A 72,089-nucleotide genomic window follows, 5' to 3' on the forward strand; every position below is an offset into this window, starting at 1 on the left:
GGTAGAAATGCTTAAGGTAGTCGTTTGTTAATCGATATACTTTTAAATTCTTTAGAAATATTTTTTACTTCTACAATTGTTATAAATAAATATTTTTGTTTGTGAATAAAAACATTTTTATACTTAAAAAGTAATATTTGTCAATAAAGTTTAACATATTACACCTTATTGATAATTGACTTTACTGCGTTTAAGATAGATTTGGAAGTAGTATTTTTTTAAATTTTTTAACAATATCTTAATATTTACTTACTTACTTTTAAAAAAATAAGACAACAGTTTTTATAATACTTATCCTGTACATCTATAAAGTACTAAAATTTATTTTAATGCATTAACTTATAAATATTATAACTTTTCTATGCTTTTATTGTTGAAGAAAAAAATAAACTGAGCTTTTTTTTATATAAACTATTTCTTTAAGAAAAAAGTACTAAGAAAATAAAATTTAAACTTTGTTGAAATAAAACACAAACACTACTTTAAACATTGATTAAAATGCTTAAAAAATGTTTTTGATATTCAGATTATTAAATATACGTAAACTAAGTCGATGTCAAATAACTCTAAACTCGCTGAATTAAACGCTGGAGCGTTATTTACTAAAAACCGGTCAAAGTTTCAAGTTGGCAAAAACGAAATGCAAAACAATTTTGTACCACAGAAAATTTCGAGCATAGAAGAATACTTACGTATGAATATTTATCATAAAAGACTACTTCTAAACTTTCAAACATACTGTCACAAACTGAAGTCAAACAACTTTTACAACAGTCTTCAAAATCAATCACAAATAGCATCTTGGAACAACTTGCAGCGTTACTACTCGTTAGCCAGTGCCGTCAACTCATTTTTGCTTCACCCTCCTGCACCGAGAACGAACATCTCACAAATTCAATACATCAAGCAACTGATTTCCTCAGGCCACTTTGAAAACTTTCGAGAGACGATCGACTGGGTCAAGAACAACCAACAGGAGGCGAAAGTTCAAAGCCGGCACAACTCGGCATGCAACTCCTCACCGATCACAGGCGACGACGAAACGGTTTCGGAAAACGACTCTGAAAAAAGCAGTGAAAGGAATTCGTGTTCCAGCGTGAATTTGTTAGGTAGCAAGAGTGCGGTCAGCGAGCGATCTGAACCGTCAACCTCTTCACTAAGCACCGATTCTCCGCTGCACGAGTTGGAGCGGCTGACTTGTTTTACATTCGAAGGAATGGAAAAAAGTTAGTCGTTGATATTAAGTAGTCAAAATAAACTAATAAAAAACTAGACAGCTTATTTTCGGATAAGAAAAAGTTAAATTAATTTTAACCGAAAAGAAAAGGGAACAGCCTTTTATAGAATAATTTTACAAAATTAAGAAACGATGTGAAATTTTTTATTATATATCGATTCAACTAAATATCCTTAAACAAAAAAAAAGTGCTTTTTTTATTGCTAACGCTTAGTAAGTATTACGAAATAATTGTTTAAGTTCAAACTTACTCAAGATTACTTGAAAAATAACTAAATTTCAGGAAATATTTTAAAGTTTTGTACAAAATATTCTAATGTAAGGCTTAACACTTACTTTTTTATTAAAATTTATTTTTTGTAAGTAAAAATTATTAATTATAACCTCATATAGTTGAAATGATAAATGCCAAACTATTTTTTAAACATAATCGTTGAAAATTAACCCATTTTATCGTTTTATTGTCTAATTTGATGTGAAATTTTCAGGCAAATTTTTACCTTACATAACCTAAGTTATTTCCACATATTGTTAAAATTTTGAAGCTATAACAAACAACAAAATATTATCAATATCCGTCGTTATGTAATCTTAGCTTAAATTCACATGAATAATAACATGAATTCGTAATAATAATAAAAACGTAGCCACAAAAAACTCGTTTAAATTGTTCTTCTTCTAAGCTAACAACTACCGTAATTTGAATTTGCGTCTAAATAAGCTTAAATTGGTGCTATAAATCACCAAAGGCAAATTTTCACATTAATAATGCAGTTAGTTTAGAGTTATGTAACTACATTTTAGAATCGTCGCTTTGTAAAAAGTAAAATAATAAATTTATGTTTTTATAGTAATTAAAAATAAAAAAACATATTTCTACATAAATTTTTTACATCTAAGAAAGCAAAAAAATATAAAAATGTTTTGAAATAGAATTTTAAAGCTGATTAAGAAACTTAAACATGTTACCAAGACTAAAGTTTTAGAAGTAAATAAAAACTTGCATACTTTAGGTTTAAATCACATCTACTTAAAAATAATCTTTAAATGGCTGTAAAAGTTTTAAGTTTTTTAGACATAGATTAGTTTCATTTTATTTATTTTGTTTAATAAAATGCTGTAAATAATAGCTTTAGATACAAAGTTATAGCTTATCAAATTTTTAAAATTTTTTAAGATTTGTTTTAGTTTAATTATAAAACCTTATTATTAAGTTTATACAATAGTTTTTGTATCAAAAAAATAAAACAAAAAGTAAAAGATTTTTTTTTGCAAATTTTTATTTTAATTTCTGTTTTTTTATTAAAAATTTTGAACTTTCAATAAACGCTTATTTTAACTTCAACCTGCTTTCACCTTCACAGAGTCGTTGAATTTTCACACAATAGCAAGCGGCAAGGTTAGGAGGTTGAAGCGCAGAAAGAGTCGAACCACATTCACCTCCTATCAACTTTCAGTGCTCGAAAAACGCTTCAAATGCCATCATTATTTGACTCCATCTGACCGTGACTCGCTTGCGAAAACCCTCGGCCTCACCTCGCTGCAGGTTACAAAGTTAAATGCTTGTTCGTTTGTTAGATTTAAACTTTTTGATTTTTTATACTTAAACTATTGATGTTAAAAAAGTCTGATTTGTAAGTATATTTAGGCGTTAAAGCGTTTTAAAAAACGATACGTGTTACTAATAAACCTCCTAAAACTATTTTATTGATAAGTTTTATAACCTGTTTTGATACTAAACATCTAAAATAACAACTTGAGATAAGATTTAAAGTTTGTTTATAATTGTAAGATATAAAAGTCATTCTAAAAATACGTAAATTTACAAACTCTTGCAAATGGTTAAATTTTTACTTAGTTGCATTCTTTTTATTTTTGTTTAATTTAATTTTCATTTTGATAGTTTATTGATAAAAACTAAAGTACAAAATACAAAAAGAAACAGGTTTTATATATTAAGTTAACTTTTTAATAAAAATATTTAAATAAAATGGTATTCAGCGATATATAATTTTTTATCTTATTTTAGCGATGAGTGTTAAGAACAATAAAATATACTTTAAGTTACTAAAGCTTGGCTCGACAAAAAATACAAAATAAAGAAAAAATAGTAAGTAATTTTAAAATAAAAGTTTACTCACGTTGAAAATAAAAATACATTTAACGGCGTTTAGTTAGCTTTCAAACGATTAGGATCATACGTGTACTTTATGTAAAAAATCAAAACTAATCAATTAAAATAAAAATGAGATATTCTTTAAAAAGCTAAATAGTGACTAAGGCGTCTAAGTAAGTGAGATCAAAAAAAAAAAAAACAACATAGTAATTGACTATGCGTTGCTTTAACTGAAAGCATACTGATAAAAAAGGCTCGTTGAGATGATTTATTTAGTTTAGGGCTGAATTGTTGCATTGACAGATTTCTGTATAGTTAGTTTCACAAAGTAGGTGGTCCTAATAAATCACTTTGTTAAGTTTAGATAAAATTATACTATTAGAAGACAAAGTTATGTTTTACTCGCGTCTTCAATAAATTTACCAAAACATGTTTGTAGGTTATTACCTGGTTTCAAAACCGTCGTGCCAAACAAAAACGAGATGTTCAAGAACTTAAAGACGACCTGAAAACAGTTAGTTAAAAATATGTTTTATATAGTTCAAAAAGTTTATTAACTAATTCTTTATATCAATAAAGATAGAAGGATGGCCTGAATTGATAAAATCAGTTGATGACAAAGTAGCTACTTAGTTTTCAAGATGTGATTGTAAAGAATCGAAAAAAGTGTGAAAGTTTGACTTTTTTAAAGCTAATGTTTTTTTTTTTTTTTTATTGCCAGACATTCGTTATTTCGTACCCAATAAATTACTTACTTTTATAATATGTTTGGTCTAATTGTATTTTTTAGATAGCTTCTATAATTGTTTAACTTTAGAATAGTTCTATAAGCTAATGGATATGTTTTAAATTGATTTTATTAAACCTTTATAGACAATGATAATAAATTTAAACTGTACTATAAAATTAAAATTAATATGTTTTCAAATTTTTGAAACTTATTTGAAACGTACTAAAACAAATTTTATAAAAGAAAATAACTAATTTACAGAGTAGAAACAGAGTAATATGTTATTGTTATAAAGACTTAGTTTTTTAAACGTTTAAAAGATATATTATATCAATTTTATAAAATTATAAAAATAGTAACTATTTTTAATTTATGAAATTGAAAAAAAAATCTAACTCTTTTACTTTGATATTATTAACTTTTAAATTTAAAGTCAAAAATGTCTGTATAATCAATGTTAAAAGAACAGTTAAATTTTTTTACACCTTTTGTTGATTAAAAAAAATGTTTTTCAGTATTTCTATAGTTATAATTGATTTATTTAAAACACTGTAAATACTAAAAAAATATTATTTTAAAACTTAAGTGAGAATAAAAAGGTAAAGTTCTACAATCATATTTAGTTTATAAATAATTTGATAAACTAAATTTAAAATTATTTAAGATACTTTTTATTTCTAAATTAAATACAATTTTAATTACTAACTAATGATTAAAAAAAAAACTTAGTACTTATTTTGTAACAACAAATTACTAAACTGGAAAGGCTTTTAATAATCAATTTAACAAGCTAGATAAAAACAATTTTTAAATAAATAATTTAGAACAAAATTTTGTAAAACTTGTTAGTGCAAAAAAATGTTTTTTTTGCAAAAAACTTACCAAACTACAATGAAATTATAAAGAATAGTTGATTAAAGTTAAGATTATAACACTAATATAACATTTTTATATAGTGTCAAATAAAATTTAAGTTTTCTTTAAAGTAATTTTTATAAGTAACAAGTTTTTAGATGTGTGAGTAAAAATTTTCTAGTAATTTAAATTAAACTCAGACAAACTATAATGTATAAAGGTCTTTTCTACAACCGTTTTTAAACAAGTTTATTCATATATTGATTTTGCTAATTTATAATTAAATAGTTAATAACTTAGGTTGACAAAATATATGACAACTTAAGTTTTACATGTTGTAATTAAAACTTTGAAATAAGTTTCTGACATTACTACCTTAATAAACTAATACTAAAGTATGTTCAAAATAGTTACGAAAAATTCGTAAAGATAGCGTTGCCTAAAACTAGTTCAAAAAAAATAAATTACTGTAGGTTTAAATTTGAAGATTTTAACAGTTTTAAAATCTAAACACAAATAAAATTGAAACTTAAACTTAACATATTTTAAATATCTATAATGAAACTAAAAAACTGTTAGATAAAGTTAAGTTTACGCATAACTTAGATAAAGAATTAAAAAAAACCAGCACAATAAATCAAATACGTCTTTATTTTCTAGGTTTAACACTATACCTATTTGACTGAAACTTGTTATTTACTATTGTTACTGCATAACCGTTCAAATACTAGTTAAAGAAAACTAAAGCAATTAGAGTCATGGACTTTGGTTTTTTTCAATACATTATAAAAACCTTTGTAAAAGATATTGCGTGATGCGAATTATAAGTTATGTAATAATTATTTTTCAAACTAAAACATAGGTAATATCATTAAAAAATAGAAAGTTTATTAGTTTTTATGTTATATAAGTGACATTGTATTTTTTATATATTTTTTGTAAATGTTAAAGGCTTCTACTTTATATATTTTCCGTATATTTTTACTTTACAAAAAAAGTAATAAAATTTGAACTGTTTAAAAACTTAAACACTATAAATATCGTTCTATTCTAACTTCAGATTAAAATAATATTAAAAACTGTTAATGATATGTTTAAATTTAGACTACAAAACATTATTTTTGTTTTAATAAAAACTACTAAATTTGAAATGTTCTAAAATTGAAAAAGAATTAGGTGTTAAGTAAAAAACCAAAAAAGATACTTCTAAAATTTATGCTAAGCAAATTTATTAGCGCAATTAATTTTTGTTCTCAGCATAAAATAAATTGTAATAATACTAACTTATGTTATTTTAGTTTGTTTTTAAAAAAGAATTTAGCGGAGTTGATTGAAAAATGTGTTACAATATTGATTTGAGAACTTTGCGAAAATGATTAGTCGATATGTGAGGTGTGATCAAAATAAATTTCTTGATAGTTTGCATTAGGATAAAACTTAATGCATTTCTGTACTTATAATTTTTAACAACTAACATATAACAAGTTAAATTTTTTAAATAATGTGTAAAAAGTTTAAGCTATTACATCTCTCTTAAACCAAAAATACTCAATTATCAAAACGCGTTTATAAGAATTTATTTTATAAATTTTTCAGTTTTTCTTTTAAATTTATCCTATTAAAATATCATCTATATATAACTGTATACAAGATATGAGTTATTAATATTAGAATAAAATTAAAATTGTTATAAAGTACAACATAAAATAACTGATTTTAATTTTCTAACTAAGATATATGTAACGATATCTCTACAGTTTAAAAAAAAAGTTTATTTTTATAAAAACTGTTACCAAAAATATTAATTTATTTAATAAGCTTTATATATAAGAGGCGTAATGATCGTTTAAAATTTCCGGAGTTTGTAATATTGTAATTTATATGAACTTAAACATAATGAAGCTACTTAATTAACGTTAAGTTTTATTTACTTAAAAAGCTAAAAGTTTTTACTTATGTTTAAACTACCCAAAAAGAAAAAAAAAGTAAGCTACATTATGTTTAAAAATATTTAGTGTTTGAAAAACTAGTACTGATTGTATTTAAATGTTGTTGTTTTAAATTTTTAAGTTATTTTCTGAAATACTTTTTAACAAAAAAAGACTTGTAAAGGGTGTAAAATTTAAATAATAGTTTTATTTTGAATAATTACTGTACCGTAAACAATAACTAATAAATACAGTTTTTATTAAAACTGTAAATATAAAAAAATAACCTAGTTTTAGTTCTTTTACATTATAATAAATATTTTCTGCATATAAAATAAATATGTCAAGTTTGAACTAAGACTGCGAATTCGTTAAGTTTTATAGTTAATAAAAAACTTCTTCTTATGCCATTTAAGTTATATAACTTCTAAAATGCAAAAAATAATATATTTATGAGATTTAAAACTTTACTAATATTCATAAAACCTATTTGAAATATAATTTTTGTTTTTGTTCATGGTTTATTTTCTAATTTGTTAATTTTTGTTTATCAAAGCATTTTTAACAATAATTATGTATCGTTAAGAGTTACTTATCAGTCAAAAATAATTTTAACTTTTCTATGAAAATGTTGTAAAATAATTAAATACATAACAGTAATATGTAACAGTATATTAGAAATAACCGGAATGCTAAGTAGTTTTTTTTTTAATGCACATACATAAAAAGAAATATTAGATACTTAATTAGTAGTTCTACTGTGAAAAACTTACTCAAATCTTTAATTTACCATTCCGTCGGAAACAATGAAAACGTCATGATTTGAGATTAAAGTAGACGTGACTGCAAAAAAGTTTTTTATATTGTTTTTTTCGTTATTTTGTAGTATTTAGATATCTGTAATAGATTTAGTGACCACCCACAGGCATTATCCTTTTTTGTAATGCAGAATATAAAATGAACGAATACTATTACATATTTTGGGTTTCGAAAACTATCTAGTTTAAAGATTTTAACGACCACCCAGCAAAAAAGCTTAAGGAATTACACTTTACTTAATAGATTTTAGAAATAAATATTTAAAGAGGAAAAAATTAGTAAGCAATTTACAATAAAAACTTATTTCATTATAGGTGTATCAATTTCTTTAAATTGTAGTCTAAAGTTTGATTAATTTTATTTTCATTCATAGTGTATACGCAAATAGAAAATTCACGAGTACTTTGTAAAACATGTACTGTACTGTATTATAAGCATATTTATAAAGAAATTAAGTCGTTTAAATTTAAATAATTAAGGACTTACCAAATTAGTTTACACTCAATAAAAAAGTAACTTTAGATTATATTTGAAACTGTGACAAAATTTATTAGAATTTAGTAAGTGTAGTGTGTTATGTACTTAATTTTTTAAAATAAAAAACAAATACATCGCTATTTCTTGATAAATACTGTAAATTTAAAAATAATTAAAAGGTTTAAAAGGGGCTCAAGTTTTAAGCTTCCGGTTACTTAAGTTTCGAAAAAAAACTTAATTAAGAGTTATCTATACTAATGTAAAAGTTCTTAAACTATCTCTTGCAGCTTGTAAGTCTACGTATCAGATGTATAGCGAAAACAAGTGAGATATCCTCAACGCTTCGTCTCGCGCGTTTAAATCATCCCCGCCTCATCCTATTCATCTGTCATTAAATAAACACATAGCAATCACTTAGTCTTTTCAGGACTCTAAATCGACAAGCGAAATCGCCGATCGAGTTTCACTGCCTTCAAACGGATCATTTGAATTTCACTGAAGCTTAACGCAATGTAGGGTCCGCTCTACTTAACAAAATCAACTAAATACGAAAAAGAAATTGAGAGCGCGTTCGAACCCGGATAATTTGTTTAGTTTTAAATGTCCAGTTATCATGCACTTTCGAACCATCCTTGTTAATCATCATAAAACGCATTAAACTGTTTCACATTCAACTCAGAAGTGCCACCCGCATAGCAATTTCCCATAACAAAATCACGTAAGCAAATAAAAATGGTGCGCAGAAAATCCATGGTTTGATGGATATTCTTAATACAGCGCTTTTAAGTTTTTGCCGTTAAAAAAAAAAACTTTCGATGTTTAGTACTTAGTATTTACTTACTACTTTGTTAGCATTTAAATATCAAATTATCAGCTACAGTATTTGTTTTATTAATTTGTAAAGCAATTGAAAAAAATTTATCAACTACAAAAATTTTATAATTGCTGTTGTATTTCGTAAAACCCATACAAGTATCAGTTAATGTTAATATCTTGAGAGAATATTTTTAAATGTGTTGTTTTAAATTGCTTAAAAGTCTACAAAGCAATGGTTTGATATCACAAAAAAAAACGTGTAAATAATAAAGAACTAGTAACAAATAAACCAAAAAACCTCGCGCGAGTATTCGTTTTGTGTATTCGTTTTTTACACTTAACTTTAATGCAGGACAGATAATATATTTCGACATTTAAGTTAACATAATTTTTTGTTCTCTTAAATAGTTTTTGTATATTAAAACTAAAAGCTTTAGCTTTTACTTTTTAAACATTATATTTTGTAACTAGTAACTTATTTTTTAATAATGTATCTACATTATTTTATGTTGAGCAGCAAGTAAAAAGAAAAAGCTTATATGGTATTTTAATACAGCTTATTATATTTTATGAAATTTGTAAATAAAGTCTTTAAATTTTTATTAAAAAATTGTTTTTTTAACCTTCGAAGTATATTTAAGCTAAAAGCTGATATATTTAAAAACTGTAAATAAAAATATATAATGAGGTACATTGAATAGTATTTTTTAAAGTTGTTTATAATAATTATAGAAAGTTAAAAAAAATACTTTATACCCAAGGCTTTTTGAACTTTGTTAAACTAAATACTTTTTATAGCGCGACTAGTTTAATTGAAAAAACTTCTTAAACATTGTTTAATGACTTTAGTAAGAAAGTTATATAAAAAAATTATTAAGCAAAAGAAGCTAAGTAAACATTACAAGTTACATTTTATTTAACTTCATTCTGTATTGTACATTATATATTGTATGCATATGCTTTTAACACCTACGGTTTACTTAACAAGGCACATTTTAGACTGCTTTCTCGATATAACAGAATAAATCAAAATATTATTTTTGTCATTTAATCGGAAATAACTTAACATTATTTCTAAAAACTTCAACATATCTTGTTTATATAAAAAAAAGTTTTTAGTTAAATTTATTAAAGGTAAGTATTAAGTATTAAAAATAAGTTTGATAACAACTGGTAAGTACTCTGTGTATTAGAAGTTGATAAGTTTGTGAACACGTGTTTAACTAGTTTGTAGTCGGAAAATGGAACTGTTTCGCTAAGATCTAGTCTCAGTAAGTGAGTACAAAATTTTTGAACAAATTAATAAACAAAACAAAGTTTAAAAAATAGAACATTAATTGAAATAATGTATGCAGTATAATTTTGTTTTAAATACATTTGAGTAAAAATACTTTTATAGTATTATAATTAAATTTAAAATTAAACAATACTTTTTTAGCTTTCATTTCAAAAAATTCAATTTTAAGTATGTATGTAACTTAATTTTTAAACATTTATCAAGTTAACTGTATTGAGCAAAAAGTTTCTATAAATACCAGTATGCATAAAGGCGTATTATAGAATTTTTATCTATATCATACGAATTCATACATCATAGTTTATTAAAAAATATACTAAGAGTGAATCAGGAAATAAGTCATAGTTTGACGGTTTACCTTTTAAAATACTTAGAGTAAAGTTAAATAAGACAAGTGTAGTAAGAAAGCTAGAAAATAACTAACAGTTACTTAACATATAATTATAGTAGTGTTGTTTAAGCAAGCAGACTTTTGCCATTTACTTACATCATAGTTCTTAAGCTTAAGGAATACTCTTTTACTTCAACTACTTAACACAACTTTAACTGCGAAAGTATATTTTTTGTCTAAACGAAAATTTCGTATACTTTCAAAAATGAGTTATTAAAAGTTTTACGAGGTAGTAGGTACCTACAAATCACAAAATAAAAGTATCAGTTAAAATATATTATAAAGAGCTGTCAGATTAAATGTCAATGGTAGCTTTTATTAAATGTGGACTACAAAATTAGGTTGTTATAGCATTAATAAAAAAAATTAGAAATATTTTAGAATAATAACAAACTTAAACAGTACTCTTTCTTTTTTAAACTAACACATGTTTCAATCAATTCTCTGTCAATTATCTGTCTTGCAATGCAAGGTAACTGAAATTTTTAAATTTTAGTATATCAGAACATAATATGGTGACGTAGTTATAAAATATTTTTTCAAAAATCAATTACCGTTTAGTATTATAAATTAGTATTTCTTCTACTTTTATATAGTTTATATTTTGGTTTTTATTTTATTTTGTATTTTACTTTACTTTATCATAACTTAGATTTTATAATTACAAACAATATTTAGTCTTCTAACAGTCGGATTTAACGTTATATATTTTATCTATTATTAATCATTTATCTACAATAATCTATAGTAATTATTATTACTTTTAATAAACACATAGATATACCTACTTTAGCTTCTATTCTTTTCTTACAGTATTAATTTTTTTACAGAGCTCCATTGAAGTGTGCTAACTTGTTAATTCACAGAAACAAGTGTTGGTTTAATAAAAAAACAATACCGTTTTATTTTTTTTTTCTATTTTACAGTGAACTTGTTTCGCTTAAATCTTTATTAGAAAACGATTAACTTTAAAATTTGAATAGAATACTTTTAAAATAAATTGTTCAAATACTGATTCAATACTTTAGTTTAATGTTTAAAAAAGAAAGAAAATTTAAGTCATGCTTGACTGTAAAAATAAAACTCACTGTAGCTTTAATTCTAAATATACAAGGCTTAGAAAATTATTGCTATATACCTGTTTTATTATTCTTATCAAACTTCTAAAAAATGCAATTTTTTGTTAGTGAAACTTTTGCTGTATAAAATTTTTCGTACTTAAGTATTTAATTTAGTATAAGTTAAAATACATGCTTGATTTGACTTAAAGGTAAACCTTTCTATGTATACCAAAATATTTTCTACGTTTTAATTTAAACTGAGTTTACAAGACATCGTCATTAAAATCTAAACATTTAAACTAAAGTAATAATTAATAATTCTTAAATCCAGGCGCTATTGTTGATTAAAAAAGGTCAGTATAGTCACAAAAGCTTTATATACTATTAAAAACATGTATACTAGACATTTTAGTGAGATTTCCTGAACATTTTGATTTGTACCACTTTCAAAACACCGTATTAATACTTTTTGTATATATTATAGAAAACCTTGTTTTAATTTAGCTCATGCATATCATGACTAAAGCTCAAAAACCTTAAATATCAAATTCAATATTTTAACGTGTGCTACTTACTGTCTTGCTGGTTATTAAAAGAAACAATTTTAACTGGTAAGAATGTAGAGAAAATTTATGTGTTTTTATTATAATTTAATAACTAATAAGATCACACACAACTTGTCCCTAAAGGTATTACTACAAATAAAAATAAATCTTGTAATGTCTGTGTCGACATTTTAATTCTTCTGACTAGCTTATCTCAATTTATAAAATAAATTTGAAAACAACATTTGTGTGAATAATTAAATAAACTATCATTAAAACGTAATGGTCATATAACAAAAATAATGAGATGTCCAAGAAAAGATATGCAACAAAATTATGATAAAGAGCTAAAAACAAATGAAAGACAACATTTCAAAAATGTCAAAATAAAAAATTACATGAGATATAATTCTAACTTCTAAAAAATATAGGATTTAATTGATGAGATCTCTGAAAATATTTAAAATAATAAAGCTTTTAATAATTTGAGTATAACTCATATTAAACATTTATTAACTGCTTTTACAAGTCTAGAAAACATATTTATAAAAAAAAAACTTAATGAAAGCTTTAAAAGGAATAAATTAATTTTAAGACCTAGAAAGAGATATTTTTATATTTATTTGTATGATAAAAATAAATGTGTTTTTTAATTACTAAAACGTATGCTTTATATAAAGAGTAAGTTATTGCCTTGCTTGTTTCTAATAATTGTTGTTTTTAAAATGTTTAGTTACTAAGAAAACATTGTTCACAAAGTAATGTTGACAAAACGTATTCGTAGATAGTTTGGTAAAGTCAAGTATACATTTTAAAGAGTTCTAAACTGTTTTTTTTGCTGACACCTGATTCATTAAGTAATTTGAATTAATCTAATAACCGAAAAATATCACTTAAAGTTTTTTCACAATTTTCCACGATCAACAAAGCTTTTTAATACCACTTACAAAAACTCAAAACATTTTGTTTACCGAGTGACGCCATCAATCAGACTAAAACAACTTGCTTTTAAATAACTACACTACCTTTTTATAAACCAAATGTTATTGTACAGGTCTAAACAAAACTGTTTATTCAAATACAAATAATGAAGTTCTGGTTTTAAAGCTTTATCATGTATTTTTATCAATAAAATCGAAACTAAATAATGTAAAATAATAAGGTGTTTTAATAAATGTTCCTAACATAATGATGACACATTATAAATCAGTTTGTAAGTGTTTTTTTCTTCTGTTGTTATTTTTAATAGATTTTCACATTGTTTAAGTTTGGTTTGTTTGTAATTTTGGTAGTTGAAATCAAAAGCTATTATTCGCTTTTCATTTACATCAAGATCATAGATGAAGATATAAACGCTCACTTAACTTAAAAATTAGTTTTAATGGCTTATAAAATTTCTATTTGTGTGGTCTTTGTAATAAAAATAAACTGTTTATATAAATGTCTGATAAAAATAATAATTTATTTTTGACACTTTATTTTCCCATAAAATTTTAAGATTTAACTCATCATTTTTCTTTGTTTTCAGTTAAACTACATAGTGTATCTAGACTTTTAAAATAGTTTCCTATGTAATACACTCAGCTTAAACTCTATTAAATATGTCAAAATTCTGTAAAACTGACCTTGATTAAACTAATTAAAAAGTTTTATATTTTTTTAAAACATCAACAAAAACTAGCTCTGATCTTATTAACTATTAAACAAAAGAAAATGAGTTAACTAATAATTTTACTACGTCAATAATAATCTCAAAAAACTATAGCTCAAATGTTTTTCAAAAACAAAGTTTTCGTTAGAAATTACTATGTAAATTTTATGTAAGGTATTTAATTTTTACAAAAAATGGCATTTAAAATTACTTTACTTTTTAAGTTCTAGAATTTTTAACAACTTCTAATTGTATAGTTATTACTTGTAATAAAGAAGATCATATATAAAAAAAGAGCAAGATTTTGTTTCTTACAAGATTTTTGTGTAGATCTATTATAAAATAGATCAAAAAAATCTAGAGTTTAATTATGTTTGCGTTAGTAAAAGCTTAAGAAAATTTAAATACGTTTTTGAAATTTATTTTTTTTTTGTTTAATTGATTAAGTCCTGTAAAGAATTAAAGATGATAAAATAAGTTAGACATTTTTTTATTACTAACCTTATTTTAAACGAACTTCTTTAGTCGTATAAATTATTTGACAGTTAAAAAGTTCTGAAAAAGTAAACTCTAAATCAAGGGACTTTATAGAAAAAAGTCTTTTAAGGGCCAGGCACTAAAATGCTAATGTTTTTAACGGCATTTGAATAAAATGAACCAGATAAAATAGATACTAATAATAAAGCATTAGTAATTTTTAATTATCAAGTTAAGGTTCTAATTGCAATTTGTTACTACAAAAACTTATCGTTTTAAAAAGTATGTTTCAGCTAAAAACTTGATGGCAGATCGCATATTTTTCTTTGCGGGCCAAAGTTTGCCGACCTCTGCCCTAAAAATTTTTAAAAGTATTCTATATATGGGTAAGTTTAAGATAAGTAATAACAAATAACAGTTAGCTTAAGGTGAATCATAATTATAAGATTTTGATAGTTTGTTAATTATGTTACGGTGGTATAAATTAATAAAAACAGTCTGTACAGTAAATATTTTTGTATTTCATGTTTATTGTTACCTAAATATGCAAAAGAAATATAGATCTTATTTGTTTTGAATTAAAAAAGTTACAATGGTAATCTAATAAAACTAACTGTAAATTTTTCACTAAAATTGAGTTTAGATTTTGCACTATAAAGATCAATATTTCATAGAAAGCTGCAAAAAACTAATTAGTTCGATAGGATCGTTGTAAATTTGGACATGACTCTGACTATAATAATTATAAGATCTAGGCTGTTATTTGTTTTTTTGGCTACTAGATATTTTACTCAATTTTTTAAACTAGTTAAATAAATTATTATATTTTTTTTGATAAAATGCATCACTAGCATTTTGTTAGAAAGCTCGCACAAAATTAAAAAAAAAAATATCATAAAGTTTTATTAATTTAAAAGTAAACAACACTTTTTGTTAGCTCTTTTTATAGCTTGTTATTTATCTTTTAGTAAAAAAATTATTGATACTTTTATAAGCTATGTTCTACATTTGTTTGAGTTTTTTATGTACTAATTGAAAAGAACTATTTTGATACTTATACAATATCTGAGATCAAAAATTTACGTTTGTTTCTATGGCTATGATTTGTTTAAGTTTTGAATCAAGATAGTTATCTTTATTTAGTAAATTTAACCAGTAAGACTCTTACAATTACATACTTTAAATAAACACTAGTTTTCAGTTACTAAATTGACTTATAACTCGTTTTATAGTCGTCAACTTATTTGTTACTTGTTAAAAAATCAGTATCCGGACAAGACGTTAAAAGGTATCCACGTGGTGTGCGACTCGATAACCGAAAGGTTCTTCGTGCTTCAGGTTCTAGGACCAAGTAACTTGAGCGCCTTTTTGTCGTTCAGTAAACAATGTAAAACTATCTAAGGGTGATATTTTGTAATTTATTCCTGTTATAAGGTTTTCATTTTTAGTATTAAAAAACTAACTTCATATAACACGATGTTTTAATTATAAAGAAATGAAGAAAAATGTATAAAAGCTCTATTCTTTTGAGTTTATTTAAACTAAACGAAATATTAAAACTAAAGAATTATTAATTTTTATTTTTTATAAATTTATTAGTCACTTATAAATATTTTTTTTTTCATTTAAAAATAAAAACACTAAAGTTGTCAAATAAAAAGTGCAAGATACTTCATGATATTATAATTTACTAATAAAATTTTTTAAATTCATTTAAACTAAATTTAAACTTATCTAACTAAATAAAGTAAAACTAAAAACTTTTTTTTTGATTTATGCTAAAGCTAAGATGCTTACAGCCACATCAGTAGTTTGTTCACCGTTTTAAGTTCAAAACTACAAATATTAACTATAATAATAATTAATAAGTGTAATTATAGCTAAAAAACTGTTTAAAAAACTGTATACATTAGAGATAAAAAAATTAATTAATTGTGTAGCAATAACAATGAAAAAACAATTTTATAAAACTTTAATGTATTAAGATCTAAAACATTCCGTATTATAAACAAACTATTTAACAAAAAAATTGTTTGTGAAAACAATTATTTTCAGAAAAGTCGATTTAAGTAAATTTAAAGAAAAAATAGAAAATTATTTTTAATGAAATAACAAAAACTACAAAAATGCCATTATCAATTAATAAAAACTATTGTTCATAATAAAAATACTATCATTACTTTATCAATCATCTCTAATTTTTTGTTGCTTTTTGTAACGTCACACTACACAACTAATTTAAGTTTTTTGAACAAGTTTAAGTTCTTTGATTGAATTTATAAAAAAATCATTGTATATCTTTTCAAGAATCTTACAACTAGCATATCATAAAAAATGTTGCAGTGTTTGTTTGATTCTTTAAACGCTAAACAGCTTTAAGTTTATTTTTTGTTTACATAAGTTTGAAAAAACTTCATTATCCAAATGAAGGTGAAGACTTTAAAAATGTAAGTTAAAGTAAAATAAAAGTAGAGTATCTGATTATGCTTTGTGTTATAATGTTTTAAGCAATGAGCAGTAAGCTGTACCACACGACAATTAAAAACTGTAAAAAATATATACAAAAATTATAAAATAGTTGTATTCAAATTTCTAACAGAACAGTAGAAGATCATCCAACAACTATAAGCCCATACCGCAAAATAAAGAAGAACTAAAACTACTGTGGTTTTTAGCTTGATTTTATTATTATACAAAACAAGGAAATTGATGTCATTTCAAAGTATTTAACAAAACGCTTAAAAAATAACAAAAATGATCATCACTGTTGAAATCATATGAGTCAACTTTTAAGAACTTTGAAAGTTTGTGCACAACTGGTCTTATACATATGTTCATAAAATTAAGCAAGTGTTAAAGTTTTGAATTAGGTTAATTTTCTTTACTATTTATTGTAACTATTTAGAAACAAATACCTACCTAAGTTTACAGAGAAAAATTACTTTTAGAAATACAATATTTACAAGTAGTAAATATATTTTATAAAAACATAAAAGTTTAAATTTTATGTTTCAAGATCATCTGATGTGGAAAACTTTTAGCTTTTATTAGTTTCACATCAAAGAATAAAAGTATTAGTATGCTCAAAATCCAAATGTTTTAATTTATATTTTAATAAGTGCCTTTAGTATACAAGGAGCCAAAAAAAGTAGAACTGTACTTTAATATTAGAAACTAGACTTTTTTTTTACTGTGTAACCACAATCCAAAATTTGGATAAAAAAACAATTCTATTGAATTTATTATACATTGTTTTGAAAAAAATAATTTTTATTTGCTTTGTTTTTGTAGCCTCGTATATTTATTGTATTTTTGTTACTTCGTGGTAATTATAGCACGTTAAAAACTTAAACAGGAGTAAAACAACTTAGTAGTAAAATGATCAAATAAATTTTTGAACAGTATTAAGACAAAGAATTTTTTAATAAATTAACCTGAATAAAGTGTAAATATAACTTGTCAAATTTTTTGAGATTGTATTAATTTTAATAAGTATTAGTTAAAACGAATAGACGTGCAATAAATATGTAATCACAAATGTGTATTATTAGCTTTATCAAAAACCTTCTGACAGTCTTTTTAAAGATTTAGCAATTAATAAAAGTATTTTAAATTAGTTTAAAAATAGAAATATGGTCCCAAAAAAAATTTTTTACACTTAAGCAGCCTAAGGTAAACCTTATATTTTATTTACTTAAGTTTTATGTACGAAAAACAATAATAATGTGGTTAAACGGCCGTTAGATGGCTTTTAGTACGCAAACATTACTTAAGCAACATAAGTAAATACTTAGTCTTAACATTTTAAAAAATTAACAAAAAATCTATTTTTTTCAGTATTTTTACTGTTTATAATCAAGGAAATTATTAAGATAAAACATTAAAATAAACAAACCATAGGGGATAAGCGTTTCATAAGTTTTTTGTCCTCCGTATATTAAAAAAAGTATATTAAACAAATATTTACCTACTTTCATCGTTTGGTTGTTTATGGCAATGATTTTAAACTGTTTTAAAACAATGCACAACAGTTTTTTACCGAATGAAAATAAATGTTTATATAGTACATTTAAAACAATTTGATTTAAAGATAAAGTTAACTGATACTTTGTGTTTACTAGAAAATGTATATGCACACCACAATGCATATTTGTTAACTTAAAACAACAGTAAAAACGTTTATAATTTATATACTTTTAATTACTAATTATACTATTGTTATTTCAGTTTATGCTAGAGTTTTAAAAAATCATTAAGATTTATAGACTGTCGAGCCATAACTAAAAACATAAATTCTATAGTGTAACATACTTTGTTTAAGTACTCTATCTTAAAAAAGAAAAAAATACACTTTTTGTAAAAAGTCTAGTCAAAAGAGTAGTGTAAAGTTTATTAATAGAAATTACAAACTAAAAATAGTTAGATGCGCTAAACGGTGATAAAAAACTAAATAATGTAATTTTCTTTAAAATTAGTAACACTACTTTTAATAACTAAATAATTAAAAACATGGGTTTTACGTATTTATCAAGAACTAATACAAAAAACTGTAACAATTGAAAAATTTAATTAGATGTTCTTATAGAAGTTCATTTTTAAAACAGCTAATAGGTAGAAAACTTACTTTTTAAAGATTAATACGTACTTACATTTTGGAATAGTCAGACGTTGTTTTAAAAATAGTTAGATAAAAACAAATTGTTACCAAAACTCTAAATATCCTTTAACAGTAAACTATAGTTTCATATTTACAAGCTTTAGGTTTTTAAACTTAAATTGGTAGCAAAACTTTTATTTAAAATACTTAAACAATTATAAAACATTCCTGTTGTATTCAAACTGTGCGAAAACTTATTCTAAATTATAAGCTTAAATAAACTGATCTCCATCAAAATCATTTCCTCCTTCTCCACTTAATGAGCTTCTCGCGTAACCTACTCGTATGCCTACAGCTTGAGGGTATCCGCCTCTATAGTTCCTTCCATTCCCTCCAAACATCGGCATTGAGTTAGATTGTACTTTGTAGCTGATTATAAAATACATTTTGTTGCTTTATTAATATACTAATAAAAATATTATTTTTTTCAATTTTTGTTTCTCGATCTTAAACTTAAAAGAGTGCACACTTGATTAAAAAAAGTATAATTTATAAGTTTATAGTTGTTCATACAGTTTACCATGAATGTTTTTAAATATGCTTCTTATAAATGTATATTGTATAGTATTTGTTTTGCCATATTAAACTTCGAAGAATGTCAGAAAACCTTCGAACTCTTACGTACTTTTATAGAAATAGTTAGTTAAATTTATAGAATATACATTATTTTGCTATTTTTGACGTAATTTATAATGCCAGAAAAGTATTAAATTTTTTTTTTTTTTGCCACGAGTATGAGACAAAATCCTTGTTTGTTATAAAAGTAACTTTTGTAATATTTCTACTTCAAAATTTTGTTCTTACAAAAACATTCATCATATACCTCTGAATAAACTAAAACCAATAAATGTTAAATGAAAAGACTAAATACAAACTAAAAGTTACTTTAATAACATTTAATTTTAAACTTTTTTTTGAAGAGTTTTAAAAGCTTAAATTGCCACATGACTTGATTTTTAAAACAAATACAGAAAATTTATTCAAAAAATGTTTACTAAAACAAAAACAAGGTATAGGTGTAAAAACTTGGGAACGGGTTAGTTTTGGACAAGCGTCACTTTTGCACGATGTTAGGGTCAGGGTTAGCGTTAAGGTCTTGGTTAGAGTTGGGATCAGGGTTAGAGTCAGAATTAGGATCTAAGTAAGGGTTAGTGTCAGAGTTAGGACTAGGGTTTAGTTTAGAGTTAAGGTTAGGGTCAGGATAACAGCTAGGTTCACGGTGAATACGCGCAAAGTGACTGCTCGTACTAAAAAACAACTCGTGCAAGAGTGACTCCGGTGCCAAAGTACCGTGCTTAATTGACAACTCGTGTAAAAGTGTATTAGTGCAAAATAGACGCAGTGCAAAAGTGTTCCCACCCAAAAACTTAAACCAAAGCTTTATATACTGAGGTTGTTTTGTTGAAATTAAGTAAGAGTATTGTTTAGAAAAGTGAAAAAATTTAACCCCTTTGAGTAAAATTTGTATTATCCAAATTAAAAGCTATTTAAAAAGAACAAGCTAATTTCAATAATTTATACTAATATTATTTACTTTTATTTAAAAGTTTTAATAAAAATATAAAATTATTGTAGTTTTTTCTTTAGATACTTTTTTTAAGTATCGTTCTTGAAGTATAAATTAATTTATAGATAAATTGTTTAGCTATTTAGAAGCAAAACTAGTTTTTATGTAAGTTTATAAAACATTTATTGTTACATTTCTGTACAAAAAAATAATAGTAAACAATTAATATAAGTTTAAGGGACCAAGTAAAAGAAATAATTTCGAAATTGAACAAGTAAAGACACTACCTAAACTACAATATTTCTTTAATCATCCTTTGCTTTTTTTTTTAATTGTTTATCTACAACCGTAATCCACCTTACCGATTTTTTTTTTGATAAACTTGAAAAACTAAAGATTACGAACCCTATACTAAACAAGTAAAAAAAATGTCTCCAAGGTTGAATAGGTAAATAGTGTTTCCTAGATAAAAAAATTAAAAAATAGTTCTGGAGTTATTGTTTTTACTCGATCCAATTTAAGTTAGTTAAGCAAGTACTTTTTGCTATAAGTTTTTAATAAAATATTTATTCGAAACATATGTGTTGCTTATAAAACTTCGTTTATCTACATACGAGAATGTCTACATTGCGGTAATTCTAAATATTAATAAACAGTATACGAGTAATACAATGTATTGTACAAAATTCAGTTTTAAAACTTTGTACAAGCGAAAGATAAGTGTATAAAAATAAGGTTAACTTCTAAATAAAAATTAACCGTTTTGTGATGTCGTCACCTCTGGTACTCCAAGCTTCCCATATTTTGGCAGCACCAATGTGATAAAGTTCTACTACGTTAAGAATTATCATAACGAGTCCTGTTGCTATAAAAAAAATATACTTTTAGTTATTACTTATTTTACTTTTCAAAAATTTGTTTTACATATCAAAAAAGCTTTTAAAAGCTTTTACTTATAAATTTTTTTAGCATTGTTTGTAATCGTTATATAAACAAGTAATTTGTTAGTAACTTAAACGTATATTATCACCAATAAAACTTTCTATGCCTCTTTTTTTATAGACATTTGTTTAAAATTTTTTTCAAATTCTTTAATAAAATATAAAAATATTTTACATAAAAAACCAAAGTTTGTTCTAAAAATTAAATTATAACAGATCAATTGTACTTTTAAAAACAATGTACATTTCTAAAGAAATAGCAGTACAACTAGCTATAAAAAAAAAGACATAAATTAGAAAAAAAAATATTTAAATTAAGTGTTAGACTCTTATTTACGTACAAAATTGTTATTCTTTTAATGTGTTAGATAATAAATAATAATTTTAATGACAATATTTTTTTAATTTTGTCTAAATTTAAGTGTTAAACTTTTACTAACTTAGAAACCTGTTATATGTATTAAATAGAAAAAAAATCCTTAGTAGTATATAGAAGTTTCTAACAAAACATAATCCAAAGTACAATTGTCTTTTCTTTTGGTCTGGAAACAAAGCAATCTACGACATTTGGACAAGGATAGCGTGCACATTTGAAAATTTCTGGAACCCAAAATTTAAATGAATATGTGTGATATTGTACCGTCATAAAAGCAATTTCAATAACTAAACGTAGCACCACCTAACCCAAGAATTTTTTTTGTTAATAATTAAAAATTAAATTCAACTGTTTTGTTTCTTAAAACTAATTGAAAATTAGTTATTTTCTAGTAGTTAATATTTCTTTAATTTCCTAAGATCGCTTAAAAATTGGCTGCATTTGATATACTTTAAAAAAAATAATTGTAATTTTTTCTTATCATATACAAGTATGTGTTTAAAAAAAAACATTACTTTTGACCTACAAGTTAATTTAAGTTGAAGTTAGAGTAAAATTTCTTAGTAATGATATGCGTTGTGTTTTATTTAAAATTTTAGAAAATTATTTAATAGAAAACTTCGTTAGAATAATTTTTAAAAAATAAATAAATTTCGAGATGATTTTTTCAATTAACTTGTATAGTTTTAAAGGAATTAATTTTAATAACTTTTTTTTTTCAAAAAAAAAAGTGATAAAGCTTAAAAAAATAAAAAAATTTTACGGTCTTTTTTTATTAATAAGTATAAAAATAAAAACTGGTTATCAAATTCTAATCATTTTTAGTTAATCTGAATTATTTCTTTCAACAAGTTTTTTTTGCTATTTTTTATTATTTTATCTCTTAAATAAGACCTACATGATTTTAAAAAATGAATTTTAGACATTTTTAAGACATGGTTATAAGAAGTTTTTAAAATTTATAAAGTACGGCTATATTAAGTAGTTATGAAATTTAACTTATTACTTTATTTATTTATTTTATTTTTTCTTATTTTAGTGTTGTTAATTACATGTTTTTAACATATGGGATTTTAAAATTTTTATAAGAACTTAAATTTTAAAAACTTAAATTTTGATAATTTGAATAGCATTTATTTATTTTGTACAGTAAACTTATAACTAGAATAAATTTTTGTTTAAAATCTTTTTTGTTGCCATCACTTTAATTACAGTATTTCTGTTGAGTTACTCTAAAAATTTTAAGTGCACTTAACTTTAAAAAATATCTTGGGGTAAAAAAGTCCATTATTTTGATAATAAATTTATTGAAAATGAAAAAAATAGTTTTAAAAAGTAATTTTCTAATTTTTTAAATATAGATTTGACCTGAGCAATATATGCCAACATCAGTCTGGACGGAGTGTCACTATCAAGCTTCGTAGCACATACTTTTGCGTCATCGTCATCTTTTTTTTCTTCCTTCTTTTCTTCCTTTAATAAGTTATTTTATTAACATAAGCTAAAGTAAAAAATAATAATAAAAAAAGTGACAAAAAGATGTTTAAGAAGTAGTTTTATTTAGTTACTATAAAAAATAAGTACTTAATAAAATAAAAAATTACTAAACAAAAAAATTTAAGCAAATAGATTGAGCATTTATCCTATGGTCTTCGCAAACTAAAACATTTCTTAAATATCTGATTGTTGACATTATCATATTTAATTATTTGAAATATTGTTTTCTTTTATCTTAGCATTTGTTATTTGTGTTTACTTACAGTAAAACTTGTTATTTTTAAACCTAAAAAAATGCTATATAGTAGTTTAATTTTTTTAAAAGGCAAATAGAAGTGATTTAGCTTATATTACTTTAGAAATACTTTACTATTTTTTATTAGACTGACGACGTTTAATTGCCTGTAAAGTATGAACTGAACATCTTTATAGAGGTTGTGAAGACTAACGTACATTAGAAAAGAAAATGCAGAAGTTGTGTCAAAAAGTACAAATTTTAGATGCATTTCCTATAAATACCTATTCATAAGTTCAAATAAGGTATAAAAACTACTGTCAAACATCGTAATTAAAGTAAAGCTTTAAAAAATATTATTAATTCTTACGTACGAGTTGCATACAGTTTTCAAAGTATAACCATTAAAGACTTTGAGGAGCTGTTCATACTTTTATTAGCAGCAATACACCGTCAGTTTAACGAATTATTTGCGTACAGTTTTTTTTTATACGTTGCTTGTTTGGATGTCTAGGACTTAAAACCTTACTTCGTTGTATCTGATAGAAGATATACTATTAAATAAAAAAAGTATAAAAATGAATAAAAACTATGAGTTATAAGTAGTTTAGTAGTTAGAAACTTTTCTAATGGGCGGGCTAAAATTATCAGAAATAGGTTTTGTGGAATGGACTTGGTAAAAAAGTCTTCGCATGCAGGTAGCGTAATCAGAAAAAAGTTTACTATGTAATTTTGTACAGCTTTTTGAAAACGAGTCTTAATAATCTAACATTATAAACGTAAAATAAGTTGTATTATCATTTAATACTATCTTCTAAATCAAGATAATTATTAAAAATTAATAAAATTCAGTTGTGTTTGTTCGTCACAAACTGTTTTAAACATCAAATAAATTTCGCGGGCCTGATCTTGCCTGCGGAGCGTATGTTACTCAATCCTAACTAGGTACTATTAAAAATTAAATTTAAACTATAACTAACTGGTTTATCAACATCCATGACAGACTCTGCATAACCTGTAGAGTTTTTAGTTTGATTAGTGGTTTAAAATTCAAAACTAGATTCATATCTAAAAAAATGTTTTGAAAGTTTGTATATATTTAAATCTTTTAAGTTGGAGCTCTTAACTTTTTTTTACGTTTATAAATCCAAAGTTGTATAAAGCTTTAAAAGTAAGTGTTTTTTAAACTTTTGCTTTTGATCAATTGAGTTTTTTAGACTGCTTATCATAAGTTAGTACTATAAAACTAAGTATTTGTTTTTTATTAGAGATTTAGTTTAACAAAAAGTGAAGTAAATTGAGCTAAACAATATTTGTTAAGTAATTTGTTAAGTAATTTGCTAATGGGTAAAAAGTAATATTTTAGATTCAATTATTTTTAAATTTACTTTTATAATCTAAGTCTTCAGTGTTTTTTACTTTTCTTTAGCATAGTTGTAATCGGGAATTAGTTTTTTTACCCACTGTGAGTTTTTAAAAAATTGTTGCAAATGAGAACTCTAGCGGATCTAAAACTTAGATTTTTTCACTTTAATATCTTAGGAAAAGAATGACAGTCTAATAAAAATTATTTAGTTACTAAAAACCTTACTTATTTTACAATCGCTAGATTAAAATAAAAGACCATTTATAGTAAATATACTCTTTGGTGTGTTTCAGTTAAATTGTATTAGATATTCATCAGATATATCAAGTACTATTATCAGGTTAAAACCGTTTAAAGAAGAGTAGTTTTATTTTGTAAAGAAAAACTACTTTGGTGCAAGTAGACTTAGACAATTATGTACTTTTTTTTTAATAGTATAAAACATTTAAAGTTTTATATTTTCTATTATAAATGCTCTAATTGTTGCTACTTTACAAACCAGGCGGATTAGTACTTCCTGTTTTTCTCCTCTCAACATTTGATTTTTTTCTGAAATTCGCTCGCATTTTTTCTACAACTTCGCGTTGTTTCTTCTTCTTTTCTTGTTCTTCTGCCTTCAATTTTTTAGCCTGGGAAATCTTTTCCATTTTGTGAGCTGTGTATACCATGAAGATCACAGCAGGGAGCGCAACGCACAGGATCTGTTTAATTAGTCAAGCATGTTAAGCAAATTTTACAAAAAAAAAGTTTGAACACAAAAAAAAATGCTGAGTTTTGTTATAATTGTAAATCATTAAATAAACTAAAAGTAAGACGAGTTTTTATACTAAAAGTCTACTTTTTGTTTTCATGGTGCTTGCTTTATGTTTTACAACTGTTTTATTTTCAAATTATGACACTTTTATTGTTAAAAGTTTTGAACTATAGACAATTTCTTTACATTAATTAGATGACAAAATTGTTAGACATTTTACTAGACATATTTTATCAAAAACCACATGCACATTTATAATTTACAACTGCATTAAATAAAAACTTTTTGTAAATTATTAAAAGGTTTTCTGATTTAATAAATGTGTAATAGTTTTTTATATACTTTCTATGAATATGTACAAACGGAAATTAAAAGTTTTTCTATAGAAGACTCAATTTTTTGATCATGAAATTAAAAAAAAAAAGGAATAAGTTTTATTTTTTTTTACTCTTGTCTACTTTTAGCGATAATGAGAACAAACTAGTTTTCTTAGGTAAAAAGTTAAACTAACTTTAAGTAATTGAGTTAGACAAAATAACTCATAGTTTATAATATAATAACAAAAAGTGTACAATACATTAAGATTTGTTTTTAACATGCTTTAAATACAGTCCTTTAATACTAAGCAACATATATCTTCTAACGCAGCAAATTATAGCCTGTCCAAATTGTGGTACATTGTACTTTTAACTTATTTTGACTAAAATAACTACTTTTGTAACAGTTGTGTGAAATAAGTTTGACTTATCGAGTTTTTAAAGGTCTTCAAAATTATTGAACATAGTTTTGATGTTTTACAAAAGAGATATCTTTAGCACTAGAAACTTTGCTTAACTCTTTATATTTAAAAATGATACTTATCTAATTATTTTATACAACTAGTTTTAAAGTTTAACTAGTTAGATGCATCAGTACGCAGGTAATTGTAAAAAAGTAACTAGAATAGGAAATAAGTCTAGAACTGGATAATTAAAGCAAAATAGTTTTTTGGTAATTAAATTAAAGCATTATTAGTTTTTATGACCAGCTTATATAAATATTCATAACTATCACAGACAAACTAAAAACTACCACCCCAAAATATATTTTGATATGTAAAAATAAAAGTAAAATTTTTGTAAAAGCACTACCTTTTTCGTGATAAGTTGTGATATAAAGTTTTAAATTTAGTTTTATAAACAAGAGTCAGACTGTTAAATTGTCAAACTATAATCGTTTAGTATTTTCAAAAGAAATTTTTCTGTCTGTTTATATAACATAATTTATCGTGTTTTACATTATTACATATACGGATGTTGTAGTACTAACTTAAAACTATCATACAAGCAAATCCTGAGTGTCAAAAGGTAAAAGAATGCTCTAAATACTTTAAAATACGAACTTTATAGTAAAATAAGCATACAATATTTTAGTATCGAAACAAAGAACGAGTCAACCTTGAATAATAATAAGTAGAATAAGTTCTATCAGTAAAGAAAAAAGTAAAAAGCTAGTAGTAGGCGAATAGCTGCAACTTTTCTAACTAATTTCCGATAACGCTTTAACGAGTCTAGGTTTAAAAACTTATAGTACTTTGTATTAAAAATGGGTAGCGGTCAAATTTGCACGAGTGCACAAAGTTGCACGAAGACGCTTTTGCACGAGGGGATAAAATTGCACGAAGACACTTTTGCACGAGCAGTCACTTTTGCACAAAGACAGTTTTGCACGAGCAGACATTTTTGCACGGAGACATTTTGCACGGGTTGAATATTAATTTCAATTTTATTTATTTATTTTTTGTTTTTTTACTTTCACTGTTTACCCTTACTCTCGGTCGGTAACTTATTTATTTATTTTTTTTTCATTTTATTTTTTATAATTATATTTTTTTTATCTGTTTTTTATTATTTTTATTTTTTTACTATCAATGTTACCCCTAACCCTTACCTTTGGTCAGTAACTTTTTTTTTTGTTTGTTTTTTTATTAATTTATCTTTTAATTTTTTTTTCTGTATTGTTTTTACTTTTTTTACTCTCGTGCAAAAATTTAACTCGTTCAAAATTGACTCTCGGTGCAAATATGTCTTTGTTCAATTTTGTGCCCTCTTGCAAATTTGTCTTCATGCAAAAGTATCTTCGTGCAATTTTAACCTGCTCCAAAAAATTATTTATAGGTAGCAAAAGATATAAAGTACAAATACTGTATCTAATTTACTGTATATAATTAACAAATTTGATATTAAGCATAAGTTTTACAGATTAGTTCTTAAGTATCAGCTCCATATAATTTAACTAAAATAGTTCTTCGTTAAATTTGTTAAAAAAGACTGAAAATGTAATGAGCAGATTAAAAAAAAACAAACTGTGTTGTTAAAAATTAATACTTAAATTATCATATTATGCTGTTTAAAATTTTTAAACTACAAAGCTTTGATTGATTTTTAAATCTAGTTTTTTAAGTTTTTTATTATACTTTTAAATGTACTTAATCTATATCTCACATTTTAATTAACTGCATTTATCAAAATTATATAAAACTACGATTTTTAAGAATTGTCTAACTATCTATTTTTAATATTTTTACAAGCTATTTGATTTTTATATATATTCAATTTCAGAACAAATGCTTATTTGCTTTTATGTTTTCAAATTATTTACAGTTTTCACTAAACAAGTTAACTTTTCAAATTTAACAGCGCTTCCTTAACAAACATTTAAACAAAGCAAAGAATTTTTTATAGCATAACAAATCATAACTAGCATACCCAAAGTTCTAGTTTCAATTTCGAATAAAAGGTTAGACTTCTATGACCTTTTTCAAGAACTAAGTATGAACACAGAACAGGCACTAACAGCATTTAAATTGTCGTTGACATTCAAAATTTTTTCATGACTCTTACCTGAAAAGCCCACAGTCGAATCAATGATATAGGACTGTAATCATTAAAACAAACGTTTTCACAACCGGGAGTTTCCACATTGCACTCAAAATCGTCCCTGTCATCACCGTAAACAGTATCCGCTATAGACACTACCATTAAAAAACGTAGCACGAAGAAAAAGGTCGTCCAAAACTTTCCTACCAAAGTAGAGTGAGCAGCAGTTTGCTCTAAGAGTTGTTCCAGTATGTGCCAGGCCATTATGTTTTACAGAAGCAAATTTATTTGCAAGTTGTAAAAAGCTTTTTTTTTTTAATTTATAATTTTTTCTTAAATTTTGATCACTAAATTTAGTTATAGAAAAAAAATATAGCTGTAAATAAGTTTTTATTTTTATAGTGGTCGTTTTTAATAGTAAAACAATTTAAAAACGATCTGATAATTTTCCATTGTGGACGTTATTCATTTTTTGTTGCACCTAGTTTTAAGTCATATAATAAGTACAAGATTTTCATGTAGTTTATTGTTATCTGAACAAAATGATAGTAGTAAGTCTAGGCTTTTTGAAAATATCAACTAAAATGATTTTTTACATATATCCGACAATCTTTTATAACATTTTGTAAAATATAAAGTTTTAATTAAAACTTAATCAGTCCTGGACAAGACATTGAAAAGTATCCGTGATGTGCGACTCGATAACCGAAAGGTTTTTTCGTGCACCAGGCATTTGGACAAAACATTTTTAGCATTTTATTTTGTCATTTAATAAACAATATATAGTTAGTTTAAATGTACAAATCTTGCTATTTAAACTTAAGAAAAATGTTTTGTCTACTTGTATTTTTAGTTTAAAATTACTTAAATATATGTTAATAACATCTATTTTGTTTTAGGCATGACATATATTTAATAAAAGTTTAAATATATACCGATATGTATTAAAATTTAGGTATTACTTCGTCATTTAATAATTTAAAAAGCCTACATTGATGTTTATCATATTTGTGTTAAAACTTTTGTTTTTATAAGTTTTCAGAAAATACTAAAATCTAAAAAAATTATAAAGTTAGTTTTAGATACAATGTTATCATCGATTTTTAGAATCATAAAAGCAGTATGTTAACTTGTGTTCTGTTTTTGATGATCAAACATAGAAGTTAAAAATAAACACTTAAATTGTGTTATTTTTTTTTATTACAAAAACTTTTGTTAGACAAAATTGAGTTGAGTAACAACTCTCTAAATTTCAAACAACAATTGTAGAAATTAAAATAATAATTTATATTGACAGTGAAATTATTTAAAAGCTCAAACAGTGCTAGTTTTAAATAACAGTAGTAAAAATTAAAAACAAAGATTTGTGCTCGAATTTTTTTTAAAGTTAGTATTTTTTAAGCTTACCTGAAGAGCCCAGAGTCTTATTAATGAAATTGGGCTGAAATCGTTAAAACATACATTTTCACAACCCGGTGTGTCAATATTACAATCAAAATTTCCTCTCTCATCTCCAAAAACCGTGTCAGCAATGGACACAACCATTAAGAATCTTAAAATAAAAAAGAAAGTCGTCCAAAACTTTCCCACCAAAGTTGAATGGGCGGCAACTTGCTCTAATAGCTTTTCTATTATGTGCCACGCCATTTTTATTTATCGTTGTTCTTCTAAAAATATGTTTAGTAGATAACTGCTTTATAAATAAATATTTCGATATAGATCTTAATTATAGATAATTGTTAAAACTTTCTACATTGCTTTAAGATGTTGAGTTAACTATAAACAAAAAAAACATTTTTAATATTTTTATATAAGAAAAGTATAAGGAATGCCTTTTTTAATTTAGACCTAAATTATAATTTTTTGTACAATATAAAATAATAATAAATAAATAAATAAAAATTTCAACAAAATTAAAAATTACAAAAAAAAATAACTGTAAGTTTCGAAGGTTCTGTTGATTAGCTTGTAGTAAAGATTTTAGAACTTAATTAAGCTAATAAGTTTGCTGAATGAAAATTCAGAAAATTATTTTACAAGTAAGATCAGTAAAAAATCAGTTTTACTTATTTATTTTTTAGCTAGAGATATAATTTAATAAATAAATTTAATTTATATTTACTTGTAAAGTATCTATTTCTTCATATCAAGTACCAAAAGCAAACCTACGAGATTCTCGTAGCAGCTAGTACAATAGTTAATGTAACAGTAGGTCTATAACTAAGAGAAGTTTTATACAAAACTTACTGACTTAATACAATAATACAACATAGATTTCGATATTTAGGGATAATTTCTAAGTAAAACTTTTTTTTTGTTTACAAACCAAGGTTTTTGTCAAGGTTGTTACTGTTTTGAAACTTGACAGAGCTAGTTTAATAATTTATGTTTTTATACTATTATAGTTAAAATAGTTTAAGAACTACAGCAAAAAAATAGTTTCTAACAAACTTAAATGGTCTTAATTTCAGGGTTTTAAGGTCCAAGTCCAATATACTAACATCTAATACTTTTTCATTAAAAAAATATTTTTTTAAGATTGTTTTGTTTTATAAATATATTTTTCAACAAGAATAAATTAAGTCTTTGGCTTTGTTACGACACTATAAAAAGTAAAATATTTAAACTTTTAGGCATACTTTGTTTGATTAAAAAAAAAAAGTAAATTTGAAACTTTTAAATTTTCTTCCATAATTTAGTTGCTCAGTAATAAACGCCTTTACTATAAAATGTAATTGTTTTGAAGAAATGCTTAACGTAGGATTTAAAATAGTTTTGTTAAAAAAATTATAATAGCCAGTGATGTTTTATAACAGTTTCACTTTAAAAAAGCTTTAAAAAGACTAACCCTGCTTTTAACTCTACTCTCTTTAGTTTAGTGCATTTGAATGAATAAAGTATTAGAAATTTAAAAAAAAGTATACCCCGTTTAAAATAAAGCAAAAAAGTTATGTTAAGATAAAATTAACAATTTTTTTAACACATTTAGAATTAGTTACTAATCAAAGAAAAAAAAAAACTTTATGAATTTTTATTGAAAATATATAGGTAGACTTAAAGTAATATTTCAATAACCATCATATAGACTTCTGCTTAGTTTTCTTTTCAAATGAAACAAAATCAAAATAAAACGAAAAAAAACAAATGTCTGTTTTTTGCTAAAAAAACTTAAAACTAAAAAAAAACTATTAAAACAAAAAAACAAATTATCTTAATTTAGATTACTTAGTTTAATTAATGTACTTGATTTAAAATAAATTTGAAATTTAGGTATGTAAAAAATTGAATAAATAAAAACACATGGAATACAACGAGTTTATTTTATATTTTATATAATAAACGCGTCATGGCTTTTTCCTACACTACTAGTTTACTCTTGATCACGTAGGCAACTCAAGCCTACAAGAAGAGTATAGACTACCTTATTAATTTTTAAGATAATTTTTTTCTCATCTAGTAGTATATCAATTAATGTAAATAAAAGAATTTGTAAAACGAATCTAAAAAGTTGTACTTAAATTAGTAAGTAATGAAATGATACTACTTAATATTAAATTAAACATAAGGTTTGAAAAAATTATAGCAAACAAAACATTTTTTTATAAAAATTAAACAACTTTGATTTTATGGTTTAAAAAATCGGCTATAAAATTAATATATATAGAGTGTTTACTAACTTTTTCAATAGTTATAAACGATCTGGTAAATTTCTAACAAAATTTAACCTAAAAAATTATTAAAGTATCATATAGACTCTATACTATAGACTATAAACAGTTTTTATACATTCTGATAAAGAGGTCATTGTATTTTCACCTTTAATTTTTGATAAGGCCATCATTAAATTGTCTTAGTTTTATTTCATAAATAAACATTACAATATAGTTAATTTTTTATAGGTAAAAATAAACTAAGATTTTTAGTTTAATTAATAAAAGAATCTCAGAAAATGACTTTATTAATAAAGCTATTTTTTATTCCATTTTTTTTGAGAAAAGAAAAAATAGATAAATTTTTTATTTTACTGATATAATTCAGTAAATTTAAGATTTTAATGGATTTAATTAAATATCTAATTTTATTTCTAGTTGCTATCAATTGTATTCTAAGATTAAAATTTCAAAAACAAAATAAAATAAAACAACTCAAAATAATTTTAGTGTTAAAACTATCTACAACTAAATTTCCAAAACTTAGTTACATTATTAAACACACCTTAGAAACTTTCGCAAATATTTATTGACTTATAACATGACATCAAGAAGCTGTTATAAGAAACAATGTATTATATGAATCAAACATATTTAACTTTTAGAGAATTTCGCAGAGAAAATAAAACAAACAAGTTAAACATTAACATTTTACTGAGCAAACACAACTTTTATTCATTTTAATAGAATTTTTAACTAAATTTATAGAAATTTATAAATGTTCTTCTATAACTAATGGTAAATAGTTATTAACAAAAATTAGTTATAGTAGGATTTATTTGCAAAATACTTCTAAAAAAACTATTTGTTATTAGTTTTATAGATACTTAACAAAATTGATAAGATTAAAGTCTTATTTTTTAGGTTAAAATTTTACAAAAAGTTATAAATATAATTTTTATTCTATTTTAAATTAACGTTAAAATTAAAACTCCAAAGAGCTAATACTAGTTGAACCAAAAATTGTAGTTTAAATTTTCAACAGCAAATTCGTTATGTAAAAAGTTTTTATTTTCTATAAAAAATTGTTAAAAAAAGTTATAAACATTGAAACTTTATACTTTTCTTTGTTTGGATAATTTTTATACAAACTTTATCTTTTGCAATAGGTATAATGTGAGTAGACAATTTTTATAGTACTAACAAACTTTTGAGAACAAAAGGTTATCTAGTTTAATTTTATTAATGAGATAAATAACCTTCTATAACAATCAACAAAAAGTTTTGTAAAATGGATTTAATTGAAATTTATGTCCTTTATAAAATTTGAATGTATTTTATACCACTATAAAATTTATAAAATTAAAAGACTTTGTCGTTTTAGCTTTAAGTTACTATGGTTTTCAAAGGTTAAACCAAAATCTAACAAACAATTTCTAGGTTAAACAGATATAAAATAAATAATATTACTTTCAGCTTGATGTGTTTTTTATAAGTGAATTGAAATAGCTTATTTTTATTTGTTATTCGACAAAATGTGTAACTTTTACATCTTCTTAACACAATAATTTAAAGAATCATCATTGACTAAAAATCTACTTTTTTATTTAGTTAATCGCAACTTTGTTTTTTTTTAAGCTATTAAAAACTGTTCTCCCAAACAATTTTCTTTTACTCTTCAAACAAACTAGGTATAACGTAAAGAACACCTAGTAAATCAACAACAGAGGTCATTACTTTTTTTCATTTTTGCTTTTTATTTTAAATTTTACTTAAAATGATTTACTATTTATTTTAAATAAAAATGTATAACATATCGTTTTTATAATATTTATATTATGACTTTAACAGAAAAGGGTCAATTGAAAAAATATGCTTAATATTCAATGTTGGAAAAATCAGAAGAAAGCTTTTTATTTGAGTATAAAATTTTTAATTTCTTTTATCTGCTTTAAACCAAGTTCGTTCATAGTCATTAAAGTTAAAACATCACACATTTAACGATAAATATTTTTTATTGTTTAGTAATAAAATAAATAAAAATACTTGAAAATACTCAAAAAAACAACTTTGAGTAGCTTTAGTAAAATAACTATAAACTATTTTTGCAATTAATTTTTTCTGTATAAAATTTTATGATGTAATTAGGCATCAACAAAAAGTTAAAAGCTTTTGAAATTCTTTGTGTTGAAATAGTGTGCTAAACACATTAAGTATATTTACTGAATCGATTCGCTTACTTTAAATTAATTAATTTTACTAGTTTTGAAAACTTATATATGTATATATATATATATATATATATACATATATAGAATTAAAATACACAAAATAAACTTTTGCTTGGGACAGCTGTTTCTGCGTTTAATACGCGTCTTCAGCCAAGTTTTATTCAATGAAAAGCAAACTTGTAAGTACAGCAATAAAATTAATACAAAATTAGGTATTACGTAATAACAGAATAGTTAGTTGATTTTAGACAAAATTGTTAACAAAGTTTTAGATAAATTGTTTTCGATAATGTATGCAGCCAGTTTGTAATTCGTTTCTTTTGTTTAGAGATTAAGATTTTTTAACTTTTAAAATTTCGATTTTTTCCGCATTGCACAATTTACATCCGTTTTTTTAATTATACTTATTTTTTGTTCTTGTTAATATTTCAAACTGAATTTTAAAATTGACTTAGTAATTTTTAAGTTTTCAAATTTACTGCGATAATGTTGTCGTATTTTTATGTTTTTCGTGCTTGAAGCTGTGCTTTGTGTAGCGATTCTTGAACGATAGTACAGTCGAGCCAACATAAAACTTAGTCTGATTTTCAGTTATGACTGTCGCTTTATATATAATATTTTCCATTAGGCAACTTCCATTTACCGGGCATTCTTGTTTTTTGCATTCACACATTCGCCTCTCTTTGTCCTGCGTGTCTAACATCTTTCGATTGTGTGCCATTATAAGTTGTTTCATGTTTGGCATGCAGGAATAGGACACTTTTAGTGTCTTCCTGTTAAAAACTTTACAATATGGATGGTCTTCAGTAAAGTTTTTGTCCACAATCTCTAGGAAGCGCTTCCTAACCCGTGTTGCCACACTTTTGCAGAATAAAGCATAGAAATATAAAATATTTATTCTTCTTGTTTTCTTGTTCTTACCCTTCTCGTTTTTTTTGGCTATAGGCTACCTCGTGAATATACCCACTTTCTCTTATAGCTTCCTGGAATTGTTGGGTTGTTTCCTTTAAAATGCTTTAACTGCTAGAAATCTTTTGGAGGCGGTTGTTCACTGCGACCGGTATGTGTTTTAACACATGCTCTAGATGGTTTGACTTGCTATTCACATAAACCGTATGCGCATTTGGTTTTCTATACGGCTTATGGCTTTCATTTTGAAGATCTAAAGTTACATCCAAGAAGTCTGTTACAAACAGATTGGCTTCGATGGTAACATCAAAACTAATGATTTTAAAGACTTTTCTTAGATGTTTGACTTTACTATCCATATCTGGTCCCAGTAGAATGTCCACCACTGCTAAACCATTGTCACGGTATATGCCAAAGTTACCATCTCTACAAACATTTTCCTTCTTCAATATATCTAAAATATAAAGGCCACCCAGTTCGCAAATTTCTGCGCCATGGAAGCTTCCCATTGGTACATCAAAGCTGTTCTTGTTATGCTTTTTGACCATGGTTCACCTTCGTTGAACCGTACTGATTTACAGCAATGTCTGATTAGCTCTTTTTAATTTTCCGTGATATCAGTTAGGCTTGCAGCAAAATTGAAGGTGTTTTCCAAGATTGTTGCTGAGATGGCTGGATAAAAGCTAACTATATCAAATTTGATAAACCTTGAAGTTGATGTATTACTTAAGTTATTAAACCAGTTCAATACCTCATAAGTATTTTTCCATTGTATTAAATTACTTTTTGATCTTATAAAATTGTTTTATCTAAATTAGTTTTTGCAGGTTTACCAATAAACGTTTTTGCCGGATTAATTATTCTACAGCTTAGTTTATTTGGGAAGTTTGGTTTATGATCTTTTAAAGTGATGTAACACTGTTGTTGAGAAAGTTTGGGAATTTTACCGTGTATTTTGTTTTTCATAATTATTTCCTTTGCTTCATTATTAATTTTTTCGATGAGACTGTTTTCTGATTTTTTGTATGTAGATGTAATGTTTTATATAACTAATTTCTTATATTTATCCGGACTAATTTTGTATAGGCTGTGAGATTTATCTGCAAAAACAAAAACTTTTTGGTGGACCTTATTTCCTTTAAGTCTTTGTTAAGTTTACGGGTAAAAGAGTTTTGGTATTTTCGGAATTTTAAATTATTTATTAGCTCGTAAAGAACGTTTTCAAAATTAATTAAGAATTTATCCTCGGGAGCTCGTTTTTTTTGTTGGAAATAAACCATCATAATCTGAAACTTTAGCTTCTGTGTTTTCATCCCTTAAATGGAATGCTTTCCATCTCATTTTGGTTATCAGTTTATCTACTTTTTCGTACATTTTAATTTTGAACTCTTTATTACTACTACTTATTGGTATGCTTCTTAATTAATAATTGAAGTTTATATTTCTTTAATCGTGTATGTTTTTAATCATCTTTTAAATTATATATATATATATATATATATAATAAGGTTAATGTTTAAACGTAAACACTTTCAACTGAGCCCACTTGAAGGGCTTTTAAATAATTTATTCAAATGGCGATTTTAAAAATTCTGGAACATATGTTTCACAAAGCTTTAATTTTTCATAAGGCTGATGATCAAAGCTTTATGAAAAATTAAAGCTTTGTGAAACATATGTTCCAGAATTTTTAAAATCGCCATTTGAATAAGCTTAGCTTATTCATGTTTGGCCTTTTACCGTACCTGTGAAAAAAGCTCCAGACATAATCCGTGAAACAGTGAAACGCCGTTAGTCGGAATAAAGTTTTAACACAAAAACATCTGTGGTATATATTCCGATAAGCTTAGCTTATCAGGATCTCCAGGATTTAACGCCTTTAAACGTAACATGTTATATTTACATATATATATATATATATGTAAATATAACATGTTACGTTTAAAGGCGTTAAATCCTGGAGATCCTGATAAGCTAAGCTTATCGGAATATATACCACAGATGTTTTTGTGTTAAAACTTTATTCCGACTAACGGCGTTTCACTGTTTCACGGATTATGTCTGGAGCTTTTTTCACAGGTACGGTAAAAGGCCAAACATGGAGTGGAGTATTGTTTCAAAGATCAAACATGCATCCAACGGAGTAAGTAGAATTTGCCCAACTTGCAATACAGAAAGAGCAGTAATTGCAGCAGAAGATAAAGACCTAGTTCTGAATAAGCGGCAAGATTTATCGAATATTTGTCCCCACAACCGACCCTACTTTAAATAACTCTGTCTACTTATGCACTTATTTATTTCACAACATTCACATTTACAATCACAAACAATAGCAAATTTAATACTTCATGTTTTTAAGCTGCATATATTATTGATCAATTTGTTAAATTTATTATGACGTAACATTTCTGCAAAACTCAATTTAATTTTAATTTTTTAAAACTTGCCTATTCTTAGAGGTTTTTGAGGTAAGTGTTTGCTTTTTTTAAATTTGTATTTTTTGTAGACAATTTTATAATTTTATGTTTTTATTCCACATAAACACTATACATAATTATACATGCCTTTTTTTAATGTGTTTTAATATTTCATAGACTCCGTAGATCTGTTTTTAAGTTTTATTTGAGAGCAGTAAAACGCCGTTAGTCGGAATAAAGTTTTAACACAAAAACATCTGTGGTATATATAAATATATATATAGTTTATTAAAATGTTCGATTTTAAAAATACTGGAACATATGTTTCATAAGGACAAAAAGATTGTCTTTAATCTTCAGCCAGTTCAAATTTAAAATAAAAAGCACTTTGGTAAACAAAGATGCAAAAGTTTACAAAAAAAAAACAATTGACGTAAGAATTGAACATTAAAGATGAAAGAGTGAAAATGAAAGAGAGATGAAAGAGCTGAAGATTAAAGACAATCATTTTTGTCTTTATGAAACATATGTTCCAGTATTTTTGAAATCGTACATTTCAATAAATTTTTAAAAAACCCTTCAAGTGGGCTCAGTAGAAGGTGTTCAAGTTTGAACAATAACCTTATTTTATATATATAGTTAATTGCGAATATATTTATTAACCAAAAAGAACATTACGTATGTGTCATAAAAACTATAAAATTGTTTTTAATCCTCGGCTGTAATTCAAATGGAATTGCACTGTAGTTTACATTAACACAAAACTTATACAAAAAAACAAAAGTGCAAAAATTAAACCTTCTTCTAAACAAACAACTAAAATTCTAAAATTAATATTTTGCGCTTTAGATCACAAACGTCCTTTGAAAGCTCTGTCTCGTTCTCATATACACCACCTTTAAAATATTTTTTATGGTTAGCATATCGGAATCTGAACTGAGTTGAGCATTAGCCGATGTAGAACTTTTTCTTAAGGTCAGAGACAACTGTTGCCTGGTAAATAATGTTCTCTGAACGGCAGTTGCCCCCTTTCAAATCACATTTGCAGCTACCTTCCACAAATTGAAAGTCTGATAAAAAAAAAATTCGACAAAAACCTCATTTGTTAACTGATTTCAAAATAATGATTCAATTACATAAAGCTTCGTAATATATACGATTTTAGACGTGTAATTGCAAGCTAAAGATATATTAAAGCTATCATAATAAACTGTTGGTTTTAGTGATACATAATTTTATAATAAAACTATTTTAAACAATATTTATTTAGTTTTTTTTTAAGTAGGAAACTTAATAATCGCTTCGTAATTTATGTAAAACAAAGATTAAAATTTTCATCTGTTAAAAATAAATAGTGTCTGCTAAAAAAGAAAAACCCTGATACTATTCGCAAAACTACTCTGTAAGATAAAAGTAGCAATGGAAAATAAATAGTCTCAGACTTTTAAGTTCGAGTTATGTATTCAAAGTTACTATTTTCAATATTTTTTTAATTTCGATAAGTATGCCGTTTAACTATTCTAAATAAGTCCTATTTCTTGAAAATATACTTAATAAAAAAGTTATTTATTACCAGTTTAGTCGTATTTTTGGTCGTATTGAAGTCATTTTTTTAAAATCAATAAGTATTTTATACCAAATATTTAGGTATTTATTACTTTTTTTTGTGATTCGTATGTACATTATGCTTGATATTAGCCTGATTGGTCTAAATATTTTACTCCAAATCAGCTGTTTAGTTCTTTAAAACGATTGTAAAACAATTAGTATCTTTAGTTTGTATCAATAAAAACCGATTGTTTAGTATAAACAGTTGGTTTTTTTAACTTTTCAATATGAAATTTCAAAGTTATAGAGTCAAAAACTTATAATATAAATTCAAGGTGATTTAAATTATATATTTATTTTCTGACAATTTAACTTTAAACTATTGCAGAATAAGTTTTAAAATCCGTTTTGCGGTGAAACTGAGTAACTATAAGTTTTGTAATATGTTATATTTTTTAATTTAATTTTAATCCATTCAATAGCTAGTATTAAATAATTTTACGGATTTTGCTATCGTAATAAGAGACTTCTGTTTTCTTAAATGTATTAACAAAAATAAATCACTATCTTTTTTAAACGAAAATCTACAAAAGTAACTAGTAAAGCATGTAAGAAAGCATTTTTTTAAAGAAAAGCTATCATTAAAACTATTAAACAAATAGCATAATGCTTATAGTAAACTATTCATAACGTTTAAAGCTATTCAAATGTGATACATGAAAACATTTTAATGACACTTGAAAGCTAACATTTAGTTATAACAACTTCTACTTGAAAAATATACATGCATAAGCTGATAATGATAGTTTGGATGCTGTTGAAATAAAAACGTCTATTAAAAATTTGTGACTCACATATAATTATTAGTCAAAATATTTTTCTGTTAGTTTAAACAGTTTTCGATATTAATTAGTATAATTGTTTACTAGGCATATGATTTTTTTCTTAATTTAATTTTTTTGATCAACTCTTTTTTTTTAGATTTTTAAAGTGGACACAAAACTTGTGCTTTGCACAGGTTTTACACATGCACCATAGTTGTCAGATTTAAGTCAGCTAAAAGCGACATGTGTGCTAATACAGAATTTCTTGCAGCTCTGCTATGCACAATAGTGTGTGAAGAAATGTTTTTGTTGTGCACATGGTTTGATAAAAAATTTTCAAAATTTAACATAGATATGTTTACCTTTTTGTTTTGTTTCAACTTTTTATGATGTTTAATTTAATTTAGTTATAATGTAATTTGTAATAATAATAATAATAAAAATATGGTGTTAGAAGAAGTTTATAAATAAAAAATATGTTTTATAACCTAACTTGCACAGCTTTTGTCTTCAAAAATCAAGGATAAGTGCAAAGTTAAAACATTGAGCCTTGATCTAATCGTATGCTATCATTTAAAATAGTGGGGTGCACGACAATTTAGATTTTGACAATTCAAATTCTAAAAATTTTGAGTTATTGTGTAGTATTTCTATAAATAAAAAAATTTTCAATGTTTTTTGTTATTGTAACCTCAAGCTTTACAATAATACCTACATGAACTTTTTTTTTTTTTGAAATTTAAAACATTCTCTGTGCATCGATAAACAAATGTTTAAAACTAATTACAAATTATGGATAGTTTTAATAATTATAAATTCTATTTTTTTATAAATATATATTTTAAAATTTATTTTACCATCAGAATTTTAATAGATAGTCATCAATCCGCTTTTTTTTTTCAAGTTTAAATTAGTTATTGAGATCCCTTAAACATTTTTATAAGTACTTTAATTGACAATTCCTGGGCAGGACTTAAAATTGTAATTGTGGAGTTTAACTTGATAACCGAAAGGTTTTTTCGTACACCAGGTACTTAGACAAAACTTTTTGAGCGTTTTTTGTCTTTCAATAAAAAAATTTCAGATTTTAAATTTTCAAGTAAAAAAGTACTTTTGTAAAAAAAAGCAATCGATAACAAAAAAAAATTAAGTTCAAAGTTTGTTATAATTAGGACAGATAATTGAAAGAGATAAAGGTAAAGTTTAGATAAAAAATGAAATTTAAATTATTATAAGATAAAATTAAAACTTGTTAAATTATAAAGCGATTTTTTTTATGTGTCTACAAGACGATACAAACTCGCTTCTTTTATTTAGGAATCTCTTGTCTTTCAGTGCATATACAACGGCTGTTGCTTCTTTGAGTCACAGCCTACATATTGGGCTATTGCCGTTAGCTATAGGCTGTGCTCTTTTTATAACTTCCCAGGATATTTCAAAGTCAATGCCGCTGCGCTTTAAGCCACAAACATACTTCGAAAGCTCAATGTCATTTTCATATATGCCGCCTTTAAAAGATTTTTTATGATTGGCATACCTGAACTTAAACTGAGTCGAGCACAAGTCGACATAGAACCTCGTCTCAACGCCAGAGTAAACTGTGGCGTTGTAAACGATGTTCTCCGAACGGCAATTTCCCCCTTTAAAATTATATTTACAGCAACCAGTGCAACCACATTGACTTTGAATTCCTGAGTTTTGATTTATAATTTTTTGGTTGTGTGCCTTAATATTATTCTCTAAATTTTCCGTACACGAATAACTTATTCGCATATTATGTTTGTTGAAAATTTTGTGTTGGCGGATTTTGTTTGTTGAAGTGTTTTTTGACTAGATTTATAAATTTTCTTCCAATGTTAGTTTTTACTGATTTGCTAAAAGGAGGATTGTACTAGGTTACTTTTTTTTATGTTTTTGTTAGTTTTAGGTTGTTGCTCAGGTTTTTAAAATTTAAGTTTATTATCTTTGTCGCATTGTTCATTATTGTTTCATATTCATCTTTTATCTTTAGAAAATTTTCTTCTTTACTAGATCGTTTATTTAAGCGTTGATTCATTATTTTGGAATTTGTTTCATGATATTTTTACGATGGCTTGATTACTTGTTAACATACATAATTTTTGCGTTTTTTTTATGAGGCATAAAAGAAATATCATTCAAGTTGAGCTTTACATCTAGGAAGTCAGTTAGCACTAGTGGCGATTCCACAGTGACTCTTAACCCCATAAATTTGAAGAAGACATGAGTTTGTTTTTTTAGATTTTCAACTTTAAAGCCAGAAGAGTTGGGAAATACATCATCAACAAGGAGCTCTGTGGCGTTAAAAGGGAGTAAATACCATCGTCTCTGTACAACCTAACTCTATTTAAACTTAAGATATCTTTTAACCAGTTTAACAAGAAAAGTCCAACAAGTTTGCATAACTCTGCGCCCATATAAGATTCCTGCGCTACGTCAAAAAAAGAGTTGGTGGTATTTATTCCCTTTTTACGCCACAGAGCTCCTTGTTCGCAGAGTACTGATTTGCAGGTATTTTTTATCAGGCTTAAGTCCTTAGCAGGTACGCTAATGTAATTATTAGCAAAGTTCAGTGATTTAATCACAAACTCTTCGCTAATAGAAGGATAATAATCGATCACATCGAACTTAAAAAAAGCTGTACGCTAACACAAATTTTCAACTAACATAATATGCGAATAAGTTATTCGTGTACGGCAAATTTAGAGAATATCATTAAGGCACACAACCAAAAAATTTTAAATCAAAACTCAGGAATTCGAAGTCAATGTGGCTGCGCTGATAGCTGTAAATATAGTTTTAAAGGAGGCAATTGCCGTTCGGAGAACATCGTTTACAACGCCACAGTTGGCTCTGGCGTTGAGACGAGGTTCTATGTCGGCTTGTGCTCGACTCAGTTTAAGTTCAGGTATGCCAATCATAAAAAATCTTTTAAAGGCGGCATATATGAAAATGACATTGAGCTTTCGAAGTATGTTTGTGGCTTAAAGCGCAGCGGCATTGACTTTGAAATATCCTGGGAAGTTATAAAAAGAGCACTTCGAAAGCTCAATGTCATTTTCATATATGCCGCCTTTAAAAGATTTTTTATGATTGGCATACCTGAACTTAAACTGAGTCGAGCACAAGCCGACATAGAACCTCGTCTCAACGCCAGAGTTAACTGTGGCCTGTAAACGATGTTCTCCGAACGGCAATTGCCCCCTTTCAAATTATATTTACAGTTACCAGCTAGTTTTAAGTTGTTCATTGGATTGGAGGAACATAAGTAGAGCTTTTTTAAGTTCGATGTGGTCGATTATTATCTTTTTATTAGCGAAGAGTTTGTGATTAAATCACTGAACTATGCTAATAATTATATTAGCGTACCTGCTGAGAACTTAAGCCTGATAAAAAAGGCTTGCAATTCTGTACTCTGCGAACAAGGAGCTCTGTGGCGCAAAAAGGGAGTAAATACCACCAACTCACTTTTTGACGTAGCGCAAGGATCTTATATGGGCGCAGAGCTATGCGAACTTGTTGGATATTTCTTGTTAAACTGGTTAAAAGATATCTTTGGTTTAAATAGAGTTGGGTTGTACAGAGACGATGGTCTAGCTGTATTGCCCAACTCTTCTGGCTTTAAAGTTGAAAAGCTAAAAAAACAAACTCATGCCTTCTTCAAACTTATGGGGTTAAGAGTCACTGTGGAATCGCCACTAGTGATAACTGACTTCCTAGGTGTGAAGCTTAACTTGAATGAAATCTCTTTTATGCCTTATAAAAAAAATGCGAAAATATTTTAAGAATTTTTACATAAGGTTGTCAGACAAAAGGTTAATTTTTTGATGTTTGTCAGCTTTTAGTCTAAAACCATTGATATACCTATAAAATAAAAATTAATTCTGGTGTAAATGATATAACTTAAAAAAATATTTTCTGAGCATTATACAAATAAACCTACATTATTTAAACAGAAAAATATCCAGCTTTTTTCATTGTTTTTAAGAACTAACTAACGTTTTGTTTTTTTTATACGAACTAAACTACTAATTTGTTTACATCAGGGTTTCCTAAAATTATCGTATAAATTGCCGAATTAGCTGTTTCAAAATAATTTAAGCCGTGAACAAATTTTATGGGTAGCTAGTTTATTTAAGTGTAACAAGCTCTTGCAGAGTAGCGGCAACAGGCTAGATTTTTTTCTAGCTAACAGGCTAGATTTACCAAAAAAAATGTGTTTTGCGAGTTGGATATGTAAAACGAAAAGGCGTTGAAGTATAAAAGAAATTGTAGTAAAAAAATACTGAAAAAAATTTAAAGGCAAAGTTTTAAGTAAATATTCTTTAAAAAAAACATCAAAATATGCTTGAAACAAAATTAAGAGAATAAGAATTTATCATGTTTATTATAACTTACCTTGTTTGACTTACACATATTTTCTTTTCTAATTAAAATATACGTCGACGCCATGTTTTTTTGTTTGTGGGCCGTACATTGTCTGCCTTTATTGTAGAGAAAGCGTTTAGCGAGTTTTGTTGTAAGATATTGAATTTAAATAATTATATGATGTTTAAAACAGTTCAACATGAAAGATAATTTTTATGATGTTTTCCTATGTCTGGTTGTCACTTATATCACTATTATACAAGTTCTTTATTTGAATTCTGTTTTAAACTTTTAATTGAACTAAAATATTGAAGACTGCAAAGCTTGATGTAATACTATTTTTGTTTGAAAGTTTAAGGTATTATTGCTTTAACTTTTTTTTTGTGTCAAAAAATTTTGTTAATCTTCTTTAATTTTTTACCACAAAACATCAATTATATTTAAAAGGTGTTTTGATTATTTGTATTATCTTGAATAAATGTTGGTCATAAAGGATTTATAACAAGTTTTAAACTTTTGAGCGAAAACACTACAAATTTGTCTAACTACGTTCTTAAAGTTCTTAAATAGTTCTTAAAGAGAAAAAAAAAATGTTTGTTCTTACTTCTTTAAAATCTTAGTTCGTCTAGTTCGAGTTAATAAATTTTTAGACTGTTTTTTAAAGTTATTTTTGTATAAGTTATTTCCAAGCTAAATAACTAGCTTTTGTCTGTTAAGAAATTTAAGGTTTTTCTTCGTTTTTTTAAACTTAAGTTGTTGCAAAACTATCGTTTTTGAAAATGCTTCAATGACTTAAAAAGAACTTTTTCCAACAGTTTTTTTCTTATAACTATCAGACACTATAATTTAATACTTATTATCAAATTCCTTAAGATTCTCGTTTAAAAGCTAAATATAGGAGAAACTATTAAAATGTACTTATTTATTTAAGTACCTCTTGCAACTCAACATAAATATGTTTTTCATTTTCAAATATTTTTTTATAAAACTTAAAGCTTTTCGAATCTATCACTGATAAATGAAATGTTAAACCGTTTTGACTATTGATATCATTTTTTTAAAACTAACCATTACGTAGTTGTACAAAGTTTAAAAAAAACATGCTTGTAAAACAAAAATTAATAAGGATAATTAAATTAATATATTGTTAGAAGAACTATCTTTCCATTTCAAGAAACTTGCGTAATTGGTTTTGGTTTTTCTTTTTCTATGATGAAAAACAAAATTATTGTAAATATACTTTCTGAACAAAGGAGTTCTCATTATCTTGGACACTGGAAATAAAAGACAGTTTAAAATTTTTCTATGAGCATTGATTCCGAACAATAAATCTTTCTCGAACACACCTTTAAGGACTTTGAAATTATTATCGAAATTGGAGTATTGACAATGTATACAATGGTGCAAGTGCTCAAAAATAGTACTGCATTTATCCTAAAAACAACTTTTAAATTAAAAGTCTTAAAGACGGTTTCAACTTCAAATCTGAATACATAGAATTAAAATTGCCTAAATTTAGAATCGAATATGAATCAAGATTAGAAGATATTCTTCGTTTGTTTGAAATAGAAGACGCTTTTGATGAATATGAAGCAGAATTTAGAGCTATGCAAACAAACGTTTACGTTTCTGAAATGGGGCAAAAAGCTTCATTTGAGATTAGTGGAGGAGAAACAGAAGCTACTGCAGCATTTCTAGCTAGAATGGCAAGAAACTTGCGAGCAAGGATAAGCTGAGCCTGTACCAATTCAGTTTACAGTTGATCATCCATTTTTGTTCATGGTTTTACACAAAAATCAAAATTTGTTCAAGGGAAAAGTTACATAATTGTATTAAATGCTTCGTGAGCAGCTTTTATCAATGACATTTTAGTTTTAATTTTTAAGCAGATTTTCGCTTATTTCATGTAAAGGTTTTGTTTAGTAAATATGTGTAAGCTGTTTATGTTTTGAGATGAGAATAAAACACGAGCTCGAAAATTGACATATTTTGTCTAAATAGTATTGTGAATTACTATTAAACTAATTATTTTGGTACTTCGGAGATTAGATAACATAAATTTATACTGGTTTGTTTACGATAAAATATACCTTATGTTTATGTATAGCTCGAAACAAGCCACCTTCATCCGAAAAAAAATTGGTCTGTTACTAAATAAAGGTAGTTAACCGCTGTATCACTCTCTAGTAACAGTGTTCATATACTGTTAAGCAACCAAATGTTTGGTGTCGAGAAAAAGTCAAAAATTTTATTGCTAAGCACTTGTTTTGTGGTTATAAACGGGTTTATTAAGGAAAAGGTGATAAAATACTATACAGCATAAAACACCAATAATCGAATTATCAATTGTTTTAAAAGACTAAAATACATGAATCAAAAAAGCTGAAAACTAAGTGTTTGTTTAATCTAAACAAAGCTTATGAAACAAAATAAAAGCCAACTGGTCGTTCGCTTAAACGAGATCAAAACCATTCACAAAATAAATGCAGCAAAAAGCAGCCAACAAAAACAATGGCTGATAGTTAGCTGAAAACAGTAAAAACTAAAAAGACAGTGACTAAAAGCCAACTGCAAAGCAAAAACAAAAACTAAAAGCCCAGCTCAAGCGTAGCCTGAGCTTTTATACAAAATATTCTCTCTCAAATATGAGAAAATGCAAATAGCATTACACTTTAGCAAAAAAAGGTGATTGTATAGATAGTAAGTACATGTATATACTAAAGCTTAATTGAGGCTGAAAAATAAAAGTTTTAAGCTCTTGTAAATTTTTAAACTAAACAATATTTATTAGTTGAAAAAAAATATACATTATTAAAATTATTAAGGAATAACACTTCTAGAAGACAAGTTAGTGGTAAATAAAATCAGTATAACTTAAAATTGCTTGAGTTTAATCATATTAATAAGATAAGTGAATAGTATGATGAAAATAAGAACATTTTTTTACCATTGAGCATTTTGCTTGCTCTTTTAATAGAATAGATGTTAGAACTGCTCAGTGACACTTTTGCATGGGTCGTTATTAGCATAGAGTGACATTTTTAGCATAGAAAAAAACTGGGACACGTTCAAAATCCACCCGCAATCAAAATCCACCCGCGATCAAAATCCACCCGATCAAAATCCACCCGATCAAAATCCACCCGAGTCAAAATCCACCCGATCAAAATCCACCCGGGTCAAAATCCACCCGATCAAAATCTACCCGGTTCAAAATCCACCCGATCAAAATCCACCCGGGTCAAAATCCACCCGATCAAAATCCATCCGATCAAAATCCACCCGGGTCAAAATCCACCCGGGTCAAAATCAACCCGGTTCAAAATCCACCCGATCAAAATCAACCCGGTTCAAAATCCACCCGATTAAAATCAACCCGATCAAAATCAACCCGAGTCAAAATCCACCCGAGTCAAAATCCACCCGTTCAAAATCCACCCGTTCAAAATCAACCCGGTTCAAAATCCACCCGATCAAAATCAACCCGGTTCAAAATCCACCCGATTAAAATCAACCCGATCAAAATCAACCCGAGTCAAAATCCACCCGATCAAATTCCACCCGGTTCAAAATCCACCCGGTTCAAAATCCACCCGATCAAAATCAACCCGAGTTCATTTTTTTTCGAAATAAGAATTAATTTCTAATAGAATTTTGTAATATTGAATAAAGTTATATGTTTAAACAACTATTGGTATAAAAAAGAGTAAGTATTTATAAAGAAAGAAATTTTAATTTATTTAATAAAATAATTAAAAAAATAAGTTAAACAATATAATTAAACAGCATTAAAAAAAAAAATTCATAGTAGCTTTACAAGTATTTAAAATGTTTATAATTTATTAATGTTAGTAGTGTTGGTGTTACTTTAAAAAAAAGAAGTTAAAAAAAATAAAAAAAGAATTACGCTCAGTTTCAATCCATTTAAACTTCCTTCTAATTAATTTCCCAAAGTCAATCATAATTAAATAAAAATATTTACTAAGGATAACTCATAGTAAATTAAAATATCAAAACTATAGAAGTTTATAAATTAGAAGAATCTTTAATAACATTTATTAAGCTAAAGAAAATTACAAAAATCAAATACCAAATAATGTAAATTTATGGAAAATGTTAATTAAATGTTACAAAAAGAAAATTAAAATATTAATCTAAAATTTTTGAGCTTTTTGTTTTGATGTAAAAAGTTTTGTGTTTTGTGCTTTACTTAAATTTCAAAATAGTATTACATACAATATTTTATTATATAAAAAATTTCAACTAACAGTGTTTATAAAAAATAAAATATAGATAAAGAATAATATAAAATTGCTACGTGATAATAAAATAAAAATCCTTTGTTAAATTTGGAAAAACTATCACCTATTAATTATATTTTAAACATTATTGTTTTCGACGTGGAAAAGACGTTAAAAGATATTTTTGGTGTGCGACTCGATAACTTTAAGGTATGTTCGTGCAAGAGGACTTAGGACCAAATATTTTGAGCGCTTTTATTTGTCGTTTAGTAAACAATTTATTGACGTTTCTTTTATTAGTAATTTTTAAAAACAAAACATAAATTTTAATATAAAAATACGAAAACTAATTTACTAAAAATATAAATGAGGAATATGTAAGAAATCAATAACTGTTTTAAAACAATTTTATTGTTTTCTATCTAATATTTACAAATATTTTTTATTTGTTTTTTTTAATTTATACAATAATTTTAGCTGCTATTATCTTTTTTTCAAAGTGTTTAAGTTAATTGAGTTTTATTTTATTAAATGTTTTTTTTATAAACCATCTATTTTTGAAAAAACTAAAAACAGTTTCGTCTAAAGCAGGGGTCGGCAAACTGCGGCCCGCGGGCCAATTGCGGCCCGCGAAGGGTAAATCTGCGGCCCGCGAGCACGGTATTTTTTTGAATGGAATGCGGCCCGCGAAAGAAAATTTCGTGGCCCGCTAGTATGTAAATGTGGCCCGCTGAGCAAAAATATATTTCAAGTTGAATTTTTTTGGTACTTCGATTTAATTTGATTAGTTTGGTTTTAAGTCTCTGTATAATATTTAAAAATAATTAGAAGAAATTACTGCTTTAGTTTAAAAATGTGAAAAATACAGATTAGCATTCTAACAGGATATTTTTTTCAGTTTCATAATAACTTCTTTTTAACAACAGCAAGTAATTTACTGAAAAAAGAGTGTAAAGAATGCTCGGATTTAATAAATTAGATATATAATAGCTATTTATTAAATAAACTAAATGCAAATGTTTTCCATTTTGTACAAAAGTATTGCACAGTAATTAACTAAAGTGTCATTTCTTTATAGCTTAGATATTCTTTTTCAATATTTTTTATATCTAAGTTTCCTTTATAGATTTTTTTTTGTAAATGTTATATTTTAGTGTAAAAACATTTAACATAACATAGTAATAAGAAATAAGATTTGATTTTTGTTTTGACACATTTTAACTTTTTAAAAGTTTTCTCTGCACATTGAATTAATTTCTATGCACACCAACTTAAAAAGATGCTCATACTTTAAACCACTTTTTATTTAATACTTTAGTTAGTTAAAGTTTAGTTTATGCTTAGTTTTCTAACATTGTTGTTTCTACATGTAATATCTAAATTATACACACACGTTTAAAACAATATGACATGAATTAATATAGTTTTTGTTAGGTACACATTTTAATTTTTTAAACATTTTTTGTCAAACTTTTTATGCCTTGTATATCATAACACACTATTGCTGTTTTTTTGAGCTACCTATTTAATATAAACTAGATTTAGGGATGGTAAGTATATTAAGTTTGTACATTGTTAATCAAAATAGTTCAAATTCAAGCAAATAAACAACTAAACATTGTCACACACTCAGACTATCACTATTTGAAGACTTTAAATCTTGAGCCAACTAAGTCATTTTTTAAGTTTTTGGCTAGAATTGCTTTTTGTATACAAAAATATCAGGAATGTTTTTGTTGACTCAGGCTGACTTTTTTGCTTGAAAGAGTGGCAAATTAAACTTATGATGTATGTTTTGCTCAATCCACAGTGTTAGTTTGAACTCTAATATATGTTAAATTTTAAGTCTTGCAGCTAATATAATTTAAAATGCTATTTATGTTTTTGTGTACATTTAAGTGTGAACAATCAGTGTTGCCAAAAAACTTGAATCCCGGAAAAGCTTTGAATTTGAAAACTTATGCTTAAAAGATCTGGAAAAAAACTTGAAATTGAGATTTTTGAAAAAACCTGTAAAGTAATAAGATTTCGATTTGACACAAAAAACTTACCAAATAAATATTTTTCATTAGAAAATATATTAAAGTAGCTTAACAGTATTTTTTAATATTGATATATTTGTTAAGTCATTTTTATCAACTTAAATTAAACTTTCTACTAAAAATAAAAGAAGGAATTGTACTTTCAAAAACTTTGTTTTGGTGCTTTGAACCTTTACTTGTAAAGTTTCACCGATTGTTGTACTTCGCTTTGAAACTAAACCAAGAAATTCTATTAAAATGTCAAAGTTAGTAAAAACATCTCTAATAAAAATTCTCATATGAGCAATAGTTTTTTTGTCAGTGCTCTCATATTAAAAAAATGATTAAAGTCCTAATTTGATTTATGCGACTATAACCTTAATGCATTTCCTAAACACGACGTCTAGTTGTCATTGAAGAAATAAACAAAAGCTTTTCATTACCGCCAACATAAATTCTTTAGAAAAGTTTTCAATTATAAACGGTGTCTCATTTTAATTAATAAATTTTGCTACTTTATAACTTGCCTTAACAATTTTTTCTTATCATTCTGTAGTTACTGAAGATAATCATGTGCTTTATGGAAAAACTGACTTTGGTGATTTGTTTTTTATCGTTTCTCGCAATAACTCCTAACTAACGTATTTTTTATTCTTGTAGCTCGTCTTATATTTTACAATTACTATTTTTAAATACAATATTCTTATTTCAGATAAAGAATTGCTAAAATGCTTAATAAAAAATAAGTTTTTCTACTTCGCTAATGACTGAATAGAATTTTATACTTTTGTTAAATTTGTTTAAGAATCTTAATTGTCCATTCCAGCTGACTTATATTTTTTTGGCATGTAATTTATTTACTGTTAATAACATTCAATATTTCTTTATGTTGTGAACTTTATTTTAACTGGGTTGCTACACAAACAGGCTATTTTAAAAGCTTGAAAACTCAGGTGTGTGTGAAACTTTTATTTAAATCACTTTAAAGAAATCTTTCAATTCTCAGAATAGTTTTTATGACTGTAGTGTAGTTTATTGATTGTAATTTTTTCTTTTTTTCTTACATTTTGTGTACTTTTTGATAATGATGATATTTTAACTAGGTATTTAAGCTTGATTAACAACTATTTAGTAGCTTTTTTAACTTTTAATAAACTCAGGCTAGTTTGATACAACTCAGACATTTTTGCTTTTTAAAGTGGCAACCATGTAAAATACTAATTACTTATAAGATATTTTATTAAAGTTTTCGAGAATTAATTATGTTAAAGAATTTGTTTTAGATTTTTGGAATACAAACATGTAATAAATTTTACAACTAATTAATAAATTTGTAACCTACAGATGTAGGTACCTTTAATACTAAACTTAACTTATACTAAATAATGATACTAATAATACTTAGGCTACTCTATATAAAACTAGGCATGACATGAGTTAACATATTTTATATAAAGAACAATTGCAAACACTAACAAATATGTAAAGAACATCAAATTAAGAAAATACTTTAAATGTGGTCAAAACCTTTACACAAGTTTTAATCTAGCAAGAATATACTTTAAGAATGTATAAAACAAAATACGAGTTAACTACTTAGAATGTAACTAAGAAATACTTATAAAAATAATACTAATCAAAAAACACTTTATATAACACAAGAAAACAATATAAATGTCTATTCTTCATTATCACGTTTACTGCAGCAGGCTGTGGCTAGAATCTCCGTCTGTCTGTTGTATCAGCTTATGTATAACATTCCCTAACTCAATGTTGCATCAGGGTTTCTGGTCTGCACTTTATTTTCTCTTTTTGTCAATTGTATTAAACTTGCATCAGTATAAAACTTGACCTTGCGAGCTTTCTCTTAACGCTTGGATGAACTTTTAGCTCAAAACTTCCAACCAAATCTAAACAGTAATCAAGTGCAACTTGATATCCTGTTACAAATTTTCTAATGAGTGTAAATTATTTAACACGCAAAAACTTTTTTTGAAGTAAATATTCTTAGAAATATGAAAAAAGGGTTGATAATATAACAAGTGTATTAAAATAACCCATAAATTGTCTTTCAAGTTAAGTTTTTATAGAGAGTTAGGTTGTAAGTAAAATTACAAAAGTATTAAGTTTAACTTATTAAGTGTTTTGAAAGTACATAGTTTATTAACACTTAAGTATATTAGTCAATGTAAATTCTATTCTAATAAATATTAATAAAATAGGCATTCTATGTATAGCTAAAAGTCATTAAAAAATAAATATGGTGAATAAAAGTAAAACCTTTCTTTAGTGTGACTAAAACTAAAACCAAAATATTATTCAAATGTCACTAAAACTAAAACTGCGGCCCGCGAAGACTTTGGAAACTTGAAATTTGGCCCGCGACCACCAACTGCCTGCCGACCCCTGGTCTAAAGTAACTAAAGTTATAAGTTATTTTTAATTAGATAACAACTTAATTTGCTAGTTTTTAACTAATAGTACAAATTAAAAAGCTAAACATTTTTCTATGAATTCTAAAGTCCTTTACATAAAACAAATATCGACTCTACAATTCATTGAGTTTGCTCAAATAGCTTATAAATTGCAACTAAAAAAGTTAGTAGTTAGACTTGAGCTAGGGAAATTATATACTTTAGAATTGTAGTAGTAAACAAATAAGTTGAGTTTTTTAGAAATGACACTATATTTATAACAAATATTACGAAAAAAAAACTTATAACATTTTTAATTTATTATTAAAATGTTCTATTTTTACATAGGTTCATTAAAAAAAGTATGTATTTCAGACAAGAGAGTTTAAATTCAAGTATAAGTTATTTTTATGAATTTTTGTACCAGACTGTATCAACTTAAACAATCGTATTATTAATTTTATTAATAGGTTAAGGCCAGTTTTGAAAGTGATTAATTGAGTGGTTTTATAAAGTTTAATCTCTTTTGGTTAACGTTTAAATTTTAAATTGTCTAATCTAAAACTTTTAATTTACATGCGATAAATTTTCTTGAATTAATTTCCGACAATTTAAGTTAAAAGCTATAACTGCATGTTTTTAATTAATTAGTTGTAAACGTTTTATGTTTTTTTATAAATATAAAGTTGCATAGAAATTGTAATTAAGTAAGATAATTATTATTTACTGTTCAATATTATATTGTTAATTGATATTTTTTAATTCATAGAAATGGAAATGTTATTATTTACCACTATTTTTTTTAAATATAATCTTCATATAAAAAAAGTCCATTTGTTAAAACTTAAGAAATTTTAAGTAATTTAATTAAAAATGAAACAATAATAAAATTAAACAAAATTTTATATTGGTTATAACGAATTTAAACGGTAAAGACAACTATTGTTATAACAAATTGTTTAGTAGACAAATTAACTTTAAAAGCGTGAAAATTTTGTCTAACAAATAAAACCGAAAATTAATAAATATTTAATTTAAAGTTAATATTGAAAAATCTTTAAATGGCAATACAGTAAAGGTAACTATCTAAAGTAAATTAGTGACCTTTTCTTAACAAAGAGAACTTTTATAGATAAATATCTTGTTAAGACCTTTCACATAAAAAAATTATATTAAAAAAAACAAAAACTAAATGAATTTTAAACGTTTGCCTTTTACTTTTTTGTAATTAAAAGTAACGAAGATGCAGTTGGATTTAATCAGAGTCGGCAGACAATTGTTTATCTCGGGCCAAACTTCATGTTTCAATTTTTTCCGCGAGCCGTTGTTTTATTCAATGTTTGTTTTTAATCTGTTTTAGTCACGTTTATCTACTTAAAGGGATCAGGCCTGGCATATTTAAAATGTATATTTTTTTCTAAAGTCGAAAACTATTTTTTTTAAAAACTTGTGTCATATTATTATTTCTATCATTATTTACAAGGTGTAGATCAGGGTTTCCCAAACTTTTTTTCTAATGGCCCCCTTCGAGTAAATTTAAAAGGCCATGGCCCCCCTACAATATGGCTTCACAAAATTATATTGTTCACTCTTTTTATTCGTTAAAAACGAATAGGTGCATTCTAATAAGTTCAGCGTAATACCACTGTTACTAAAAGACTCTATTTTTGAATTTTTAAGGTGACTCATTCAAATTCTTAATTCGCTTCTAACGCTGACATTACATCTGGTTGTAATAAATAATTTTCATAGTAACAAAAATGTTGTTTAAATAAAAGCTACTCTATCACAATAAAAACTTGGAATAAATACAATTTATTAATTTGAAATGTCTTTGTAAATGTTAGTTGCAACAAATTAAATAATTTAGTTCGTACCTTATATATCAAATTTAGAAAATGATATGTTAATCAAAAACATTTTGATATTTTTAATGGTTGTAACATAAAAATTGCAAAGAAATTAATATTCTGTGGAATGAAAAAAAAGAACTCAAAAATACTTAGTCCAATGTACTAGTATTTGAAAAAACCTTTCGGTAATCGCGTTGTACACTACTTGGATACAGTTTAACGTCTTGTCCAGGACAATGAAATTATTAGTTTATTTAACAAACATAAAACATAATTGAGTTATAAAATTAGATGACACTTTTCTCTGGATAGGCAAACTGCTTGTTAGGGTGTTGATTGCTGGATTGTCTAGTTACGTTGCTGTAGACTAGTTGATGTGGCTAGTTCGCTTGCTAAAGACTGTTGAATTTGTACTTAGTTTATAAATCTAGCTATTTTAAATACCTAATTAAGATAACTTAACAAGAAAAAAACTGGTCTTAATTAAGTGAGGGTTGCCACTCTTGAAAATAAAGTAAAATCATCACGACTGATTAAAAACTGACCTGGTCATTATTTGAAAAAAAAACTAACAGCCAAAATTTGAAAAAGAAATGCTTAAAAGTATAAAAATAAGAAAAAATGTGACAAATAAGAAAATTTAAAATAAAACTTTTAAGTTCAAACCAGCTGGAGTTAATTTTTTAATTTCAAAACATTTGAGGTGGTCTGATTGTGTGGCAACCATACTAGTTAAATAAAAGCTGAACTAAAACTGTAAAAAAACAATTCTATTTAAATTCATAAGTAAACATTCTATGTGGTCTTATATATGCATAGTACTATAATTATATAAAATCAATATAAAAATTATTTTTAGAATAAGTCAAAAAACAATTAAAATCTGATTTAATTTGTACTTGAAAATAAATAATCAAAAAAAAAACTCTTGACATTTCAACCAGTAAACTAAGTAATGTGTTATAAAATCAAAAAAATGTTTGCTTGATTAGAATACTTTAATCAATGTTATATATATAATGACAAATCTCTCTGTATATAATAACATTTTTATAATTTTTAGACAACTATGCTGTAACTTTTTTCTAACTTTTTTAAACCAGATTGAAATATTTTAAGCTAATAAAAAAAAAGGAACTCATATAGTTAATTCTTTTTGTTCATAGGTATATTGGAAAAGCTTATTTTAAATACTATAAATATAACAATATCAAACTGCAAAATTATATGTAAAACTTTTTTATAAATGTACACTAGAAACATCTATTTTGAATAAAAACATTTACTAATTCTTGTATTAAAAAAAACTTACAGTAAGTTTGGTCTGCTCCTACCATTCAATGTGAAGGATGAGCTTGATGACTACTGGCTAACTTCTCTATGTTAGGTTTTAATTCAGTTAGATACAACCTCAAGTCTCCTCCTTTGGATATGTCTAAGTTTGATCTTTTATTTAAGACATTTATAACTGAGCTAAAAGCTTTTTCAACTACATAGCTAGAAAGAAATGCAATGAATAAAAGACTTATTTCCTCCCAAATATCTCGATATTCTTGTCTAACTTTTTCTTGCAACCAAAAACTTTCATACCCAAATCGCAAAAACTTTACTTTAAGCTCAGGACCAGCAACTAGTTCGATGAACTTTTCTTGTAATTCAACTTTTACTTCATCAAGACTTGCTTCAAAGGGGCTTACTATCCAATTTGGAACATTTAATTGAAATATATCTTTAAATCTGTGAACTATATCAAGTTTTAGCTCTTTTAAGTGGGATGTATAAATTTCTACCTCATCTTTACTTAGCTGATGTTTTAAGTTTTCTAAGCTTGAAAACTGGCAGAATTGATCTTTTTTAAAGTTTCTTTCAAACAGTTCCAGTTTGTTTGTAAAGCTGGTTAGACTAGCCTTGACTTTTATGATATTTAAATTTTTTCCTTGTAGGAGTTTGTTCAGAACATTAAATTTTCCTTAGAGGTCAGACAAGTATGCTATGTCAATTTTTCTTTCTTGCAGTTTAACTGATAACTCACTGTTTTTTTTAGAAAAAAATTCAATTACTGTATCAAAAACTGCTAAGAACCTTTCCAAGCAGTTTCCTTTTGATAACCATCGGACTTCAGTGTGTATGATTAAGTTGTCAAACTCCTCCTCATTGACATTGCAAAGCTCTTTAAACAAACGAGTTTGCAAACCATGTCTTTTAATTTTGTTCACAGCTTTAATAACTAAATTCAATGAGGTGTGTAGATGATTACTTAATTTTTTAGCAACTAAATGTTGCCTATGGAATACACAATGAATTGTAAATAAATTAGGATTAACCTTTTTAAAAAACGTGATTAATCCAACATGCCTACCAACCATGGAGGGATCACCATCTGTTGCAATACCTATGATGTTTTCTAAAGGTATTTTATTAGATTCAAAATAGTTTTTGATCTTATTAAAAACAAGTTGGCCTGTGCTGTGGGTTTCCATTAGCTGAGATATAGCTAATTCTTCATAGGTTTTGTCACCAACTACCATTCGTACACATAAAAGAAGTAGACACTTATTTCCAGACAAAGTAGACTCGTCAACTTGTATGGAAAATAAGTTGGTTCACATCAATGTAGTTAGTTTTTTTTCTACACATTCTCCCATTTCATCAATGCGTCGTTTCACTGTGTTGTTACTCAATGGGATTATGCGTAGAACATTAATGTTTTTGATATGTGGAACTTTATCAAGTACTGTTCTTATGGCTGGAATAAATGCTTTTTCCCCAATGGTGTGAGGTAACCCTTGTTTTGCAATTATTAAAGACAGGTAATATAAAGTTAATACACCGTCATCAATGTTTTGTGTACACTTCTTTTGAACATACTTGTTATTTGGGTTTGGTTTTTTTTTTTTAACTATTTTCAAAAAATACTATAATTTAAAATTTATTTTAGCCATATCTTGAAAAGTTTTAAACAATTTTGTATGAAGAATAAAAAGAGCAATCCATGGGTAATTTATAAGTTTACAAGAGCAACTTTACTTTTCCAAAAAATATTATAATTTGAGAATGGCATCTTAAATCTTTTTCAATAATTCAAAATAATAGTTCAGTCTATTATTCTATTTAAACTTATCCTAAGTCAGTCTGAGTTAGAAAAAACCCTGAGTTATCCTAAGCTGTCCTGAGTCATTCTTAGATTTTCAAAAGTTTCAAAATATCCTGATTTATTCTGAGTGTACCAAGTATTTAGCAACCCTGTATGTAAAATGTTAAGTGTAATGTAAAGTAAACTGAGAAGTAATTAAAAAACATTCAATTTCACCATATGACTTGTTTAAAAAAAATGTATATACTTATTTGACTAAACTTTAAAATATTGCTCAAATTTACTGTAAAGTAAAGAGATTAATTAAATAAAAAAAGGTGAAAATAAACTCTTATATTTTTTACAAGGTTTCAGTGATAAAAAATTTAAACCTTTTCAAATATTATTAAGTTTTTTTTATTATATTATTTCATATATACTTTAAATAATTTGAAAAAATCTCATTTATAACTGGTAATAGATAAAATAGGTTATTAGCACTTTTAACATTACTAACAAGTATATACAAAGTTTATTGTAAAGATTTAAAAAATAGATGAAGATTAGTAAGAAAGAAAAATGTGAACACTTACAACTAAGGTCAATGGATTAGTGTGGAGAAAAACATTTTGGTAATGAACTTCACACCATTAATTTTGTAAACAACTTTTGACTTTTTTTTAAGTCTTAATTATCTTAAGTTTAAATTGTACAAAAAATAAGCTCAAGGCAACATGTGTAAGAATAATAAATGGTTCATACTAACCAAAAAAAGAGTTAGTCAGAGTTTATTGGAAATATTTAATAAGAGTGGTAGTTAAGAATGGTACCCTACTACTTAATTTTTAAGGTAACTAAAAATTATTTTTTAAATGTGGTTTGGTTTAAAATAAAAGTTAAACCAACGTACACAACATTTATTTATAAAAATATAATAGTTTTACTAGCAATATGCTAGAAAGTTACAATTTTATAACTTATAGGGTCAACCATATAAAAAAAATATATATTAATTTAAGTAAGAATCTACATTTAAAAAAAAAGTTGTTTACATTATTGAATTTTGAAAAGTTATGTTTTATGTTAGTCATTAAAAATTCTAAGAACTTACAATTTAAAATTTAATGAATAGTATACTTAAAGGTCAGTCTGATATGCATATTTACAGAATCGATACACTTTTTTAAAGCTTTATTGTTTTTTTACCCTTATCCCTATCCCACTTTACCCATACATATTAGAAATTAATCAAAGAATAAAGCTTTAATAAACAAAATAAAAAATAACATGAAAAACAACTTTTTTTTTTGCTGATTCATCATATTGTAAATTTAAAATAACTTTAAATACAACTAGTTTTAATAAAATATTGTTTGCTAAAACATGAGTATAAATATATGAAAACATACTTGAAATACATTTGATGAGATTGCCTGGTTGGCATGTTGAATCAAGTAGGAGTTGCAGTTTTGATACACAAATAACTATCTCTCTATATAAGATAAGCTAATAATCTAATAATTCACATTACCTTATAAAACTGAACTGTTTTAAATTACTTAAAAACTGAGCAGCTGATGTTTAACTTTGTTTTAAGCAACATCTTTAGACTGTAAATTTCATAATTTAATTGGTTGAAACTGTAAAGTAAACATATACTGTAAATAAAATTGGCAAAAGATTGAACTTTACATTGAGTTATCTGACCTAAGCACTAAAGCTATTTCTAGAATAAACTTACACAAAGTGGATTTTAAATCTAAACTCAGGGCCAAAAACTAAAATTCTAAAATTGCTGTTGCAAAAATTTACGTAATTTTCAAAGACGGCCAAAAATTGAAAAGGCTCCCTTATGGCCCCTTTTCTAGTCATGGCCCCCCCTTTGGCCCCTTTACGGCTTATGGCCCCCTGACTTGCTCAAATGGCCCCCAAGGGGGCCACTTGGCCCACTTTGGGAAACCCTGGTGTAGATCATAAAAAACAGGTGTAGATCATTATGTACACTTTTTATAATCAATTTCTATTATTTTATTTGTATTTTCTTTTTAGTAGTTAAAAAAAATCTTTTTTTATTTAATGCACAGCATATCACGTATTTAAAATTTTAGTGATTTTGTTAAACTAGTTAAAATATAAACAAATATTAATACTTTCATTTTAAACAGTGTAAGTTTTTCTTTTAAAACCTTTAAATACCTTAATAATCTATCTAAAGTTTTTCGGGTTGCAACTTTTTGAAACAAAAAAAGTACAACAGTTACTTCAACCCAGTCACCGTGTTTTTAAAAGTTAAAAACATGTAAAATTGCCAATTAAAAAAACTTTGCAATATTATATAAGTAATTTATCCAAGTACGTAAGCTTTTGTTGTTTAAAAGGAAAAGTAAAGTCTAAACTTTAAAGAAAAACTTCTAGAGTTACTATCTGTCTTTTTACACATCTAAGGCTTAAGCATAATAAATGATTTTTAAATGATATTCAGAAACTTAAAAACAAACTATTATAATTTCTTTTTCTTTTTTGAAAATTTCAATTTAAATTTTGTTTTGTTTAGTTGACCAAATTTACATGCTCGAGGGCCACATATTTACACTTCGAGGGCCGCAGTTTGCTGACCCCTAAATTAAATGGATTAATTTGTAGTATAAATGGTAGCTTTCACTTGTAATACTCAGTTTTTATAAAAATTATATCGTGTGACGTATTTGTTTAAAAATTACTTAAAAGTTCTAAATTATTAAATTTTATACCTAGAAACAGTAAATTATAATTGATTGTCGTGTAATTGTGATTGAGATAATACAAGATTATTTTTTCTGGCACATCCTTTAGTTTTCTAAAAGTTTTAACATAGTCATATTTGTATAGTAAAACTTTAATTTATTTATCCTGACGTTGTTAAACTTTTATTAGCTCTTATAGTTATACTTATATCAAAAACAACAGTACCTTTAAAAGCTGCTTGCCGGCTGTAGCTATTCAAAATTATATTCAGTAATCAAAAAAACAAAAATATGTTTGTCAAAAATTCCTTATAATAAGCAAAAATACCAAATAACAACTCAAAAAACCTCACAAAATAAGTTCAATCTGTAGTACAGTTTTTATATTCTTAAGTCAATTTATAAGGGACAAAAATACAAGATTTTATAAGTGTTTTTTAAATAAAACTTGTTCAAGATTGGTACTTTAGAGTGGTGAGATTTGTTTAAATGATACTTGATTTAAAAAGAAATAAATAAACAAGGTGCTTGTTTCGATTCGGTTGGATTTTGACTTTGGTTGATTTTGTGTCGGTAGGATTTTGACTCGGGTTGATTTTAACTCGGATGAATTTTGATCGGGTGGATTTTGACTCGGGTGGATTTTGATCGGGTGGATTTTGACTCGGGTTGATTTTGATCGGGTGGATTTTAAACCGGGTGGATTTTGATCGGGTGGATTTTGAAACGGGTGGATTTAGAGTTGGGTTGATTTTGATCGGGTGGATTTTGATCGGGTGGATTTTGATCGGGTGGATTTTGAAACGGGTGGATTTAGAGTCGGGTTGATTTTGATCGGGTGGATTTTGAACCGGGTGGATTTTAATCGGGTGGATTTTAACTCGGGTGGATTTTGATCGGGTGGATTTTGATCGGATGGATTTTGAACCGGGTGGATTTTGATCGGGTGGATTTTGACTCGGATTGATTTTGATCGGGTAGATTTTGACTCGGGTGGATTTTGACCCGGGTGGATTTTGACCCGGGTGGATTTTGATCGGGTGGATTTTGACCCGGGTGGATTTTGATCGGGTGGATTTTGAATGCGGGTGGATTTTGAATGCGGGTGGATTTTGAACGCGGGTGGATTTTGATAGTATACCAAAAAAACTATAGCACACAGTGACTGTTTAGCACGGGGGATTGTTTTTAGTGGGTAAACCAAAATTCAAACTTGGATAATTCAGAATCTCAAATTTTTTTTTAAAGACCAAAACTCAAAAAGTAATACACATATTTTTTATATAAATATAACTTATAAGAATAGTTAATACCTACAAATATTTTTTTTTTATAAAATACTATTAACTGTTTTTAAAGATATGACTAAAATAACTTAAAAATGTAATAATTGTAGTTACTTTTACGATTCTTTCTTAATAAAATATTGTTTTTGCAAAAAAAAAGAAAAGTGTTTGTAAGTATTAGTAAGACTTACATACGTTTTTTTTCAAATAAGTAACACTTTTTAAGTTATGACTTATGATTCTTAATTTTTTTTTAAGAATCTTAAATTTTTGAACTTGAATTGTCATGTAACCGTTTTTAGCACATACTTTAATTCTGAGTGAAACATATGCACTCATTTTAGTACAATCAACACATCTTAATTAATAAATTTGATAATAATTAAGATTACAAACAAAATGTTTAAAATATAGTTTAATACAGTAATTATCATGATAAGTACGCATTTTAGGCACTTTAAAGCGTTAATTTAAGGGAGTAATACATAACCTGCCGCTTAGGTATGCACTTGAACACAGTGCAAAAGTGCCAACCAAACCGACAGTGAGTACCTAAAAAATTTGGTCTTTAATTACTTCCTACATTACACCTAATGCATGCTAATTTTCATTTAAGTTCGCTATTTTATACACTTTCTACATTATTTTTAAACCATTGGGTAAGCAAAAAATATCAATTACACTGAACATTATTTTAGTTTATCCAAATTTCAATTCTATTGTTTTTACGCATTTTACATTTATGTTTTAATTATTGGTATGTAAATTTTAATTCCAATGTTCATTATTTTCGTTTATACAAATATTGTATGACCTTTTAAATACTTTTATTTCTAGGTTTTAATCATGTTTAAACAATTTAAATTGTGCTGTTCGTCAATTTCCTCAAGTAAATAAACTGTAATATGTATGTTTTAAATATTCAATTTTGTATACAACTTGTAAGCTCATAACTTTTTTTTCAGTTCCTTTAATTTTAATTTGTTTAAATTTAATTCAGTATAATATATTTTGATTACAAAACTTTTACATTCAAATAATATAATACTTTTAGCGTTTTTTTTTAATTTTTGAGTAGAAAAATACATGCATTTTAAATACCCAACCGGCAGTGCGTACCTAAGAAAAGCGTACCTTAGCGGAAGGTTAATGTACTTACTAAAATTAAAAGTCTAAACTTATAGTTTTTTTAAATTTAAATTAATATAGTAAAACTTTTCTAATATTTTGTTAGATTTCTTAAAAAATTGAGTAAAAAAACAAAACGCTTCATAAAAAAAGTTTGTTTAAGGTCTATATTTGTTTATGTTTTGAGACGTAAACAAAAAACCTACATGAAACAGTAAACCTTAATCTTCCTCTTGAAAGTACACAGTCTAAAAGTCTAAAAATATTTTTAATACACCTATACAAAAATGTATTTAAAAAGTACCAGTTGTTATTGAAACTAAGACTTTGTCTAATTGATGATTGACATAAAATTAATAAAATTATAAACTTTTCATCATTTTTGATTTTATTAGTGAAAGTTTTTATTTAATTTAATACACTACAATGAATTCTTAACTTAAAACTTAGATGGTTTATTTAAAATAAAAACGAAATATACAAATACTAAAGAAGAAACACAACTGTTTAATTATGTTTAAGGACAAGCACAGTTATGTACCTTTCCTGGATATGACGTTAAAAGGTATCCGTGGTGTGCGACTCGATAAACAAAAAGTTTTTTCGTGCACCAGGTCCTAGGACCAAATTTTTTGAGCGTATTTTTTATTGTTCAATAAACTAACTAAGCAGAAAAAAAGGGCGTCTGTACTAGACTAGATATTCGGAGTCTTAGCTGTTACCTAGATAAAATAGTAAAAGAATGATTAAAAACTAATAAATCTGTTTATCTAGTAAAATAGTTTACATTAAGTTTTCTTTTGCTCACTTATGTTGTTAGTGTATAAGTATTTACCTAGCTTTCATTATGTTTTGTATTACAGACTTTATCATTCTTTTAATTAGTTTGTGAATAAACTCAACCAAGAAAGATATATTTATTTATGATAAAGTCTAGCTGAATTGAATCAACAATGCCTGTGATTAAATGCTTTCTTGAGAGATGCAAATATGAAACACCAGACGTCGATGCTTCTGTAGTTGCCTTTTTGCTTATCATTCACAGCAATGTTCAAATTAATGCAAATTCTTTAAAACCAAAGCCTCCAAAGATGGACCGTCCTCGAATTGGGACAGACTGCAATGAAGAGGGTTGGAACATATTTGTACAAAAGTGGACTATTTATAGCACGGAGATGACAGATGTAGAAAAGCGCCGTCAGCTGTACCAGTGCTGTGAGGAAGATCTAGGCGGTGCTATTCTGAAGGGACATGAAGATGTAGTAAATTTAAGTGAGCAAGAGCTTTTAAGAACGATCAAGCAGCTTGCAGTTATTCCTGTTTCAGTTGTTGTACGACAATCAGACTTTCTTAGTGCAAGACAGGATTTGACTGAAAACACTAGATCATTTGCTGCCCGTTTAAAGGGAAAAGCCTGTTTAAGCTCGTACACATGTAAATGCCCAAAGGATGGCTGTAATCAAATGATATATTTTACAGACATAATCCTAAAAGACGTCTTGTTAACGGATGAGGATATCCGTAAAGAGGTGCTAGGATTAGAAAATATAGATGAGAAAAATTAAAATAAGACAATCGGTTTTATTGAAGAAAAAGAGATGGCACGTGATGCAATGTCAAAACCTGCTGTTACAGCCTCAGTTTTCTCATACAAATCTTCAAAGAAAACCACACAAAAACCAAGTGGTAAAATAACTTGTGGCATATGTAATAAATCAAGTGATAAATTTGTTTGAAGCAGTAAAAATATGAGGTATATTGAGTGTTCTGCCTGTAAACAATGCTGGTTAAAGTCCTGTAAAAAAGTTTATCAAAGTCACCAAAATTATGCTGATGAGTCAAACGCACTTCTAGTTGGTGGATTATATACGCCAAATTTATACAAATCCTTAAAGAAAACCACACAAAAACCAAGTTGTAAAATAACTTGTAGCATATGTAATATATCAACTGATAAATTTGTTCGGAGCAGTAAAAATATGAGGTATATTGAGTGTTCTGCCTGTAAAAAATGCTGGATAAAGTCCTGTAAAAAAGTTTATCAAAGTCACCAAAATTATGCTTATGAGTCGAATGCACAAAAATCTTGTTGGTGGATTGTATACACAAAACTTTGATGGCTTTTGCAGCCGAGGTCGTAGGAAAAATATGTTCGAGCGAGAAAACGCGAAGAAGAAAAATGAGGTACAGGGACAGAAAAACGTACTTTTACACACAGGATGCAAACTATCCCCTGCACAGATCCTTTTGGGACGAAATTTCAAAGAAGTTATTACTTTACATCAGAAAGAGTTTTATGACTAACAATAACCCGTAAATCTCAAAAATGTGGCGTGACGTATGGAGTAAAAAGGAAGAGTCTCTTAGTATTCGTTATGTTAAGTCTCTAGAAAATATAAGTGAGAACACAAAATTGTTGCCACCACTGAACTGCGGTGATCATTTTGTGATACTAAATCGAACAGGTAACTTTCCTAGCAAGTGGGGGGAAAGTGGAGTGGTGGTGGAAGTGAAGGACTGCCATCAATGTGTTGTCAAAGTTGGTGGATCAGGTCGCTTAAGTGCTCGAAATCGTAAGTTTCTGACAAGATTTACCCCTCCTGTTTGCAAATCTCTTAATTGTATCCCTTATTTGAAGAAAGCAAACATACCACTGTAGAAGTTTGTTTTTTCTGGTAAAATTGAGAAAAAAGATTTTAAGAAAAGTTTTGGTGTTCTGAACTCACAGAAGGAAGATTATATTTACATATACACTGTGTAAGCCTCTGTACTAATGGTTTTCTTCAAAATAGATGTTGAAGTGAAATGGCTCGGATTTGCTTTTATCTATATTTTCTTGACTTATATTTTCTACAGAAAGCAAACAGACCACTAAAGTTTTCTTGCGAACAACAATGTGTCCGGGATGAGTGTGTGAGATTGTCATATTATTCGCAGCTTTTCTGTGTATGACTTTATGATGCTTTTCAAAAGATTCGTGTAAAATAATGTTTTATGGTCTAATTGATGAATTTCAGTTCTATCGTAACGTCATAAAGTTTGTAGTTGATTCTGCAGTAGGCTTGTCTAACAGCCGTCTGTTGAAGTGATCTTGGATAAGGACGCAGAGATTGACTTTCAAAATGTCGAACTGTTGGTTAGTATCGAGTATTTGGAAAACGCGTGTAGCAGTATTTCTTCAGTGTTTACCGCAATCACTAATGCACCTTCTACTCAGTTTGAAGTTGAAATAATGATAGGGATGTTTATCAGCGAATTGAGTGAGGTTTTAAGGTTAGATGAATGGCGTGTAGTTTCGTTTGAAAAATTCAAATTGGTGAAGAGATTAAGTTTTTGAATGCCTGTATTCAGCAATTGAGTAAAGAAAAGTAAAGATTAAGTCTCAAATTTTTTGTTACAGTTTGTTCGTTTAAATTGTAGTCTTTTTTAATATTTTTATTTAACAGTGAACTAATTTAATCGTAGCTTTTAAATGTTTTTGTCATTTTGAGTTCCATTTCGTTGATTTTTATACCTAAAATCTGTGTTTAAGTTGTTACAAATTGTTTTGAAATTAATTTATTTCGCTAATTAAATGTATCGCTTTATCTCCTTTGTAGATAAAATCTGGGGGGAGATTTATAAGTATTTACCTAGCTTTTATTATGTTTTGTATTACAGACTTTATCATTTTTGTAATTAGTTTTTGAATAAACTCAACCAAGAAAGATATACTTATTTAGTTAGTAAGCTTTTGATAAGAAACGTAATTTTAAAACTTAATATCTTTTAGGAAAACTTTTTTAAACGCACGGATTCAATTTTTGATTATCTTAAATATTTTAATGTATTACACTTTAGTAACTTAATTACGTAAATACGTTATATAATGATTATCTTATCATATCAAAAAAATATTATTTTCTAGTAGCTTGGTATTTGAATTTTTTCTTTTTTTTTTTAATTAGTAAATACGAAATGCTTTTATATAAGCTTTTTTTAGTCAAACTCTTAGTTAGCAACTTAATTAACTAACAACAAATTAGCAACTGAATGACAACTTTATCGTAAGCTTCCAATTTTTTTTACTGACTTGACTAGACTTCATTAAAATTTTTGTTTAAACTACATTTTTTAAGACTTAAACTATTTTCTACTTACTGTATAAAGTTTTTTGTACAAAAGTTTATTTGTTTCTTAAAGCATCAACTTTTTTTATAAGCTAAAAAAAAGCACACACGTTTACAAAAACTTTATTAACCGAGCATGTTTAAAAGCAAATTTTAAACATTCCCGGTAAAGATTATTACATTTTATTGAACGATAAAAAACGCTTAAAAAAATTGATCATAGGACCTGCGGCGACCTGGTGCACAAAGAACATTTCGGTTATCTAGTCGAAAACCACAAATACCTTTTAATGTCTTGCCCAGGACATAATAAGTTTTTAATAATATAAGTTCAATCAACATAACTTAAACATCATACTTTTATGAGTTATAAATTTTGATAAAAAACTGACAACTAAAAGTAGTTGTGTATGTTTTGAATTTTAACAGCTGAATTAATGGTTTTACAAAATATTGTTTTTAGAAATGTAAAAATTACTTTTAAAAGAGTTTTTAAGTATGGGAATTTTTTTGACCATGACTGTTGTATAAATTTAACCAATGAATATTATGCAATAAAACTAACAAAATTTTACACTGACAAAAGACTATGTGAGGCAATATGTAGTTTTCTTAAAACCTGAGTAATGTAATTAAATTTAATATACTTATGATTTTTTATAATATGTGATTACAGAATTTTTATATATGAAATTGGTAAAACTCACAGTAAAAGACAATGGGAATGTTATTGACTAAATTGATGAAGTACTTTTCCAATACAGGTAATAAATTTAAAGAATAATTGTTTATGTTGTCTTAATTACTTTAGAGTAGATAATATTTTCTAACATACCATTTTTGTATTCTGCTAAAATATTTTCTATTACCTGAACTTATTTTAGAGTGAAAAGTTTTTTAGAACAAAAAACATTTCTAGGAACATATATTTTTAGACAAATTAAATTAAGGCTTTCTTAAATGTTTAAAAGATGCATGACTACTACTTAGTTAAGTTAAATTTAAACAGAGCAGAAAGTGGTTATAGTAGGATTGGACAATGCAGGAAAAACAACCATCATGTATCAGTAGTAAGTTTTAAATTTTAGTATTTTAATTTTTAAATAAGGTACTTTTAAATTACTTATATTGTTTCTATAAGTTGAATATTAAGGTATATAAAAATATTTCAAGTATTTTTTAAATTCAGTTTTCATCAGATTTTTTTCTTAACTTTTTTCTGACAAACTCCTATTTTTGTGCAGTTTGATTTTTTTCATATACAATTGTTGTTTGTTTAGAAATTTTATTATGCTATTGTAAATAAATATGTGCAGTTAATATTTAACATAAGAAAATATTGAAAAAAAAATTACAAAAAAAAGTTATTTTCAAAAGCCTTTTTATTATATATTTTTAGGTTTTAACAACTTTATTGGATTTAATTGTTTTTTTTATTTTATGTTTAAAAAAGACTGGGTAAATAAGGCAATTGAAGGTGAATTTTATTACTTTAAATGGTGGATAGTTTGTAATACTCTATTTTAAGATTTTATCAACTTAATTTTTGTTGCTTTCATAAACTCATTGTAACACATCTTTAGTTTAACTGAAGAAGTGGTTCACACGTCACCAACTATTGGAAGCAATGTCGAAGAGATAACTTATAAAAAGTCAAAGTTTGTCATGTGGGATCTTGGTGGCCAAGAGTCTTTGAGAGTTTCTTGGGCTACTTACTACTCTAACTGTGATGTAAGTTTTGATTTTTAATTGCTTTGTATAGTATCTTAGTAGTATCTGAATGTTATTAACTTATCATTACAGCTTTTTCAATGAGTAATTGTTATTTACATATACAATAAGATAAAAAACTGTTAAATATTTTTTCTGGTTATTAATACAATGTATATTATACCCACTAGCTTGTCTAATCAATTATTGAACTTGTTTGTATTTAATTAGTGTTAACTTATACATTTTATTGTTTTTTTTTTACTACAAGTTTGTATATGATTACATTAAACTGCTAATAATTACTTAAAGTATTTGAATACAAAAAAATATTTAACATAAACTAAAAAAACTGAGATTAGATAAAATTTTTAGTAAAATAGTATATTGTTATTTCTTAATTATTATAGATTAAAATAAATTTAAAAAGTGTGTTTTAAAAGTTTCTTACATATAAAAAAATTCTAAATTATTGTTTTCTAAAAAAACCTAAGCTGATATCACAGCACAAAATATTGCCTTACAATTAACTTTAAACAGTTTAAGCACATATTTCTGTTTATAATTCAAAAAAAAATGTACGATAACAAAGTCTTGATTTTGTTCATAGTGGTTTTAAAGTTCATGTTTATTTAGCTTTTTAAAATGTACTGTATTTCTTTTGTTTGTTCAAAGTTATGACAATTCAAACCCTGAACTTATTTACATCAATTCAAGCTATGGAAATTCATATTCTGACATTTAAATTCACAATTTTTCAAATTCAGTCAATTCAAGTTATATACGATTTGATCTATTTAAATTTTATACACAAACAGTGTTTTGCTCAAAGAGCTTATCAGTGCCTAAATTAAAATTCTAAAAAAAATATATTTAAAAGTTATTGATAATGATTGTTACTCAAGAGATTAAATTAACTACTTGTATGTAAACAAAAATAAAGTAGTTAAGTTAAAGGATCAGTTCAAATTTAAATTAGTTTAACATCTCTACAGGTTATTATAATAAAATTTTATTATTAGTCATTGTATTTTTCCATTAACATTTTTATTTCTTTATTTTGTTAACATCAAACACTCTGAATCTAAACTAATAAAAATTGTTTATAAATAGAATAACTTTAATAAGTATGTTGCAACTTGTGTTGATTTTTAGTGATTTGTTTTTATCAAATACTTACAGTTTATATAATTTACTAGTTCAAAAATGTTTTAATTTAGCATACATTCTTAAAGTATGTTTTTTAAATTATTTAACACTTAACTTTTTGATTTTTTAAATATTAATTTTTTTATGTGAAAGTACATGCACTTACATAACTATAAATTACTCAATAAAACGTTGACCCAGTTTAAAGTTTTATATATGGACAAACAATTAGTAGTAGTAAGTGATCCACTGAATCCAGTAAAGATCTGGCTAAATTTTAGACCTTATATTTAATCAAGATCTGTCTAGGGTTTAAATTGAAAAGTATGTCAATAAACATTTATAGGTGTGATTTTAATTAAACCGTGTTGCTGATTTTATTGTTATATAGTTATATTTTTTTCTATAATTTTTTTTCTATTTTTGATTAAAAAAATATTCCCAGAAAATATAAAATGCCATTAATTTTAAACAAATGAAAGAAAATTAAATTTTTATTTCAAAGCCTCACAAAACAAAAACATAATCATTTTTGGTATGCTTTCCTTCAGCAGAAATTAGTCGCTCAATTTTTATCTGAACAGAGATGCTAAAAAACCTGGAATCCGTAAAAACTTGGAATTTGACAGTTTAGGTTAAAAAACATGGAGATTATAGGAGTTTTTACATTAAAAATGACAAAATTTTGACTTGACACAAAAAAGCAGTTCTAAAGATTTTTTTTTCTATTATTGAGCGGTTTTAGTATCAAAAAAACACATTTAAACTAGCTTTACAATATCTTTTCAATGTTGTTATACTATTTTAGAAAGTTTTTTACCATAAACTTAATTTTAAACTAAAAATAGACCCAAAAACTTGTATTTTCAAAAACTTAGAAGAAATTTAAAAATTATGTAAGAAATTTCTCATTAACCTTTGGCAACCCTGTTTGAAACTCTCAATTGCTACTCACACCTTTATCTATGGTAGTTCAAGGTTTAACCAAAGACTTTTTCAAAAACTCTGTTGTATGAAGGCACATACTTAAATTTCTAAAATGGACCAAACACTGAAGTCTGTCGGGTTCAGATCAGGCAATGAAGGGAACCACAATTCCTTACTCTAAAGCTGCATAAAAATAGGCTCTTCATTGAACTTCAGTAAATAATAAATATAATTAAGGAAACACCCTCTTGATTTCTAAAATGTCACTTGTTTGTGTTGACTTGGCAGCCAAAACTCTGCAGCTAAAACCATAACAGATGCTGTCTATAGTAGCAATTTACATTTAAAGTGTCTCTGGGTTTGTCCTCTGAAATTAGACCAGAACTCCTTTGTTTTGTGAATTGAACTTTACTTCCACAGTAAATACTTTTTTGTTTAAAGAAATAATTGCATCCAACTTATCTGTGTGCCAAGAGAGCCAACTCTCTTATCTCTCTTTTGTTGTTTAAGGACAGTAAGATGCTGATGTCTCTTTTTGTTCAAGATAGAAAGCTTAAGATCAGGTTTTAAAATTGTCCTAATTTAATTCTATTTTAATATATACAGTATTTTTCATTGAGTGTTTGGAGGAGTTCTTCCATACTCTCTCAAAAAATAGTTTTGATATTTTTGTGTATCATAAGTAATGGTGCCTGCTTTAAGACTATCTTTGGTGTTGCTGAGCTCTTTGTTCTTCCTCACCACATCATAAACTGCATTTTGATACTTTCAGCTATTTTATTATCTTTGATATTGGCATCTCTGCAATAAAATTCAATAATGGTATGATTATTTCAATAACAAACTATAATATTTTTAACTATATAGCTGACTTTGAATAACATTTATCAACACAGTTA

At 25.8% G+C, this 72,089-nt stretch overlaps 2 protein-coding genes across 3 annotated transcripts in view; one reads left to right on the forward strand and one right to left on the reverse strand.

Annotated features, from left to right (window-relative positions):
- Positions 1-18,800: 18,800 nt before the first annotated feature.
- On the reverse strand, positions 18,801-30,254 carry LOC145839527 (gap junction Cx32.7 protein-like). Of its 2 annotated transcripts, none has more exons than XM_082947125.1 (7): positions 28,616-29,209; positions 25,479-25,680; positions 24,594-24,628; positions 23,250-23,354; positions 22,010-22,184; positions 21,324-21,429; positions 18,801-19,426 (listed from the first exon to the last, which is right to left on the reverse strand). In XM_082947125.1, the coding sequence occupies exons 1-7, from the start codon at positions 28,853-28,855 to the stop codon at positions 19,270-19,272; spliced, it is 1,020 nt and encodes a 339-aa protein (XP_082803251.1). In that variant the 5' UTR covers positions 28,856-29,209; the 3' UTR covers positions 18,801-19,269. The 2 variants fall into 2 exon arrangements, with proteins under 2 accessions (XP_082803251.1, XP_082803250.1); XM_082947124.1 differs by lacking the exon at positions 28,616-29,209 and adding an exon at positions 29,999-30,254 and having other exon boundaries at positions 18,804-19,426.
- A 37,826-nt stretch (positions 30,255-68,080) lies between these two features.
- Positions 68,081-72,089, forward strand: part of LOC145839517 (ADP-ribosylation factor-like protein 5A) — a 13,133-nt gene continuing 9,124 nt past the window's right edge. Inside the window, exons 1-3 of the mRNA XM_082947114.1 lie at positions 68,081-68,168; positions 68,414-68,474; positions 68,988-69,135. Coding sequence (XP_082803240.1) covers positions 68,123-68,168; positions 68,414-68,474; positions 68,988-69,135 — 255 coding nt within the window. The 5' untranslated portion in view covers positions 68,081-68,122. The remainder of the gene's footprint in view (positions 68,169-68,413; positions 68,475-68,987; positions 69,136-72,089) is intronic.

This window comes from Thalia democratica, chromosome 6 (genome assembly GCF_965202585.1).
Source record: "Thalia democratica chromosome 6, ktThaDemo2.hap1.1, whole genome shotgun sequence".
NCBI lineage: Eukaryota > Metazoa > Chordata > Thaliacea > Salpida > Salpidae > Thalia > Thalia democratica.

Excerpts from the sequence above, each read along its gene's own strand:
- LOC145839527 (XM_082947125.1), bottom strand. The coding sequence starts at position 28,855 with ATGGCCTGGCACATACTGGAACAACTCTTAGAGCAAACTGCTGCTCAC. Across the intron at positions 22,185-23,249 it reads TGTTGGCATATATTGCTCAG|GTGGTGCTACGTTTAGTTAT; the intron begins GTCAAATCTATA and ends TTCTTGGGTTAG. Across the intron at positions 19,427-21,323 it reads GGTGACGACATCACAAAACG|CTACAAAGTACAATCTAACT; the intron begins GTTAATTTTTAT and ends TTTTATAATCAG.